This window comes from Lichenostomus cassidix, chromosome Z, assembly GCF_008360975.1.
Source record: "Lichenostomus cassidix isolate B80296 chromosome Z, HeHo_3.0, whole genome shotgun sequence".
Classification (NCBI taxonomy): Eukaryota; Metazoa; Chordata; class Aves; order Passeriformes; family Meliphagidae; genus Lichenostomus; species Lichenostomus cassidix.
In genome coordinates, this window is record NC_139511.1 from 9715147 (window position 1) to 9787235 (window position 72089).

A 72089-nucleotide genomic window follows, 5' to 3' on the forward strand; every position below is an offset into this window, starting at 1 on the left:
CTATACAGCTCTGTAGTTGTAAGACGTTGCTTTGTGTCTCGTTCTGAGCTTCCTGGGCTCTTGGTGGGTCGCCGGGACCCAGCCAAGGTCCTGGCTTTCAGCCTACCCTGCTCTTCTGCTCCGCTCTCGGGCAGCTTCAGTCGGCCCCAGGGCCGCCAAATGGCCTCGTGGCAGAGGAGGATGTCCTCTGAGTGGGAAGGCAGTGGTATCGCTGGCCGCCCCCGAGGTAAAGAGAGTCCAGATAGGTTGAGAGTCCTCAAGGCGCAGTTTATTGAAGGGAAGAAGCAGCGGGGGAGCGCGTTGAGGGGCTCTCGGGCGGGGTGGACCATGGAGATGCCTGGCACTGAGTGCGTAGGGTCTCGTGATGTGGAACCACTCCGGCCACGAGGGAAGGGGAACAAGGGTTTTATAGAGATAAACGGGGTTTCCCGGGGCGGGACGGCAGGGGCGGAGCCAACAGGCTCTGGAACAGCAATGAGGGGCAGGCGGGGGAGCAAATCATACGAACCGGGGAGAGATTACATATCAACCAATGGGGGAGCGGCAATAACAGAAACTTCTAGCAGGGAGTGGCAACAAGGGTGGGAACGAGGCAGGGAAGCAGAACTTTTTACCTATAAACTAAGGAGAAACTTTCCAGGGGAGGGGAGAGGGCGGCTCAAACCTCGGCCTCTGCCGAGCCCCAGGAGATGGCGTCTTCGGCGGTCTTCTCATCGATGGCTTGGACGGCGTTGACCGCCAGGGCTGGGGACTCGGGATCAGCCGGTTCGGGCTGCCGCACCTCCACACAGCTCTACTTCTCAATAGACCATGTTCTACATCTTAGTATATTTCCTGACCAAAAATGTGTGTGCCTCAATGTTGTGTAACAGGATAAACATTTTATGCATCATACTTAGGAGAAAGACTACAATCATGGAATCATGGAAGTTCTTTAGAGTGGGAAAGGCCTCTAAGACCCTGAAGTCCGACTGTTAACCAGCACTGCCAAGTCCACAAATAAACCACGTCCCTGAGTGCCACATCCACACATAATTTAAATACCTCCAGGAATGGTGACTCAACCACTTCCCTGAACAGCCTGTTCCACTGCTTGAAAACCCTTTTGGTAAAGAAAATTTTCCTCGTATCCAATCTAAACTTCCCCTGGTGCAAATTGAAGTAATTTCCTCTTGTCCTATCACTTGTTAATTAGGAAAAGAGAGATGATGTCTTCCCTGAGCCTCCTTTTCTCTAGGGTAAACCCCCCCAGTTCCCTCAGGAACTAACAATGAGTGAAAATGAAGACTTGTAAGTGACTGTGTTAGTCAAGCAGGACCTGCCTTTCACAAATCCATGTTTCTGATCCCCTGCTTATCCTGTACTTGCTGTGTGATGGCATTCACATTGATCTGCTCCATGATCTACCCCTGCACCGAGGTCAGGCTGACTGGCCTGTAGGTCCCAGATCTTCCTTCTGTCCCTTCTTACCATATTTGCTAACTTCCAGTCAAATGGGAGTGCTCTAATCAGCCAAGACTGCTGGTAAATGATGGAGAGTGGCTCAGTGAGCATTTCTGCCAGTTCCCTTAGGACCATTGGATGGATCATATCAGGCATCTAACAAACTAAATATATATAATCCAACAAGAATATTTAAAGACATGCTAAACACTCTAAGATTTCATGCTGGGATATTTACAATAAAGAGTACTTTTTTTTCCTAAATTGAAGTAATTTTTCTGTCCCTGGTTAACAACACAGTTTCTCTCACAAGTCGTTCTCTCTGTATGATGAGAAATTATTGCAAACATACTTCTAAATACAAATTATTATCTTCTTCATTTCTTTATTATCTTTCATGAAATTACTTTTAGATCTGCATAACTATAAATGACACCATATTGATCAAAATATATTTATCATGAATTTGGAAGATGAAGGGCTGGTGAACAAAAAAGCAGTAAGTTGTCCAGAACTGTGTATTAACAGAAACACTTTAAGTCCTACATAAACATCAGTGAAAACATTTTTCTCCAAATTTTTTCTGACCACATGTAATCAGTAACAGATTTTGGCTGCTAAGTACAAGAGAGGTGTGCTTGTATTAATTGAAAGGGTCAAATGTGCGTGAGCAAAAACGGGGCAGACACACCTAAGAATGTCAGAAGTCAGTTACTTGTTTGGATACATGACAGATTGAAAAATATGGTGGTGAGAAGACCATTGGATAGTAAAAAAGCAGGAAGAAAATGAGAGGGAAAACGAAAAATGTATTACCTGGATTTATCTGCTGTCCATCACTGTAAAGGCTAGAGAAAAACAGAATTTAAGATTATTTGCAGTCTTCATATTACCCACAGATGCTTAAAGCCTTCAAGAAAACCAGCACTGATTTCTATGAGCAGAAGCTCATACATACATAATCTTCTTTCTCTCATAACCAGACCCTTACCTTATGCAGATGAATGAATGAACTGGTATTCCACAACTCCCATCAGGTAAGACCCAGGCATTTAATCTGCTGTCTTCATTTCAAATTATAAATGTAAGTCTGAAGGGCTGAAGAGGTGGGTTGTGAAGTTGCTTTGCTTTATGCAAGAAAAGATAGCACAAATTACAAGGAAATAAACATGGGACTTTGACGCATTAACAAAATTACAAAGGTTCAGTGATAATCTATCCCTCTTTTATACTCCAGTAACAGAACAAAGGGACACTCAAAGTAGTAGCAATTAAATTCAGGGTAAATAAAAAAGGCATTGCTTACATGAAACATAATAACTGCATGGAATTAGTGGGCAGAAAAATCAAAAATAAACATTGTGTGTAGGTTTAAACTGGCTCACAATAAAGCAACTGCAGCTAATTTTTTGACCATGAAGTCAACTGAAGCTGCCTAGGAAAGAGCAAATACTTTCCTCACAGCCATGTGAACACTGGTTAGGACACATTTAAGAAACAATTTCCCCATTGTCAGAATCACACAATTTTCTAGTGCACTGTGGCAAATTTTCTTTGGGACTCTTTTCCGTAAAAGAATAAGGTTCAGTTATTTCAAATTTCTTCTGGAAATTCACTGTTAGCCAATATGTTTTTTACACCTCTTCTTTTTCATTAAGACTGATTTTAATTAGTACCAGGTAAGGGTTTTGCCATACGTAGTTTTTATTGAAATTCCTAGTATGAGCTTTATTTTTTCTTCTTCCTTGTAATTTCTTCCATGGAAAAAAAGAGAAAAAAAAAGGAAAAAAAAAAGGGAAACAAGCACACAAAATACACCAAACTAAAGCTAAAAATTCAAACAGTCAACCAAAAAAGCCCCAAGTGCAGAAACATAAATTTGAAAAGTGCCCAGAATTTGATATTTTGACCATTAGACTAGATGATCATTGTAAGTCCCTTCTAGCTGGCACTGCTCTGGTGTAGTCTTACCTAGTCTGGTCTGCTCTAGTCCAGTCCATGCCACAAGACACTGAGCAATCATGGCAGCAATGGCAGCAGTCGTTGTACATCTGTTTCCAAGGATCTTCGTGCAGGAGCTTATCGGGGTTCATTGAAAGACCATTAAACTAGATTTGAAGAGGGAAGGGCTAGATCCTGGCTCACTAGAGTCAAGCCTGGGGGTGGCACAAAAAAACCTTAAGGTCGACTGTCGAGGTCCCTTGGACTATTCCATGATGTGTTGAGTACACAGGAGCACATTTGAAACATCTCTTTGCTGATGTCTTTAGCACCATAGTCCCTTCAGTGGAGCCAGGGAATGTAGATATACACGGCATCAGAGATGTAGAGGTTGTTATGTGTTAGAAGCCACGGAAACGATTGAGAATTTTCAGACAGGATTTAGGGCTTCTCCACCCAAATAGATGGTGGGATCAATAGCTCACTGAGCTGCACATCCAGTAATGCAGAGCAGCACAGACAGCAAATGGGAGAAGTTGGAATCCATTGTGAAGCAGGAAAACTATGATATAATTGCAATCACAGAAACATGGTGGTTGACTTAGGCAAATGGAGTGCTGCAACGCATGGCTACAAATTCTTCAGAAGGGATAGGGGTGTTGCTTTTATACTAGGAAGTGTTTTTACTTGTTTGAGCTTCAAGATGGTGACAACAGAGTTAAATGTTTATAAGTAAGTGCTGGGAACAGTCAGCAAGACAGATATCCTGGTTGGAATCTGTTATCAATCATCCAACCTGCATGAAGAGACAGATGAAATATTCTATCCGTAGCTGGTAGAAATTGAGCTCTTGGCCTTTAGAAGGTCTCCAAGTTACTAGACATTTGTTGGAAATACAATACACTTAAGAAGAAAAAGTCTAGGGGCTTCCGGAGGGAACCTTTCTGTGTAGGAGAGATTTCCTTACGCAGTTGGTGGAAGGAAATCTGTAGATAGAACCCCACTGGACCCATTTGCAAACAGAGAAGGATTTGTAGGTCATGTGATGATGGCAAGTTGTCTAAGGTAAAAAATTTAAATGATAGAACATCCAATTGCTGGTAAAGTAAGGTCCAGGATCAGTAGAACTGCTGCCTTGGACTTTTTGGTGGGTAAACTTTAGCCTATTTAGTGGCCTAGCTGAGTCCTTAGGGAGGCTGTCCTGAATAGAAAAGCAGTCTAAGAAGGCTGGACCTTCTTCAGGAGGAAAATGTTCCAGAATTTTATCCTGCTCAGCCTCCCAAAATTGTCCTCGATATCTGCCTCTGGGAAGGACCAACAACATGATGAGTTGTTTCTATTTTGACTCCAGCTGCTGCTTCCAGTATCCCCACCCACGGGTCACAACAACCAGATCACTCTTTAACCTACACCTTCAGAGTCTTTAAGCCTTAAGGACTGAGGCTAACATCTGAGAAGAATAATTGTGCCATCATGGATGTAGTATGGTGGGTGAAATCTCAATAGCTACTGATTTTTTCTTTAAAAGATTTGTCTTTCTCAGTCTTTTATTTCCCATTAATGGAACACCAAACCACCCTCTTTCAATTAACATTTTGCAGTCAAGATTAAAGTTTTCATGACAAAAAACTAAAGAGCTTTTGACATTTAAAAAGTAATAATGAGAATTATTCTATTATTGAGGGAAAGTTTAGAAAGTTCTATATTTAGCATACTGCTACAAGCAAGTCAAATTTTGATGTTCAGTGAGGTCAGATAGAGGAAATTTTTTTAAACTGTTGTAAAAAACAGAAACTCTTTCAAAATATACTAGAGTGCTAAAATGTGTATTGAAGGACAATGACAGTAAAGTCAATCAGTTTTGGAATTCTGGGACATTAGAAATCTTCAACGTTTGACTGAGTGAGTACTAAGAAAACTAACTTCCTGTCTTAGCTCAGTGGAGACGTTTAACTTTTAGCGTATTTGGCCAATTAAGAAATAAATAACAAAATTTTCAGGAAGCTGTTTATCTCAAATTTTATTTCTTTTTTTTTTTCCCTGTTTGTTTTGTTGGTTTTCTTAGCTTATGACCATAGGAATATTAAAAACATAAAGTATTTTAGTTAATATTAGTGGATATTTTTTCACTGATAAGATAGTTTATGCAAGCTGTAGAATTGAAATCCAAGACTTGGCTATTATCTATCTTATTGTTGACACAAATAGAAGTAGTGCAAAGTAGAATTTAGATATACTGTTTAGCTGTATCTCTGGTTGTTTATTAGAAAAAATAAAATATTTAAATATAAATGCGTGGTTTTCTTTTTACTCCAGACTATAGTAAATTGATGAATACTTGTAAATTATTGTTAGATAAATTCTTTGAACATGGAAATCTACAGTGAAAGACAATTGATGGAAGCACAGAATTTTGTCTTTATATTTCTGTTGACATGATTGATTTAGACCTGTGTCTGCTAGATACAGGAGATACATCTTTTTCTCCACATCTGACTAAACACATGGCAATGTTACTTCATAACTTATCTTGCCATCTTTGAAGATCTATGAAATAGCAGCATCTTGCCACTACATTTAAATCCTTAAGCATATGGGAAAAAAAACTTTTAAAACTTCAGTTGCAAAAAAATACTTAAAAAGGTAGATGATTTTTTTTTTGTATACAAAACACTTGGCTATTTTTCAACTAGCATTTTGAAATTACTTTTCAACAAATTTCTAAGAAAAAATCTTAACCACTATAACAATTCTTTGTTTTAGATAGGGCTATATCAAAGTGATATGTCTGATTAGTTGCATAAACTATTCAATTTTCTGTCACCAAATGCAAAATATTAGTCGTTAATTGATTCAGTTAGTGGCATTAAACATTGCCATTAGGTGTCTGAAATTAAACTTCATAGAAATTACACTGTATTTAGGCAACTCTCAATGCAGCAAATGAGAGGATTTATGCCATGACTCTGCTCAGAGTTTTAAACTGTAAGAATATCTGCAGTAGTTCATAACACGATAATAAACTAGACTTATGATCAGCTTGACATTCTAATAACTTTTTGTGGCCACAAGGGATTTTCTTTGCAGCTTGGTAAGCTAAACATTTGATTTCCTTCTGAAAATTGCGACTTGTGCAAGAAAATATATTGGTTATCAGTTCTAGAAATTCAAAATAAATTGCTTGACTTCTATTTTTCAGGGAGGTAGCACTAGAGAGTGGAGCAGGGTCTGTGCCAACGGCAAGTGTTTTCAGCAGAGAATGAGATTTTTTAGTGTTTGGGAACAAAGGAACGGCAAAACAGAAAAATCACCGAACTCAAACAATAATACACAGCACACACACAAATAAAAAATACAAGAACAGAGATGTAGCAAATGAAATTTGACCACTGAGTAGTCAACAAGAATTTTCAGTCTTCACTAGTTCTGCTTGAAAGTAAGACAGAAGACTTTTCTAAGCTTTTCTTTTCATAAACTGCTCCATTTAGTTTCCTTTTATACTGAACCTCTTATACTGTTTCCTTTTTTTCTGATCCAGAGTCTGAAAGTTGCATGTGATTGCTAGGTTTCTTAATATAAATATGAAGTACTAAAAAAAAAAAAGTTGATACTTCATGAGGAAATTTCAATTAAGTTTCTATAAACTATTTTCCTGGATTTGAATAACAAAAATATTTGGAATATTCTGAAATTTTTATGTTTGGGCTTTTTTTTCAGATTATCTATTGACATTACTCTAGCAGCAGTAATTCTGGTAACTTGAAATTTATATAACTAAAAAATTACTACTGGATAAATATTTTATTTTCAAATTCCATTAATAAGTCCATCTTATATTAGCGTTTCTAGCTATTATTACAAGTCCCATATTATTGATTACAAGGCATTGTCTTGAATTGAACTGTGGAGTGAATCTAAGTAGCATGTTTATTTTATCATTAATCTTGTTGGTCATTATATCACTTACTGTTCATTACAGCAAGAGATAAATTGCAGAAACGCTTAATATTGTTAGTTCAGCTTGGCTGCATCTTTTAGTGACACTAATTCTACCAAGCAGTTGAGAAAAATCAATGTCTGATGCATGATTTGTATTAAATTATGCTTGTTATATGATTGAATCAACACTGCACAGAGTTTTCTCAAGTTAATTGATCAACTCCTACAAAATAGATTAATATTATACATCAAACTTAAGTTGAACTGTAGACCAGAACAGAACAAATGAGCACTGAATAAAAGCTGCACAGGTCCAAGTAATCATTGTCTTTGTCTTAGACGGGATTAGGATGTCACACACTTGTCTTTTGAATAAAATTATCAAAATGTAGATTTAAAATGGAACTCATCAGCCAGACGGATTTGGAATTACCATATGGAAACTGAGAGTTTTTTCTGTTTGGTTTTCAAAATTTTATTTCAATCCCAGTTCAGCAGAGAAATTTAACCTGCATAAAATTCAGCCAGGCATACCATTAATCTTGTGCAAGACAGTAAGCATGCGTTCACTGTTTTTTTATCTGAATATGTTTAAGAGGAATTTAACCATACCTCCCTTCCTACCTACTTGTGACTTGCTACCTGTGAATCCCTGATTGGCCTGTTGGGTCTGCTGGTCATCGAAACCCTTCCTATTTTGCCTGCCAAAATGAGTCAGGTTGGTTTGAGCATCATTTTGTGAGAACTTTAGGCAGGAAGGAATGGCAGTCTTGACTGCATCTTGCTCACTCACAGGAGTGGAGGGGGAATTTGAAAGGTGGTAAAGATGCTGTTCTAGGGGAGGCTAATGGGAGAGGAAAGGTTGAGCAGTTCAGCCAGCTGTTATCCTCCCCTTTGACTGAAAGTGATCATGGCTCATGCTTTGTTGCCCAGGCTGCAGACAGGTAGAGGGCAGGAGGCATTCTTTCAGCTGATAGATAATCTTCCCTAGCAATCATAAATAATCTCTCTCAGGTTTCTTTCTGATTGCTGGTGTCTCTGTCTCAATTTATAGCAGGGCTGTGAAGACTTTTTGTGCCACGAAGAGGAATTCATCTCACCAACCTTTTGACATCTACAATGCAAGCCTTTACATTGAGTCTCTGATTTATTTACCCAGGGCTCACTTTGTAATCCACATAGATAAATCATGAACTTCTGGTGCACAACTCTTTTGACCTATATTAGAAAATTTCATTACAATGAGACAAATTGTATATTGAAAATGCCTGATTCTGTTATTGGACTGCCTAGGGAGAAAGAGCTGGAAAGCTCTGAGGTTATTTTAGAGATGCAGATATGTTCTAACATGTATTTTTTCAGATTTCTTTAACTTTGTGTGACTATCATCTGATCTCAGCCCTTGTGGGTTTAAAATGCTGAACCTCTGTTTTAAGTATGAAGATCCCTCTACTGGGACCCACTGGTAGTAAGCTTTTACGACTCCAGCCTATTTTACACACTTTCTTCATGTGCCAAAACCCAGGATGTGCAGAAGCCACCAAACTGGAAAAAACTGATTGGTTTCTTTGTTTGTTTTCTATCTTAATCTGGAATAAAACATAATGAGGATAAGTCTAAAACAGGATGTACTATCAGCTCCTTGAATCGTTCACGTGATTTTAAAATGTAGATAAATAAGGGACTGAATTCCTTATTTTGGGTTTATAACTAGTTAACAGACCCATTCACTTGCAATTATTAGATGCAGTGTGGAATTGTCTGACATTTACATTTGTAAGTCAACCATTTGACCAAATTTTTAGATTTTATTTTTCATTATCCAATTATTTTGGTAAATAATTTAAAATTTTCAAGTAAATGTGTAATAGGCCTACTGTGGTGAGTGTCATATCCTCTTTATTATTGCCTTTAGAAATGAGATTATAGGTGGATCTCTAAGATATTCCAAATGAAATATTAGACATCACTTTCTAAAATGGGGCCCTCTAGAAGGCATTACATGTAAACTGTGTATCGGGCTTCGTAATACTCTGTGGGACCTATTTTATAAACGTTGTTTGAAACCATTCATGCAACTGTTTTATGCTATCAAATGAAAAAAAAAAAGTTGTCTTTTGTGCTTGTATTCTGTTACTCCTACACTCAGAAGTTTAAAATATCTATTAACACTTTTGATTAAAAAAATCGCAGCAATGTGGAAGGTAGTGGATCCTCCCATCTCCCAGAGGTCATAGACCTCACTAGCTTAATTATGTCAAGGACAGTAACACAAATGACACTATTTATTGATGTGGTGGCCCATATTCCTGATTTCCAAGGATTTTTTAAATTATATACTGGTAAGGTATCAATCAAGCTCAGAAGATAGAGAATCTAAATAAATACTTTTCTTCTTTTTTTGAGCTGGCAGTTGGGAGTATCGTTGCTGGATTTAATCTGTTACATGGAATGTAAGCAAGCAACAGAGATGTAGAGGAACAGCTAGTTAATGTCTAGATAATAGACTCCAAGATTTGACGATCTTGAATTCATGTATTTATTAGCTTTAAATGAAAATAAGTTCAGTGGTATTGGACTAGTCCCCAGTGAGTGTCTGTCTGCATCACAAAGGCACAACCTGTTTGTAGTTTGCAGACTTGCTTTGGAAATGCCTAGCAACAATGCCACAAATTTACAACAAGAGCTCAGTTGTGTTTACCATTTGCTGGTGATCTAATAGGCATCCTGGGTCTTACCAAGTCTCATTTATGACACATAAATAAATAAAATAATTAAGATGAATCCTTGCTTCTGTATCATGAAACATTACATGTATGGTGTAAAAGTTTCAATTTAATTTATTTTTATGTTTCAAAAGAAATATTATTTAACAAATGTGTAAAAGTGAGTAAACTCCTGACATGTTATTTTCCCCTGTGTTTTTGATCTGCTAGAAATTTCAGTAGTTTCCTAAATTCTTGTATATCAGATTGATATACTCAACTGATACACCCCAGTCAAGATTAAAATAGTTATAGAAATCATAGCACTTAATGTTGTCTACAGTATTTTTAGAGTATGGAAATCTAGTTTCTTTTTTAATTTCATGTACAACTTCACCTCTTTTATGCTTCCTGTGATTTCTCTTCTCTTGCAAAATCTGGCAGCCTGACTTTGTTTTGGGGATCAGATGTTTGATGTATATTGAAGCGCTGTTTTGCAATTCATGTTCTGTGATTTGTGATAATCTTTGTCCTGAAACTGATACGATTTCTATAAGGTTAACGTAGCAGTAGATGGATGAATAATGAAGTAGGATTTAATCTGCCTAAAAGCTAATTAGATGAAAGATAAACAGGTTTAGCAGCACTTCTTTAGCTAATTTTTGTGTTAATCTGTGCATTATTCAAAGTATACCAGTGATGTGCAGTAAAAAGCAAAACTATTTCTCATCAATTCAACTTTTAAAGTAAAAAGCAAAACAATTCCTTCTCAGACATTGGGTGAATATTTTTCACATTTATTTTCCTGAATGCATTAGACTTATTTAATATGTTTCAAATATACATTACCTTTAATTATATGAAAAATATTGCATACACTTTTTGTATTTGTGTATTAATAAGAAGAGCATGACATAGAAGAAAAACTATTCTAATTGTCATGTGTTAACTAGGAGAATAATAACTCTATTTTTAAAAAATGTAATTTAATATTTTGGTGAAGATATGACAGTATTTCCAATTACTTACATTAAATCATTTTCAAGTGAAATGATTTAATAATATTTCTTCTAGCTCTGTTGTGAAAATTTTAACTATAATGAATATTTTTGTGTATTGTTGATTGACCTCTGCTACATCAACATATGCTCAGTTTGTTCTTAATTTTCCTCTCTCAGATACTGGACTAGTGATTAATATCTCTTGTGTTACCTCAGTAGTTAATGAAAAACATTATGTGTTTCTTTCACTACACAGAGTGCAAACAGTGCAAACTCATACAAAAAAAATTCACAGGTGAACTCCTTATGAACACTTCTAATTGCTTAGGCACAGTGTTTGAAAAGCTCAAGTAATTTGCCATTAAAATAATGAATAGCATAAACTGTAATTTTTCATAGTAATTAACTTGTGTCAGCACCATTATTTTTCATTAATTATAAATGAAAAAGAATGAAAGATCACCTGCAGGAACAGATGTGTGAAATTGTCTCTGAGGTTCTGTTATAGACTTTTTTTATTGCTTCCCTCCAACAAATTATACTGAGAATGGGATCCAGACATACAAGAATGCAGATGGTAGAGACTGACCAGGAGAAGCTGGCCAAAAGGACTTTTAATAAGGTTGTTTTCTGTGAAGACTGATATTTTAATAAAAATGCAATTATTAATGAAAAAACCCAGCAAAAGATTTGAAAAATTTTGCCTCCTACATCTAAAAGAAATTAGGAAAAAACAATCTGACAGTAAAATTAACTGGGTTCCTTTTTTTGTTTTTTTTTTTAATTGGAAAGTCTATTTGCATAATTTGGAGTTTTATGTCTCAGCTTAACTTAACTGAAGACTATTTTAGGAAATATTTATTACCTTTTCAAATAGGTGATAAATAGGTTGTGGAGGTTTTCTTGTGTCTTTGGTCGGTTGGTTTTTAAGGAGGTCTGTGGGGCTGATGAAGGAAAAATAGTTACACCTACCTTTAGAAGTTTACTCTGCTGTTGATATTTTTTCTACACATCCCTTGAATTCACAGAATACACAACCAAAAAATTCCATTTTTATTACTATGTGGTCCTGCTGAATTGTTAATAATGTTTTTTTTAAAGAACACACAAACGTCAGTCTTGTATACATCTTCACCTAAATTCCCTCATCTATTATATTACTAAACGACGAACATCTAATAAACGATCATATTGATAAAATGTGGCCTTTTCTAATTAGGATGGAATGATGATAGAAAATTTACATTGTAAATGTCTTGTGTATGTCATCTGTGTAGGTTCAGTTCTCTGCACAAGTTGAAGTTACCTTCAAAATTAGAGCATTATGCTCTGGGCCTCCTTCAGCTGAGTTTTGGATACCTCCAAGAATACACAAGTATAAAATAAAATTTAAAAAAATAGATAGCAGATTTTGTATTGTAAAGAACATTTTCAGTATACTATGTATTGTCACTGTATTGTATACTTTTCTTACTTTACAATTTCAAACATTTATTTCATAAATCCTATATATAGGATGAATAACCCTTCCTTTACGTATATTCTCTTTATATTTAGCTTCTGTTCTTTTGTTTTTCCTCTAAAGGTTTGGACTAAAAAAGGGCAATAATGTTATTAACTAGAATGCATTAACAATTCCTGAATATATGTTTGAAAATGGAGTCAAGTCATGTCAGGGGATTTTCAGTAAAATTTTGTGCAATGTTCAACATAAATTAACAAGTCTCGCAATTTGTCCTTATTGAGGTCTCTGTGCTTTTTAGTAGTGTGTGCCTTGTGAAACTTTTCATTATTATTTTCAAGTCATAAGTATTTAAAATATGCTTATAAAGAAATTATAGGTCCTTATTTAAAACATGCATAAGAAGAATTAATAAGAAATAATAAAAAAAAAAAGATTAAAAAGGATATGGGAGTAAAAATTAACATTAATATGTCATTATTTGTCTTTCCCATGTAGTTAAATTAGTACTTTTATTTTCATTTCTTCAGTTTCCCACTGGTTAACATTTCCTTTCCCAGTAACAGCCAACATGAATGCTCACCCTGGCTCTCCCTTGTACAACTCCAACTATCAGATATCTTTTGATAAGAAATACAAATCCTTTCATTCCCAAGTTGCTATCAGCTGGAGAACACATAGGGGTTTGCTGCAGAAATCCAGGACATTGACTGTAATTCTCAGAGAAAGGGCTGGGGTAGAGAGTGCTGATGAGAAACACCTGGCTAGGCAGTCCCCTGGCCACGAGGAGCTCTGCAGCAGCTTCTCCTGCATGTGCTGTTATGATTATTTCCCATCCTGCTGAGAAACTAAGCCGCATCCAGCAATTTCTGAGTGGCCATGAGCTCCTTCCCTCAGTTTGTGAACTGCTGTGTTAAAAATGGTCATATCAGGATGGTTTGATCTTATGCTTCCTATTACCTATGGAAACAAACACCATTTTGTTCTTCCAAATCATTCTGCACAGTAAAAAAGAGGCTGGGTCCTTCTTAACCTTTTGTAACATCCAGCTGAATCCCATTCTGTGACAGGGAACATATATTTCTGTATGACAAAACACAGATTACAGAGGGAAAACAAAATTTTTCCATTGAACAGACATGCACGTAAAGTCCATTTTTAATGATCAAAATAAGGAAAAGAAATTTTTACTTTCTTAAAATGAGCTCTAGATGTTTGAAACAAAATGAGTCAGAAACGCAGAGGAACTGAAAACAAATATAGTTGTAAATACAATTAGCTTAAATATTTGCTTTCTATGACAGATCACTTGAAGAGAGTAACTGGAGCAGAATAGCTTGCTGCTGCTTTTTAATGTAATACATGATTTCTTAACTTTACAGCAGGGGTGAAAATATTAAAAGAAGGAACAGTTCTTTGTTGTCAGTGTTTTGAATCTATATAGATAATTTAATATTTTCCAGGCCAGTATGTAATCACACTGAAAATATTGAATCATAATTCAATATTTGATCTTTTATAAAGCAATAAAAAATTGAGAAATCAGAGATTCATTGGATCTTTTTTATCATGTATGCCACAACATTTCGCTGTATTTTCTCTACCATTCTTAATTTCAGCTAATATTTGGTAAGTAAACGACATATTTTTTGTTTGTATATTTGTTTCCTACTAGTAGTCCAGAGAAAAGAAACATTTTTCAGGGTACAAGAAAAGAGAGTTATATTTAATATTGTTCAATACCAATGATGTGATTCTCACCTAAATTAAGCAGTTCTGCTGCATACATCTTCAGCATTTCAGTAGATAATATATCTTTTTCTTGAAAACAGGCAATATTATTGTAAAATCACGTATGCATTAAGTAAATTTACTACAAGGAAATCAGAATAGCATAGGGCATATATTTCAATAATTGCTCAGGCCTCAAATGCAGATTACAGCAGACAAAATACTTACATTAAAAAGCTATGAGGGAGGTAAATGAAACTACTAAAATCACAAAGGAATACATTGAAATTATGACACTATTATATGTTAAATATGGATAAGTGTCAGAAAATTGTGAAAATTAAAATCTCCATATGGATACTACCATGAAGCTGTATATATATTTTGAACAGTATTATTCAGAGTTTAAACATTTAATTTGATCTAGTTTTCAAGTTTTGGTAATTTGGATCCCGGTAGTCGGTTCTAAGTTGTCTACATCTGTTAAGAATCAGGATTTTCAATGGCTACCTACCCTTATTAAGTCAGAAATGCATTGGAAAGAGAACAAAGAATACTTCTTTATTCACAGTCAAGTTATATCTCTTCCAAATGCTTAGGAAGAGGATGGTTCTAGCAGCTTTAATCAAGACATATGAAGAGGCTTTATAATCCTCCTATCAATTATACTGGAATATTCTAATTCCCTTGTGTGAATTAATTTAATCCAAAGCCTATTTTCAATACATCACAATAAAAGAAACTGAGGAATATGGAAAAGAGACAAATTCACACATGTTTCTTGTGAGGCATCCTCTGGTTTTGTAACATATGTCGAGGGATCCTTTTTCTTCCATTATAACTTGTGCGAAAACCTTTAGAATGCAATTAAAATATAACAATAATATTTTTATTGTCAACAGAGAATTCTTTCACCTGTTATGAGGAATGTAAATTACTGCCACATGTATCAAATTTTGTTGTGAAACACAAAAAGGTTATAAAGTGCACCTCAAGTTTTGATAATTGGTCTTGAAAGAATAAGACCAATCCTATTAAGATGGTGTTAAAGGTTACATTAAAGTCAGTGTTTACTGTGCTGCAGAATGTTCAAAATTAAGTAGAAAAGTCACAATTACTGATTTCTTAAAAATAGTTTTACTTTGTTTGGACAAATGGCACTTGTTAATATTCTTCATTATAAAGCCAAGAAAGAGCCATTTTATGGTACAATCCATTGCACAAATAAGCCTCTCAAACTGAATTTCCCCATCAAGACCACAGTACTACCCAAGATTCAACATTCTAGCTTTGCAGCTTTTTAAAATAAGTATCTAATAAAGGAGGACTCCTTCCTACAAACTGCATATTCTTGCCGTGGAAAGACATGTATGTTTCCATTTGATAGGACTCACCTGCCAGAAGAACGAATGCTAAGAAAACAAGCCCAAACCAAATACTAAATCTAAACACTTTTTCTGATTATCCATATTTTAGGGCTAAGAAATTAGTGTAATGCCCTTGCCTAAGCAAAAAATACTTGACATAGAGGAAAAAAATAGACAATGGTAAAAGAGGATATCTGAAATTTTCAAAAATATGAAAGGTCGAGATTGTAATGTGCACTTCTCAAGTTGATTTCCAGGAATAAACTTTTAGGACAAACTATGATAAAAGAAATGAGAGTAAGTTTACTGTAGTTGCTTGTGTTATCAGAAAAACCCACCATCAAAAGAGTCAGTAAACAAATACCAATATTTAGGAAAATTCCAGAATAATCAGGATCATTCTGAAGGCACATAAGATTAAAAAAGGACTGATATGATGTGCTAAAATAAATAATTATTCAGTCTCAAAAATATCCTGAAATCCCCACAATATCAAAAAAGTTGTTTTCAAAGACCATAAAATATTACACAATGTTTCTCACACTGGGAAATTAAGATTTATTCTGTGAAAAATTTTAGTGAGAATAAAATTATGACTACAGCCCCAAGGGGGAGAATTAAGTGTCCTACTCATATCTGACACTAATGTGAGATTGTGAAAGGGACAAATAGTTTCCACAAATATAAAAAATACAGATATAATCAGATTGTACAGATAAATTATTTATATGTTACTGAAGGCTATTCAGTAGATTGCTGGAAGTTTAACATTCTTAAAAACTCAGTATTAAATTTTCAGTGTCAGTAAGAACATGAAAAGTGAAGCCATATGCAACAAATCCAGTAGCAGTAAATGCAGTGAAATACCAGTGATCTGGGATTATTGTGCTGAAAAAGATCCAGAATTTTGTCTCTTTTAATGCAATTCCTATGTTGTTCGAATTAATCTTCTGTGCAATTCTTGCAATAAAAGATATTGTATAATACTGGTTCAAAAAAATCCTACTCCAAGCTTAGTGATACAAACATTCAAAGAAACAAGAAAAGGAGTGGCAGTGAGGGAAAAATATTATAAAAATAAGGAAGGTGGTCAAACCAGTAATTTCCAGTGCTTCTCTGTATCTTTTAGGACTACTGCTCTCCACTGACTCTCTCATGTCATTACCTGATCTCCTTTCGCCTACCCACTTATGTATAATTATTAAGCAACTAATTGAAATCTAAGCAACTATTTGAAATCTAGGGTTTTCTTCCATACATTCCTCTAGGTATTTGTAGCACTCTGGAATTTTTTTAAAGCTTTTTCTTAATCCTTAATGTGGGGATAAGCAGAATGGAGGCGTTTCTTCTTTCAGAGTCTGTGGTTAAATTATTCAGCCCAAAATCTTATCAAATGATACTGTAAAAATAATAAACTAAAACATGATGCATAAGATCTGTAAAACATGGATGAAGGAAACATCAGGAAAGAAAAGAGCTCTCAGGTCTCTGACTGACAGGTCATTAAAAACCCCACAAACATGATCATAAAGAGGATGTTCCCACAGATCCTTGTATCTGGAAAGGAAGAGGAAAAGAGATTATTGTGAGTACCACAGGGGCTTGTGGACTGTGCAAGGCTTCTTCCAGTGTGTTATAAAGAAACTGTGAAACTGAACAATACCAATTACAGGATGTTTATGGGAAGGGCCAAAACTGAGGGAAAGGAGGAATCAAGGTTGATCAGGGCAGAAAATGGGATGGAGCGGGTTTTAAAAAGATCTGTCTTGTGAGTAAACATGCTGCTGGGAAATCTGCTTGTCTGTCCAAGCCTCTGTCACTGCAGTCCACCCTATCTTCCATTTAACCCCACCACTCACTGGTTTCTATGTGAGTCTGCTCAGGTGTAGGTGTGGTTTGTGAGTGAACTTCATCTGGATCAGCCAGCAAGGAGGAGAGGAGCTACACCTTTCAGCAATTAGGATTTAAGCTGGGGACTGGTTAATAGACAGAATGAGTCATTGAGGGACCTGTGCACATCTGTGTATGTATGAATAAAGACAGCAAAGGTGTGCATGTATTTCAGTAGGAAAAGCCTTGCCAGAGAAAGGAGCAGGAACCTGACCAAATTCTTTTGTTTTGGGTTCCCCAAGTGCTGGTCAAGATGCTGCTCACCATATGTTTGTGTCAGTAATGGTGCACACAGTGGTGCCTTTGGGGCAGCCGCTCAGTGTCACACACCAGAGCAGCAGAAAGCACATTGAGAATAGATTGTGCTACATCCTAGAACGCTTTGGAGCTGGCTACTTAAACCCTGATTTTTCCGCTTCTGTAAGAAGCAAATTTCTTCTTGTTCCCATCTCTGTGCAAGATGTTACACTAAGCACCTAACTAACTTCTTCACTTTACATACAACCATGGGGAAATACTGGGGTTTTTTCCACTTTTATATTTTTTTGTATTTTAGTACAAAATATCTTCCTTGACTCTGTGTAGAAGTTTATCACCTTTTATGCCTGTAATCATAAGAAACAGCAGTAAAAAATTGTAGAGGAGCACTTTGAGATTATTTCAAGATTCCACTACAAAAATTTCATTAGTGGAATTCTCATTAGCAATAATATTTTTTAGATTAATTAAACTCATTTTAATTCCCTCTAGCACTTCTTCACCAAATCCTTAAACACTGTGGAAATCACTGGATTTTTGTTGATTTTAAATTATTCTACTTTAACTGTTCCTGTTTGAGAATTTCTCAAGTTCTGATTTAGTAACAAAACTTTATCATAAAAACATGTGAATACCTACCCCTGTTTATCTTAAAAAAATAATAAAAATAGATTTTTATCAGAATGTTATTTTCTATTGCATCCTGTTTAATGTTTTCTGTTTGTTCTATTGTAATTATATCACATTAGTTTGCTTTCAGTGTGATATACTTCCTTTTGATTCTGGCTTGTCAAATTGTTATCTCCAATACTTCTAAATTTTCATTTTAATTTCCTTAGATTCAAATTAAATATTTGTTTATTGCTATTATTGTACATAACCGTCCATTTTTACTAATTGTATTTTTTCATGTGATTGAGTGTTCCCAAGTACTCCTAAACCAAGAATTTTTGACATTATTGTTTAACTGTATTTTAAATTGTTCAATTGTCTTACTAAATTGTTTAAATGAAAATGTAATTGACAGTCCTCAGATGAGTTCCACCATCTTTTTCCAAAGCCATCCCTTTGGTCTGCATCAGTTTTGTCTGTGTCAATATCGTAATTAATTGTCATTTGTGAAACTGAAGAAACAATCAAAACTAGGAAGCACTTTTTTTTTCAAATTATTCTAAAGACAATTAGTAGAATAAAATTCAGTTAGAAATATGTAATTTAAAAACCTTTAAGAAGCATTCAATACCTACCTGTATGTTCTAAATGCTTTTTTTGATAGTGATTGGTTTTATCATCAAAGTTGCCATTTCACTCTCCAGTGAAATGACCTCTCCATGAGCAGAGATATCAAAATCCCAGCTGAAATGCTGACCACTTTGCTGGATCATTTGCAATTCACTTAGGAACTACTGTGTAATTAGTTTATCTTAATTTGACCTATTGATTTCCAAATGTGAAATTTATAATTGAGAGACCAACTTTCAGCTAGTTGATTTCTCTAGCAGGATTTTTTTCTTGTTGGGTATTAACATGTTATTTTTAAATTACCAGAGTAAATGGACTGTGTTTTAGTCCCCTTTAAATAAAAATAAGTATATTTACATGCATCCTGTAAAAAGTACAGACAAAGAACATAAAACTGCCCGCTTAAAAAGAGGAAAGTTGATTGAGAAGACTAATTTCAGTATTAGTGTGGCATACATGTGTTTGTTCATCTGTGTCTGTATGCTATTTTCGTTAGATGAGCTTATTACTTCCTAGGAAAGTTCTTTTTCCCAAAGAATAGATCTCCATGACAGCCACATATGGAAATCACAACAACAGAATCACTTTTTGCAAATGCTGGAATACCTCAGGAAGCTCAACTTTGTGATGAGAAGTTTTCTACTTTTACACAGATCTATAGGAACATTTAAGAAATTACCTTTTACTGCCTCAGCAGTCCTCACAATTTCTGTATTGTAGAAACAGGACACATTTTAATGAACTGGTCTTCAAAGCAGATAATGGGCTTTGTAGAGAACACTAATCAATATGAGCATTTTGACTGTAACCATTGCCAAAGGAGTCTTTGTGATACCGGCCTTGCCTCTATTAGGAAAGAAGTTTTTTTAAAAAACTGAAATGTCAGATCTGAGTAGGTAGTGTATGTTCATTATCTAGTATTGCAATTTTCCCTTCTGAGGTCGGGAACCAATTTATTTTTACTAAAGTTCAACTCAGAAGTTTTATACCTACATGACTAAGCAACTGATAAAAGCAATTAGAGGAAAAGTTGCACAGGGCACAACAATCTAAAAATCAGAGAACAGAGAAAATAACTGGGCATAAGGAAAGAAGAAGACAGAAGGCAAAAATGAGCAAAATAATGAGGCCATGAAGAATTCAAGGAAGGGGATTCAGTCCTAGAGAGGGAAACATTTTTATGCAGACAAAAGGATAGCCTCTATTATCAGTTGCCTATAGTTAAACTGGCAGAAACATATGGACCACATCTCAGAATGTCCTTCTGGAGCATCTGCTGCAGATGGCCCACTCAGTAGCCTCTCAATAGGTTTTTGTAGATGAGCCAAGACCAGGGCAAAAATTTCCAATATGCAGTTAGTTCCCCACATCCAGCAAAGCCAAGCACATGTATGAATTACGTCATTTATCCAGCCTTACAGGGCATTCAAAACCAGGATTTTATTCTTTAAATATTATTTTGAAATGTTTTCATATTAATTTTTTTTATTCAGTTGCTAATAAAGAGAAACTGCTTTAGTAATAGTATCTCCCACTTGGACATTGAATGAAATCATTAATGTGATTTATGTGCCCACATTGAATTTTTTTCCTAATGAGAGAAAGAAATGAAATTTTATTGGGTGTCTTTTTGAGAAAAATGAATGAACAAACAAACAAACAAATGAAAACAACACAGAGTAAAAAGAGACCAGCAGATAAGTAATTTTTTGTTATTTGGAATAATAATACTACTAGAAGATGGAATAGAAAATTCTGTAAAATCTGTTCAGCACCATCTTTAATTGCTAATTCAGCATCAAACTTTATTGGAGCATAGATATGTAGTGGTTACTAGCTGAATGAGGTCAGACCTTCCTCTAGAGAGGCTTAAAAGTAACCCCTTTGACTTCATCTAGTTGTCAAACTGCACAGGAAAATACTAATTCTATTACTTTTTGAAAAGCAGGGAACATTGCCAAAACCCACAAAGGAAAAGATAGCAAAGAGCTAGGATGTAGCAACATGGGGTTTTAGGATTCCATGTGCTCCTTTGTCCCTCTGCTTTGTATACCATTGGTTCATTTTGAAATATGCTCTGCTGTACCCCGAAATCTATTGGTGGGTTCCCTATGCCTGTCTTCCCTTCAGACTCCCCGGGACTGGCTCTGGGGGAGACAGTCCCTTCCCTTCCCTTCCCTTCCCTTCCCTTCCCTTCCCTTCCCTTCCCTTCCCTTCCCTTCCCTTCCCTTCCCTTCCCTTCCCTTCCCTTCCCTGTTCCCTTCCCTGGAGCTTCCCTTCCCTGAAGCTTCCCTGAAGCTTCCCTGAAACTTCCCTGAAACTTCCCTGAAACTTCCCTTCCTGAAACTTCCCTTCCCTGAAACTTCCCTTCCCTGAAACTTCCCTTCCTGAGCTTCCTTCCCTTCCTTCCCTGAGCTTCCTTCCCTTCCCTTCCTGAAACTTCCTTCCTGAGCTTCCTTCCTGGAGCTTCCCTGGAGCTTCCCTTCTGAACTTCCTGAACTTCCTTCCTTAGACTTCCTTCCCTGAGCTTCCTGTTGAGACTTCCTTTTCCCTGGAACTTCCCTTCCTTTGAAACTTCCCTGAACTTCCCTTCCCTGGAGCTTCCCTTCACTGGAACTTCCTGTTTCCTTTCCTTTCCTTTCCTGTTCCTTTGCTGTTCCTTTCCTTTCCTTTCCTTTTCCTTCCCTTCCTTCCTTTCCTTTTCCTTCCTTTCCTTCTCCTTCCCTTCCCTTCCCTTCCCTTCCCTTCCCTTCCCTGTTCCCTTCCCTTCCCTGAAACTTCCCTGTTCCCTGAAACTTCCTGCTTCCTGAAACTTCCCTGAAACTTCCCTTGAAACTTCCTTGAAACTTCCCTGAAACTTCTCTGAAACTTCCTTCCTTCCCTGAAACTTCCCTGAAACTTCCCTGAAACTTCCCTGAAACTTCCCTGAAACTTCCCTGAAACTTCCCTTCCCTGAAACTTCCCTTCCCTGAAACTTCCCTGAAACTTCCCTTCCCTGAAACTTCCCTTCCCTGAAACTTCCCTGAAACTTCCCTTCCCTGAAACTTCCCTTCCCTTCCCTTCCCTTCCCTGAACCTTCCCTGAAACTTCCCTGAAACTTCCCTTCCCTGAAACTTCCCTGAAACTTCCCTGAAACTTCCCTGAAACTTCCCTTCCCTGAAACTTCCCTTCCCTGAAACTTCCCTGAAACTTCCCTGAAACTTCCCTGAAACTTCCCTTCCCTGAAACTTCCCTGAAACTTCCCTTCCCTGAAACTTCCCTTCCCTGAAACTTCCCTGAAACTTCCCTGAAACTTCCCTTCCCTGAAACTTCCCTGAAAATTCCCTTCCCTGAAACTTCCCTGAAACTTCCCTGAAACTTCCCTGGAACTTCCCTTCCCTGAAACTTTCCTGAAACTTCCCTGAAACTTCCCTGAAACTTCCCTGAAACTTCCCTGAAACTTCCCTGAAACTTCCCTTCCCTGAAATTTCCCTGAAACTTCCCTTCCCTGAAACTTCCCTGAAACTTCCCTGGAACTTCCCTTCCCTGAAACTTTCCTGAAACTTCCCTGAAACTTCCCTGAAACTTCCCTTCCCTGAAACTTCCCTGAAACTTCCCTTCCCTGAAACTTCCCTGAAACTTCCCTTCCCTGAAACTTCCCTGAAACTTCCCTGGAACTTCCCTTCCCTGAAACTTCCCTGAAACTTCCCTGAAACTTCCCTGAAACTTCCCTGAAACTTCCCTTCCCTGAAACTTCCCTGAAACTTCCCTGAAACTTCCCTTCCCTGAAACTTCCCTGAAACTTCCTTGAAACTTCCCTGAAACTTCCCTGAAACTTCCCTTCCCTGAAACTTCCCTGAAACTTCCCTGAAACTTCCCTTCCCTGGAACTTCCCTGGAACTTCCCTTCCCTGGAACTTCCCTTCCCTGGAACTTCCCTTCCCTGAAACTTCCCTGAAACTTCCCTGAAACTTCCCTTCCCTGAAACTTCCCTTCTCTGAAACTTCCCTTCCCTTCCCTTCCCTGAATCTTCCCTCAAACTTCCCTCAAACTTCCCTCAAACTTCCCTCAAACTTCCTTCCCTTTATAAGGCGATGCCCGCATCAGCTCGCGGTCTCTGCATCTCTGGGCTGGCAGCTCCTACCCCATCCCTGCCTGTCCTTCCCCCTTTTCCTCTCTTTTCCCCATTACCCCAAATAAACCTCCCTGCCAGAACAGAGATAGAGTCCAGTTCTTCCTTTGCCTCATTATAGTCCTGCTTGAATTGACGTGGTTTGGAGACTCACGCCATGCCGCAGAACCTCGGGGGCCACCCGCCCCAGATCCGGTGGGATTAAACTCACCAGGGACCCTGGACCAGGGGGGAGCCGGCCTGTGCAGCCCTCCCGGACTGTGATACATCACTAGGAGAAGAAAAACCAAAAAGGTATCATGAAATCATAGGGAAAGAAAACACACTGGCTTTTAGAAGGGTTTTTGGGTGGGGTATTTTTGGATCAAGAATAGGTTAATAACATACACTTGTTGATACTTTAGTACTTTGTGTTTGAACCTGTGTGAATCAACAGCTATTTCCATTGCAGAAATTTCCATTGCACAAAATAGCACTGTGGCAGGTTGACACCAGTGTAATTTCATATTTTCTGGGTACCAACCAATGCTAACATTTTGCCACTAGAAGGAGGGGTTTGTAAATGTCGCAATAAAAAAGCACACCAATTGATAGGTAAATCGTGGTTAATAAATATGTAGATGCTCTGGTACACAAATTAACTGTTTCTTTCCAAACAGCAAGTTGCTAATTTTGCAGTACCAAACTCCACAATTATTTCAGTGCTATCTACTTTCACCAGGAATAAGTCATTCTCAAAAAATCCTTGAAACGTATCCAAGCAAAGTTCTCTTATTTTTGTTCCATATCTGTCTAACCTTCGAATTCCCCACAGAAAACTATTCTGCTACTTTTAGATAATCAATATGTAATTCAACGGAAATATAAAGCTAGGGGCAACACATGAGTTAATTGAATTAAATACCGCAAGGGCACAGCCTCCGTTTTCAAAATCTTTTTTTTTTAATAGATACAAGGAACTCCAGTCTGCAATACTGGAGTGCTACAGACTTCAGGACTCTTAACAAAGAATTCAGGTTAGTGATACTGCTGCAGAAAATATGGGAGCCTTGATTGCAGTGGGCCCTGACTGCAATACAAATACATCTTTTTATGCTTGTGACCATCACTTCTGCAGAATAAAAATATTAAGTGGTGTTTGTATCCTTGACACAATATGAAGTGAGATTAAAATAAGCTTTTCTGTGGGTGAGTATAACAAGAGAATTAAAATTAAACAGCATTTTATACAACTGGAGATGCAGTAAGCTACTTAAACATTAAAACCACTGTCAGTTTGACTTAAGAGGAAAGATAACACATGCGTTCCACAGATTTTATTTGTGTAAGTCTATTTAAAAGCCTTTTTCTTCATTCTCTCTCTGGTGTCTGTAAGGCACCTTGGAATATAATCCCCTAATTTAGGGAGATGTAATTTAGGTAAACATGTCTGTCCTAGCTACCAGATGTACTACAGCCCTCTGCCAATTAGGGACAACAGTGGTGTTTACTTGAATTACACTGAAAAATTGCAACTGCATTCACATCTATAAAATATTCCTCTAAACTGGGAAAGGGCAAAAATTCTAAAGGAAAGGAAATGATGAATGTATAAATGAATGAAGAATTATTTATAGCATAGCAGAGTGTACCAAATATCATGGCTTTTTATCCCTTTTCTGTGTAAAAGAACTTTGTGGTGACACAAAGGAACTCTTGCATGTCTGTGGCTGGGCAAAATTATCCCACAGCATATGTACCCAAGGAAAACCACCATCTCCTACACAATCCAGGCACAGATGCAAGAGATGTAATTGCAGCCACAGGGAGCAGGAGGAAGAGCTGTGACTCATAGCTCTCCACAGCTGCCAGACCCTGGTCCCACAGGCTTCCCGTGCCTGGGGCTTGTTGGCAGGCAGTCGGAAAGGAACAGACTCATCTAGCAAACCACCCGTGCGAGCAGCTGGAGAACCAGGCAACCAGATGCATGGAGTACAGAAGTAACCTAAGCTTACCTAAATCATATCTGGAGCCACTTCCTTCCTGAATCAATAAAGTCTGAAGGGGCAGATAACACACACTGTCTGCAGACATTGCCCTGCATGTTCATGGACACTGTCTGGATGGTGCATGGTGTCACCCTTGGGTCTTGTCTCGTCCCCATCCCCCTGAAGGCACCTGATATCCAGGGATGGGACTGCCCTGGCTGACCCTAGCCTGCTGTGCTCCCCAGTCACTGTGAGCTGAGGAGGACTGCTCTTGAGGACAGTGGTTCACAGTAATCCCACTATTCAGTGATTATGCAGGAAAAAAGAAAAATGTATCATATTATCCTGATTGTGAAAAGGTAACACTTCACTATGCTCTGAAGCAGAAATCATCTTCAAAAAGAAGGATTTAAAAAATATCTTTCATATGGATGGAACACGTGAATTGCACTGCCTTTGTTCCTTCCCTGGTAGTAGCAAGATTTTAAGAGAGGCTATCCCTCTTCCTTTTGTGGCAGGAACAAATTTAAACAGTTATGGAAAGGCGTATTTCTTTTTCAGTCACAGCCCAAAGCAGGTATCAAAATTAATCAACCCAGAAACCTCTCTCCTTCTAAACCTAAAATTCCATAGCTGAGCAAAGCATTCAGATTTCTGTTATTGTTACTTTTGCCACAGCTTCTGATAATTTTGTTTTAAGATGTGAGATATAATTATTCCCTCACAGGTTTCTCAAATCACTTTTCCAAAGTATAATCTGTGGTTTCTAAAAACATTAAATGAGTTTTTGAAAAAGCAGAACAGATTTTTTATCAAATATGCTACTACTCCAGATGTACTACAATGTTTTCTGTGTCCCTGTGTTCAGATATCATTTTTATCAGAGGTCTCATTGTCAAGCAAAATTGAGGGCAAATGTTGAGCCAAACAGAACATTAACTGCATTTGTAGAAAAATTAAAGAGGGAATCATTAGAAGACTCAGCCCATATTATGGAACAAAAAATTATAAGTGTATGGTACTGTATGTGCACAACTGGTGAAGTACTTACTTGCGGTTAATGGATTTTTAAAGCCATGGACATTTCCTTTTTTTTCTGTTTGCTGAACTTAGCAGACCATTTTGATTAATGGAAAATCTATTACTTCTATGACAAGGGAACAACTGACTTTCCAACACAGCTGCTGTGGCCATGCTACGTGTATTTGTATACCATAAGTACACTAGCAATATTGTAAATCTTTGTAATAATCTTCCCCAGACCTTTCCACCCTGCAGTTATCTCAAAGCATTACACTAAACACCACACAATTTGCAGATTAGGCTTGCTAGCCAGTTTCAATAAACTGGTCACGAGGTGCTGTTAACAGCCAGCATCTGAAGAATATGTACTGAAAAAAAGAATCAGTGATTAGAGACAAAGTTGTTAAATGCTCATGTGAGACTACATTAAAAAAAGTGAAAATGAGGAAGCTTGATTCTAATGGCTGTCGTGTTAAAGACCCTAATAAACTTAGCTGAGTTTCACAGGAAAAATTTGGCAGAGTTATTCAAGCAAGATATGGGTAAGGAGTAATCAATACAGTTACTTACACTGCGTGGAAGACTGATAGAATATCAATTCTAATAAGAACAACTCTGCAATAGGATGAAAGCAGTGTCAATATGGCAAGGAATTATAAATTTGTTTGGTTGCAATGGGATCATCCAGTTTACATACACTGTTTGAGAATGGTTATAGAGGCTGTCACTATTGCTGGAGGAGAGTAAGGAAGCAATGCCAGTACATACAGTTATGGCTGTGCTATTTTCCAGTCAGAGGTAATCATATGCACACTCCAAAGATATTTGAGCTACATAGCACATGTGCAGCTCCTGTTGAAGAAAATGGGTAACATTTACAGGTAGCACAGCCTCTTTGTTAGAGTGGAATCATTGCAGGAAATGAATGGAAAATCAACAGGCATATTTGGGAGCAAAATGGTTTTCTACTGACAAATTGACATCATTATTGTTCTTAATGACTGGGTTCACTTCAGTTACAGAGTCATTAAAAACCCTTCACACAAATACATCTAAAACATAGCTGCAATTAAATCAAAACAAACCCTGTGATTTTACAAAATTCTACAAGTAATTATATACACTTAGTAGGATTCAGTTGCTTTAACGTAAACAATGAATGCCATTTCAGATCCCTAACAATATCATAGCTGTATATCAGAACAGACAAAAATTATAATCACATCCACATAGACGTCTGACAATTGAGAATATCTGGTTTCTTATGTTAGGGCAGGTGAAGACCACTCTTAAGTGTTTTCAGGGAACAGTTTAAAGGTAAAGATGTGCATTTTCATAAAAGGTGTGTCATTAGAGATGGACTGGCCTATTTACTGATGCCTTTTTCAACCTAGAAATGAAACTTGAGATAATTTTAGTACAGAAGGTAATATAGAAGTGGATCTTTATTGGAGCTCCAGGGGCACAAAAGCCCACCCCCACAGGGGTGAATACAGGTTTTAGGAAATTAGCAGAGCTGATAAAAAGCACCGGTTAGGAGGACAAGTGGTGATGCAATTCCCCCAGGTCAATCCCCTTCTCTGGAGCCTCCCCCCTTTGATATTAGCTGTACTTGTTTATGAAATTATGTCTTAAATATCTTGTTCTCAACCTTGGTTCCCAGGAAGAACTGAGATAGGACAGAGGCCTTGTATCCCCCCGGGCTGGAAACTCTGGAATTTGTTTTGTCTTCCTGCCTAGGGAAAGGGCATGGAAAACTACTGGGAAAACTAGCTATGAGTGCAATAACAAGCTACAGAGCTCCAAATATGTAAAGAAGCCGTAGAATATATAAAAGAAAAAAGGCAAAAATCATTCCAGCATCAGACACTTGACAATAGTCTGAAAGGAAGAAGGCACTGGTAGTGTAGAATTATCCCCAAAGGCGTCCAACCTAAATGTGATTCAACTACATGTGATTCTTGGCTCCTGAGCAAAGAGATTGCTCACAGTTTTCTTTTTAACTCTTCAAGAAACATTTAATGATGAAATAAAGGAGCAGCATAAACTGGAAAATTATACCTATGATTTTCTACGCAAGCTTCTTGTAAGAGTAAGTTGCAAGGCATCCAAAATCTGTTCATATTTCTTGATATTGTGGCAGCTGCTGCTACTCAAGCACAGATGGGATTTAAAATAAAACTGTGAAGGCAGAATATTCACTCAACATAAACGATGGTGAGGGTTATGGTTATGTTTACCCCAAGCTTTATTTTACCCCAGAAGTGATTCAATTATTTAACCCAAAGATTAGTAATGCTCTTCTTTCCCCAGAAACAGCAAGCTTTTCAAGGCATGCTTTACAAACTGTACAGCTGCAATTACCAGTAATTTTCAGCTGAGGTACTTCCACAGTTTTACTGTCACATAAGTGGATATATATTAGTATAGAAACATCTATTTTTAGAATTTCTTTCTGCCAACCACCTGACTTTGCAACTTTTCTTACCTCCTACACTGAAAATGGTGGGATTGTCAAAATTCTTCGTCAAACAACTACTGATCAAAGCGCAAACAAGCTGTTTGGGATGTGACCAAAATGTAGAGGTCCTAAGTAAAAATCAGTTTATAAAGGACAGCTCAAGATTTCCTATTTGTTTACAAAATAAAAATAGCACTAAAACAGCAGACCTATCTATTGAATCCATACAGGCAGGAAATTTAGATATTTTTAATTGACCTCTATGTACCCTAGGTATTGGAAATACATCAGCAGCATTTGGTGGCAGATAAAATATTGGTGGTTTTTGCTTGCCAAAGAAGATTCTTTTCTTGTGGCTTTTTAATATGGTATTAAAAAGTTATTCTCAAAATAGTATAGATCTCAGGTTCAATATACATTTAGAAAAGTAATTTCCTAAAACTCAGAATTATCTAATTGTTGGCATTTAAAATTCAGTAATGTTTATTTGATAGCATAGGATCATTTAACCATTTATTTAAAAAGGAGGTCTTAGAGAAATCTTACTCTTACTAATTACTTGGAATTTTGTCAAATATATAGATTCCTTAGTGAGATGCCTAGAATGTGAGTCTTTGGAAAAAGGCAAATAATTAATTGTTAGCTGAGATTTTGTAGACCACATACAGAGTAAAGTAGGCAATAATTTGTAATAATCGTAGATAACTTTAAAGTTCCTGGCATTTTAAACATTGTTTAAAGCAGTGAATAATGCCTGACACAACTATTTGTAATGAAAGAGCTGAGGTTACACTCACGTGAATATTTATATCTATCTAAAAATTTTCCATGAGATAAGAATAATACATTTTCTATTACATGTTTCTTAAAGCTGGAAAGGTTTTAAGTTACCTCTCTACACAGTCTTAAACATCATTCATATGCAGCAACTGAGATGTAAACATGTACTTATAGAATCAGCAAATAAAAGATCACCTGAGGAATTGCTTTGCCTGAACAGCCGCAGCAAAGATGATGTTGTTACCCTGATATAATAGTGATTTAATATAGAGTCAGCAAGACAAATACTCATTCTAGTTAGTCATGTAATATTTTTGGGGGAAAAAAGAGATTATGATCTGATAAAGACAATATATACTAATAATTTAATGTTAATGCATTTATTTCTGAAGCCAGGGCACAAGAGATGGCCTCCCCGAAAGGCTCACATGTGTGAGCTCTCACATCAGAAAGGCTACAAATGCTGAAGTGTGACCTCCTTTATCCTGGAAAAGCTTTTCTTCGATTTAGTATTAATATGTTATTACACCTCTTCAGCACAGTAGTTATTTCCGTTCTTTGCAACCACGCTGGTTAAAAAGTACTCCCAGATAAAACAACATTGTTGGATGGTATCAGGTTTAATTCCAACCAGCACTTCCTGCTGTGCTTAGCTATAGATAACACACCACACCATGACACATTCAAACAGCTGCATGCTCTCGAGTTGCTGGAACAAGTGTTGGGAGCAATTCAGAAGGCTGAGGAAGAGCAGCCTTTGAATTCAAGTTCTCACTTTTTAACCACTTTGTTTCACTTAGCTTTTCGTTCAAAACTGCTGGGACATCAAAATTAAAATAACATAATTAAATCAGTCAGTCACTGTGGCAAGCAGCTCCAGGGCAGACCTGGTAGGAAAGCATCAGGGCAGCAGAGAGACCTGCTGGGATGAGGCATCTCTCAGGAGAGACACTGAGAGCTGCATGCTGCGTACGGGACTGCAGCCGACCCCACAGCTCCACAGAGCAGCCTTAGAAGCACAAATGACCAGGAGAACTGTGGACAGATCAAACAGGGTATGGCACTACAGATCACAAGGGAAGGTCATCATCACCATATCAGGCCAAAACACCTCTTTAATTTGTCATCACCCTCCAGAAGGAGCTCAGCTATGATATCCACAGGGCAGAAGACATGTTCTCTGCACTCATCACAGTAGGTGTGGCAACCCAGGCAGATCTCCCACAAAAGCGTGCAGCTGTTCACACCCTCAGGCTATGGGGTGTGCCAAAGCTTATCTCTGGTAACTGATGGCAGCAGTGAAAACATCTGTGTGAGCTGTGACTTGTGGCTGAATATTTCTTTTCTTACTTTATGCTGCTATTTCCAAACATTCATCTCTCTTATTTATGATAGACACTCTCACATTCTTAATCTCCAAACTTCCTTTTGGAATTTTTCTAATTTTTTTATTTGAAAAAATGTAAAAGTCAGTACCCAGAGTTTACTGGGTGGCGTAAAACAAAATGCTATCTCACCTAAATCTGTGAAGCCTCTACATTTTCCTTGTCCTTCACCACATTTCTTTTCAATGGTCTTTAAAGACCGTTAACAATTTTGGTGCCTGCTGATCCTAGATATCTCCCATTACTCTCCCTCTCTTTCTGGCATGTCTTTCTGTGAAATAGCTCTGCTGCAAGTTTACCTCAAAAACAAGATAGGAAAAGTGGAGAACAATAATTGACATGCTAAAAGGGCTGAAAATCTTGAACAAGTTAGAAAACTAGATGGTTATCAGACAGAGAAACTTGCTCAAACAGTTTGTTGCAGAGAATTAGACTGAAATGGTGGTATAGGCACTAAAATTAGGGCTGATTTTGTTCACTTTGTGATCTGAAGTTTGGAAGAGGTTATCTTGTGTGCCTTGGTGGAATTTACCACACATAAAAAATGGAGCTATGCAATATAGAGGTGGAAGCAGAGCTCAAAAAGACTCACAAAAGCAGCAGCTTGGGCTGTTAAAAGACTTTACTGAGACTAATGTAAAGCAATGAAATTGTTGACAGATAAGTCAGAAATAAATGTGCACTGAGAACTGCATTGTAACTTAGTGAAACAGTTGAATAAAATGCAAAAAGTCCTCTACAGTGCTTTCTTTAGTAATAGAAAGTAAAATTTGTAAAGTTTATTAGTACAGTGAACATAATTTTAAGGGAAATGCATTAGATGTGTATCAAGGTTAGCTTTTCAATTTGTTTGGGATGGCATTCTATATGTCTTCCAGCAGGAGGATACTCGTTTCATACTTCTCCGTCTGCTACACAATGTCATAGAGAAAAATTCATCAATCGCATCTCAATCACTGAGGGCAAAAATCTGTTTTCTTTAGAATAGATGTGAAAAAATCACAAGGTGTGTGGGGGGGGAATTTTAAGATACAGAAAACTTGGAAGAAGGCAAAATGAACAAATTTGTCTGTGATAAGTCTATTACAAAGTTTAATTTGGACACTTCTATCTAGCGTATTATTTATCTTAAATGTAGCCTCATTCCTCTCTGCCAAAAAAGCAGGATGTTTGCACAAATTTCTGGCAGCAACGGCAGAGTAAATGATTGTTTGAAAGTTTAATTGTAACATTCATAAGAAAGCTTCACAAAATCAGGGAATGCCATCAATCAATTTTCTTTCATTGAAGAGAAATTATGTTGATTTTCCCTTTTTCTTCATGAAGAACTACCATGAAAAAGGTACCATCAAGAAACAAACTATAGATCTCTAAGACTCTGCTTGGCCATGGGAAAGGAGTGGTCAATAGGTAACTCAAATTAACTATTGAGAGACAGAATATGTGAATTATAAAACCTAGAAAAACAGGATTCCCTTAATCTTATCAAGATAAGAAGGACAAAAATGTGTTTGAAGCCAGCACAGACACTGCTGAATCATCCAATGAAGGACCATGCATGCTCCAGAGAAAGGAGCATTGTGATGAAGACTACTGGGACCTTCATCCTGGAGGGGTTTTTGGGAGTCTCCAAAGACCACCAGGACATACAGAGCATGCGTGGTGCACACGCTAATGATATTAATGACTTCCAAGAAATAATTTGTACAATCACTCCTATCCCAGGGAATGTGATCAATATTCATGAATTTTACCTATAACACTGTGTCTTTGGAGGTAGTGGGGTGTGTTTGGAGGAGGGAATCCCCCACACCCAGTGCACCTAATAAAGCAAATACCCACTTCTCTGACTTTGTCTCAGAAGTGTCACCAGGCTTGATTGAGGCGAATCAGCCATCCACCACAAAACTTCACAGAACCTAATGTAGCCTGAATATAACAGTGATCCTGAGAGGATTCATTGACACTTGAACAAGATACTAGAAGCACAGTGTCACTATGCCTTTTCCCTTCCTTCAGCACAGCAGGTTCCTCTGACTTTGGAAAGCCTTTTCTGCAGGTACACCTGCCCTTTAAAGAAATAAAAAGGCCATCGTTTATTATACAAACAAGAATTTGGCTACTTGACATATACAGCAAATATAACACATGGTGCCAAAACCCCTGTAAACCTTTACTGCACAGCTTTTAGTGGTGGATGGAAAAGGGGCCCCATGCTTCTTTTAGTATCGAAGGACGCTGACATCAGCTTGATTCATCAGCACCAAAGTTAAGCTTTCTGAGGATATGGAGAATAGTGTTTCCTGACAGAAACTGTCACTGGTGACCGCATGGCAGACAAAGCTCCTGATAAAGTAACCAAAAAGTGATAGCACTGATAAGTTACATAAATCTGCTGAGCTGACACTGCCAGCCTGGAGACTCTGACTGTGAATCACTTTATGCCGTAAAAGCCAAACCTCACTGTAAATTTCAAACACATATTTTAGGAATTGGGTATGTGAAGATTCCTCCCTTGAGTAGGATGCCCCTCAATGTTACTCTTTTAGGCTGAGTGAAAGAAATTTGCCCATGGTCACTGGTACCGATAAGTAACACCAATGACCTCACAAAAAACCAATTTTGTAAGTAAAAAATACAAACCAGAGCTCAAAAATATAGTACTGTAAACAGGCAATGAGTCTTGGTGCTGCTAATACACATGCCAATGCCCAGTTTGTGAGGTACAGTTACCTGCTCCTAATTTGAGAATGCTGATAACAATAAAAAAGAACAACAGGAGAAATTCAATTAGTTTTCTTGGATTTTACAATTACAGAGATTCCCTAAGAAGGCAAAAAGCCTATTTATCCTTTTCCCTTTTCTTATTGCTCCTGTTCCTATTATGTTATCTAAGCCTAAACTATAAGTAAATAAAAAAAAATGCTGCTTGTCTATATAAAGCCATGGTAATAGATTATTGACAGGTGACTCAAAACCAGATATTGTTGTTAAAAAATACAGCATTATTTAAAGAAATTAGCATATAACTGAATCATGGGTAGGAAAAGTATTTTGCTGCTCATAATAAATACATTAGTCTGTTCATCATTCTAAAGAAAGTTGGGTGGTTTCATAATTGTAAAATTATAAAGGAAATTGAGACTACTATATGTTATCTGGTGTCTTGACGGTATTTTCACATTTTTCTTTGTATAATTCTGGTTTAAATATTACTTAAATCTATAAAGAGTTTTCCCCTACTCCAGACACAGACAGTAGACAACTGATCAATGCATGTACCTTAACCTCTGATTACTTAAAACAAAATTTATGATAATGAGAAAGAAAACACAAGTAGAAGAAATTCAAAGTATTTTAAAGTATTGCTGCTTCATTAAAATAGAAATTTTTATTTTTTTGTCTCTTGTTTTATCAGGATATTCTGCATGAGCATTTCAGCATAACAATTTTTAAGTTAAAGACCCTTCATAAATACTTTCTGGAGGATCAAAACATGATGAAAAAATTAACTTAACTTAAGAAGAAGAAGAAGAGGAAGAAAAACAGCAACAACAACAACAATAACAATTGATAATAATATTTATATTGATATTAATTCTGATAGCAATATTAATATTAATATTAATATTAATATTAATTAATATAATAATATTTTACTTTTCTCCCAGAAAGTGTGTACACATATGCATATGCAAAGCAATAAAATATTGTGAATTCATATGTGAAGACACACAAAATAAATATAAGATTTGCAGGAATGGATGAAAATCCAGCTCTGAAAAGGATGAGGAATATTTCATCTCATACACTGATGAGGCACAAATCAATTTCCTAAGGCTTAAGTGGGTGAGCACAACCCTAAAAGCCTTTATCAGAAGAGCCTTTTCAGACCTTTTCAGGAAACATTTCAGATTTTCGCATTTTATTTTTCACTTTGCAAATAATGAGAGGGGGGAAAAGGAATGCTCATATAAATAACGGGAAAATGCAGTTGCTTAGAGCTGTTGTTCAGTCTTGTTTCCCACAGCCCTATTAATACTTTACTGTTCTAATCGTATTAATTTCTATCAGTATTGTATTTAAATATGCACAAAAGTATGCAATCTATAGGGCAATTTTCTTAGGTGGATTTTTATCAGGTTTTTAAAGGAAGGCTATTACATAATTTCTCTCTTTTAACCAATGAGATCATATGAATCTAGTTCACTGGAAATAGAAGCTATTAGGAAAAATAAATCACCAGAGATATTAATCCCACTAGTTCCTAGATTTTAAGATGTTTTGCTCCAACAGCAGGTTACCTTTCTCAAAGAAAAGCTGTTTCCTTATAAAATGTGTAGAAATGAATCATTAGAATGTCATCAGTAATGGGTTCACTGGGTAGGAGGGGAAATCCTGCACTCATTTCTTGAGTTGAGCTTTGCCTTTCATCTTTCAGTGTCAGAGATATTTAGTTCAAACATAATGTTTGATGTTTAGCAAACACAAACACTTCAAAAGTTTGGGTTATTTAAGTTTAGAATTCTTACAGAAAATAAATCAGACAAGGAAATGTTATAATGAGAATTTTCCTATCACAGTTAATTCTTTCCTAAAGTCTTTCAAAGAATTTCCATCTATTAAGTCACAGACCACAAATTAGATTTATTTATTCTAACTATTCCCACATGCCCAAACTCTCCTCTGTTAATAGCACCATCAACTCTTGAAATTATCGGACAAAGGTAGAATTTGTTATTTTCGTGTTCTTTCTGCTATTCCTTTGAGCCTGAGAAATCCAAAGATACTGAGAAAGTAAAACTTATCTCTTACCATATTATATATGAACCTTCAGAGATTATTCATACAGAACATATGCTTACCACCAATTTGTGCCTTTGATCTCTATATTTTTCTTAATATATATTTTTTTAATTTTACATTTTTCTTAACAGAAAAAACTATACATTTTATGTAGAAAACATTATTTCAATACTTTTTGATCTAATTGAAGTTCAATTAGATTTTTTTTAACTCTAACTCAATTCAAATTATTTCAATTTTTTCCACCTAAGTATTGATTTCAATAAATAAATAAGTATTTCTTGATGGTCACTTTGTTTTCATGCTTGTTTAACTAATTTTGGGATTCATTGAATTTATTTTAGGAAATCTTTTTGTCTTACAGTCATTTCAAGGGTTTTAGATCCTACCCACCACAAGTTATATGCTTCAGATTTCAATGGGCCTGTATATCATTAGGGCCTGTGCCCTTCAATTTCTTCATAAATGACTTGGATGAAGAACTGGAAGGGATATTGAGTTCAGAGATGATACAAAACTGAGAGGAGCTCTTGACTCCCTGAAGGCAGGGAGGCCCTGCGGAGGGACCTCAACAAATCAGAGAGATGGGCAGTCACCAGTGTATGAAGTTCAACAAGGGAAGGTGCTGGAATCAATCTACAGCTGGGACAGGGCAGCCCTGGATGTACAGTCAGACTGGGGAATGAGATGTTGGAGAGCAGCACTGTGCAAAGGGACCTGAAGTTCCTAGTCGAAAGTCAGTTGAGTGTGAGTCAGCAGTGCCCTGGCAGCCAGGAGAGCCACCCCTGTCCTGTGGGCATCAGGCACAGCATTGCCAGCCGGGTGAGGGAGGGGATTGTCCTGCTCTGCTCTGAAATAGGGCAGCCTCACCTCGAGTGCTGGGAGCAGTTTTAGGCGTCACAATGTAAGAAAGACATTAGGCTATTAAAGAGTGTTCATAAGGATGGTGAAGAGCCTTGATGGGAAGCCATATGGAGAGTGGCTGAAGTCACTTGGTCTTTTCACCCTGGAGAGGAGGAGACTGGGATGATGGGAGACCTCATCCCAGTCTGAAGCTTCCTCATGAGGGAAGAGAAGGGGCAGGCACTGATCTTTTCTTTGTGGTGACCGGTGATAGGGTCTAAGGGAATGACCTGAAGCTGTGCCAGGGTAGGTTTAAGTGGAGTTCAGGAAAAGATTCCCCACCAAAAGGCTGTTTGGTTTCTGGAACTAACCAAAGGGCAGTCCCCAGGCAGTGGTAACAGCACCAACCTGACAGAGTTCAAGAAGCCTTTGAGCAACTCTCTCAAGGGCACAGTGTAATTCTTGAGATATGGTACTCTGCAGGGTCAGGAGTTAGACTCAATATTTGTGGCTCTGTTCCAATTCAGCATATTCTGTGGTTCTGTGATTACATTAAACATCTATGATGAAGGCTAATTAAAGGAAAAAAATCTAGAATTATGTAAGATTTTTCGGGTCATATTATCTGGTGACCGAGGGGATCCTGACATTATTTTGCTGTTTACATTTTGTTTTGCATCTAGACTGAATTTCAGGTCAGAAACAAGACAAAACCTGACATCACTAGATCACTACTTCTGTTAGTATTTGGATATGAAGGCACTTTACAGTAGACAGACATAATTTATTTTTTTTGTCATTCTTATTTAATTGAAATGAAATTAAAATTGCCTGGAGCTTACCAAATGCCTTTTTCTGCATGTATTCCATGAGGCATGCTGACTGCTTTATGCCAAGCTGGAAAAAATCTGTAGTCTGTAGCTTAGAGAAGAAACCAAAGAAAGTCCTTTCTCAGTTCCTGATTTTTTAATCACCTTCTTTTAGAGAAAACTAACAAGGCTGTTCAATGAATAATTAAGCCTTACTCATACCCCGAGGGTGCTAATATTCTTCGTGCATTCTTTTGGTGATTAAAACCACTCTCTCCTTGTTTATACCTTGAAAAGATGACATTCCCTAGGGATTCGTGATAAGCTCAAGCACTGATTCCAACCACAACTTCAACATATGGTTTCTGGTAACTTGTATTCTTGAAAAGATATCCTGTTAAGCCTCTGAAACTTAATTAATATCACCTCTCCATTTCAAGCTCAGTTTGTGACTGGCCAATGATTCTGGGTTGGTGGGTTTTTGAGACCCTACTCAGTTTGTGATTGGTCATTTATGATGGGGGGATCACCATTTATGGTGGTGATCTTGAGGCCTTACTCACCTTTAGAATTTGGGATCCTATAACATTTAGTTTTGTCTCCCATTCAAGAATTGTGTTTTCCTTTCAATATTTCATTCTTGAGACAATAATTTTCTGTGTCTGACATAAGAATGTCAGCATTAAGGAGTATTATTAGAAATGTCTAAATTTTTTTCTAGGACAAAATAATCAACCAAATACTTTTCTACTTCATAAAAAATATGAATCTTTTTGAAAAGTGTATGTGTCTTTGTACATTATTCAAGTTTCGGAGAAAATGCTTACAGCATCTGAAATGGCTTATTGGCATATCTGAAGCAAGATTACAGAATTCTGTACTCAATGCATGCAAACAGGAGTACAATTTGTGTTTGATAGTGTTTCTATACATAAGCTATCAAACCATAAAAGAACATCTCATTAAACAACATTATTTTTGCTCACATGCTTACTAACATTGCTAACATTTCACCTCCATCCTATTGATCTTCATATTTTAATTTTTTCATAGTATTTTAGGATTCTATCACAGTCTATGTTCTCAGAGTCTAGATTAACAAGCTGTGTGCTTAGGGCAGTATTTCCTAAAAGTGAGACATTCCCTTGCATTTGTTTCTATTTGAACTGTTCTATTATTTCTATTCTGACACTTGTGAGGTCAGTTCAATTACTGATCATATTTCCATTACCATCATTATTCAGTCTACAAAATTATAGGAGCAAAGTGTCCCAGTGGCTCAAGACACCACAGTTTCTACCTGGCTAATATACTCATTATCAGTATCTGGTCCAGCTGCAAAGGAACACAATAAAAAATTAGCTTAACATAGTCACTTTGACAGCATGAATAATGATTTTGCAGCATCTTCAAGATTTTCTGTAGCACCAAGCAATGGCACATGGGTAAATGCAGTATCAGCAAGTACAAATGTTTAAATGTGAGCTCTAGATTTCTGCAACCACATCAAATACCTACCTTTTATAAGTTTCTATCCTAGTTGAGCCCCAACAGGTCCAAATCATAATAATTTGAAATTATAAAAATAAATTGAAACAGATATTTGGCTCTAAGCTTGCTGTATGAAATCATCTGTACCATCTACTTTCTCCAATCTAATAGTGACATTTCGGTGAAAGGTTAAAAAGCTACTCACTTTAGGCTGCTCATATTGTAAAAAGAGCATACAGGATTGGTTATTTTAATTATTTATGAGCTTATAGCCCCCTGTAATTTATCATAATTCTTTACTGTAGTAAATGAGGCATACTACCATAGAAACAATAAGAAATCCCATGTACTACACACTCAGATAACAGGTAATATGCAATTCATTTGATGCTAAGCAAAGTCCTGACAATATGAAAACCTTAAGATGTGCTATTCATACAACCCAGAAGTTTAATATTTCTCAGAAGACCATAATATTCATGTAAAAACTCCAGATTTTTAAAGAAGAGCTGTTCTTCCCTAGAATTTCTTGATGAAGAATTTATTTCTTTTTCTTACGTATTGATCTAAAAAATAAACATGTAAAAAGAAAAGAAATATAGCAACATAAAATTCTGAGCAAAGTTTTTCTTGTGTCAGGCAGAAAAAAAGCTGAAATTTTGATCTGTTTAAAAACTTTGAATTTAATATCCCTCAAGTTAATAAAGTGAAAAATTCATGTTCAGGATTAAAAGAGTTAAAAGAACAGACCATTAGCTGGTACCCAAAGGAATCCAGACTATAAAATCATGTTTTTGAACAAGATATATGGCATATCCTTTAAAAGCAAGAGTAGTTCATTCTTCTTAATCTTGTCTTTTGCTACAAACATTTTCATAGCTTCTAGTTTACCATTGTCTAGGTTGAGTTGCTGTCTCCCTACTACAGCAATTCTGTCTCACTTTTTCATTGATATAAGATGAATATTTTTGCACAGGAAAAACATGTTGTCAAAAGTAATTGGGTTGGAGTGAAGAAATAACTTTTGTGGTTTAGACATAATTTTAATTGTATATACTCTTCTGCTATCTTAGTACTTTGTGTGATATTTCAAAGTCATAATTATGAATTCCTATATGTATATTTGTATTTTCATAATGCTATCTCTCTTATCCCATCCTCCAAGAATTCCATGAGCCTACCAAAAATAAAATAAAGTGGCTGAAAACATGGGAAATCACCACCACAGTACATGCATGAACATATAAAGTTCATGAAACAAAGTCTATTATTATGGTGGCAGATGAATAAGATTCTGGAAGCAAAGTAAGAATCACTGAGATTGTAGGTAAATTGCATACCAACTGTAAGCAAAATGTGAAATAACAATGGGTGAATATGCCCTACTTGTGGTTGTATTATTTGTTTGCCAATATATTTTTGCGTTATTTTACCGAGCTGAAAGGTGTGAATGATTATAAACCACACTTTAAAAAAAGGACTTGTGCTTTGAAAAACGAGTCAGTAATTGGCAAATGTTTGGTTGGTTTTGTTGGCATTTTTTGTTTGTTGTAGTTTTGGGCTTTGTTTGTCAGGTTTTTGCAAGGTTTTTTTAAAGGGGGATATCTTAAAGGTTATTATCCTGTTATTGAGTTTTTTACATGGATGTCACTTGGGATTTTATTTAAAAAATATACCATTTTCTTATTTGTGCCAAAATTTCAAGCAGGCTAAATAACCATGTTCCTACTTGTACGAGTGTAACTACTGCCTGTTGCTTCAATTGCATCAGCCAGTTACATAGCCAAGTAACAGTTTGATGATTTTAGACACCTTTATGGGTATTTCATAAATGTCTCTTATGCACAATTTAAGATGGAACATTAATGCACACAATTTAAAATTAATTAGATTGTGGGAAGATGTATGTTTTGTATTGTTTATCTTATTTGTCAGTGGTTTGGATTAACGCATAATTTTCTGAGTACCTCCTCAGCAAATTCACTGATGATACAAAACTAGGAGGAATGGCCACTACCACGAAGTTCTGTCCACCCTTCAGAAGGATCTTGACAGGCTGGAGGGATAGGCAAAGCTGAAGCTTCTGAATTCAACAAAGGCAAACATAGGTTCGTTCACCTTGGGAAAAACAACCTCAGGCTCTAGGACAGGCTGGGGGCTGACCTGCCAGAGACCAGCTCTGCAGAGAGAGACCTGGGGGCCCAGGTGGACAACAAGTTATTAATGAGTCAGGTGGTCTCAGACCTGATCTTCTCTTACAGTGGGAGGGACACTGTTCCCCCTCTTCCTGCTTTATGGCTTGAGAACTTAGGTCTGGGAAGATTGATTGTTAATGAAAGCTGAGGCAAAAGAAAGTGTTCAGTACCATAGCCTTCTCCATATCTATTTTCTTAGATATAGGGGGCACATTTCCTTTAATCTATTGCCCGACCTGTGTACCTGTAGAAATGCTTCATCACATTCCTTGCTAAATTCAGGTACACCACTGCCCTAGCTTTTTTGATTCCATCAGTACACATTCAGGCATCATCCCTCTATCCTTCCCAGAATATGTGTCCCTGGTTCCAGTGCCTGTGCACATCCTTCCTACACTTTAGGAGATGTTCATGCAGCAATGCTGGTCTCCTGCGTTTCTGGTGTGATTTCTTTCAAGAGTGAGCGAGGAGCTCTTGTGCATTTATGCTGTAAAACAAATGCTCTTAAGAGAAGCCAGCTCTGTTTAGTTCACTTATCCCTAAAGGACATTGGCCATGGTGCCTTACCCACTAATTCATTACCTAAAGATTATTCTCCTACAATTCAGGGTCTTGACTTTACTCATTATCTGGCCCTTACCCACTTACACTCTGCAGGTATAAAGGAATCCTTTACACATCACAGAGAATAAGTTAAGTGAAAATTATAATGTTTCAAGTCTACCCTCAACTTCATCTCAAGAAATATATTGCAGACAGGATGATCTATGTTACGACGTATGCTTAAGAGTGCATTTTCACAATGAGAATAGATTGCCTTGAACTAAAACAGATATAAAAAAATGTAAATGAAAAGCATTAATTTATCAAATATGTAGGAACTTTATAAAGTTCATCTGATATGAGATAAACTGAAGATGCACTTTTCCTCCATGTCAAATAAACTGTGACTCATAAGTGTTCCAGGCAGGCAATGAATTATTTTCATTTGCAAAACAATAGCACGAAGATACCATTTACTGAATCACATGATGTCTGAAAGAGGAAACAACAGAAGATGGAAGTATCATCAGAAGATTTGTAGGGAAAAACATTGTGTATGAAAAGCCATCAGGCGATCTACCAACTTTATTCATCTGCTGGGTGCCAACTAGGAGGGAAAAGTGTAGAAGCTTTCAACAGAAAAGAAATTCCAGTCCATTGCTACCAAAATGTGGAATTAGAAAACTTGCAAAATCTACTAAGAAATTCCTATACAAACTTTTGGGAAATGTTAATCTAGGCAAACAAGCTTAGTAGATTCAGAAGTGGCAGGTTCTGATTTAGAAAGCAGACAAATTCAGGCCAGTATGTCCATAAAAGGTCTAAAGGATATGTTTAATCCTTACAAAATCAGAGGATATCCCTCCAATACTCTTAATCTGGTATTTATGAATGGTGATTGAAGATACAGTCAACATCTAAAGTTCTCACTAATTTGTCTGACTGTCACAATTATTTATCTTAATACCACATTCCCTGGTCTGACACACATTTCTAAACAGGAAGAATTTGATTCCTGATTAATATTATCTTTGGATATCAGTGAGTTGTGATGCTTGGGCATCTGAAAATACATGCAAAAAATTTATCCTTTTTTTGGATGGAAAAATAATCCCTCAAAGTCTGTTTCAGCTCACATAACCAAGGAATGCAAGCAAATCTCATGTCACACAATAACACAGTAAACACCCATGCAGACTCATGTGCAATCAGCTTCAACATTTTTACAATGAGATGTAATCCTTTAATATGCATTAATGTATTATTAATTAATTCTGGTTTTTTCACATGGTAATCATGTTAGGTAATTGAGTCCACTTACTTTAGCCCCTGTAGCTAATAAAAAGGCTAAGATAATCACATAATAATTCAGAAACTGGCAATCTGTAATGATATACGCTTGGAAAGCTATCTCAAATTTGGTGAGAAGCAAGAATTACAAATGACTGCAGCTTTACCTGGTGCAATTTAACCCTTGCAAAACAATACTTGTCATCACCCTCAGGCAGAGAGTTTCACCTCAGGAATTTGGAATTTTCCAGATAAGTTCTTTAAAGCCATCACAGTCTGAGATTTTGCAGTGTGATTAGTCACCTCCATCCTAAAGGCATTTTGTTGGTAAAAGTGTCAGGGTGGCTACTGTGGGAAATCTGTTTTGCACCAGAAAAAAAAAAAAAAGAAGATACACAATTTATTCCAGGAAACACCATCCTGATGTGAATACTGCCCTGACATTTATAACTAAATAAAAAATGGGATACAAGAGAAGAATGAATTAATAATATACTTGTGTGTAACTATGAATAGATCCTGAAATGTATTGGAGAAAATTAGAAACAATGCCTACTGTTGTCCATTTTGGGAAAAATGGGAGGACAGTTCACAACAGAGAGAGCACAGATAAGTCTGAATATATAGTCTGCTAAATGTTATACCCAGACATGTTTTAATACTTATACAGCACCCTCCTAAAATGCAAAGTTTCTTTGCAGTTTATTCTTCTAAAAGACGTAGACGTAGCATTGCAAAGACATAATGGAGCAGGTGACACGTTGAGCAAGATTATGCAATTTTCTCTGGGGTTAGTTCAAGTTAAGGTTTCTTGTTACTGTTTTAGTTTCTGATTCCCAGCACAGGATTGGCTGTGTATGTTTATGAAATCCCAGTGTCTCTGGAGAGAAATCGTAAACTGGGCCGACCTGACTCTATAAAATGATTAACAAGGAGTTAATAATTTATTTATTCACTGTTCCTCGTTATCACATTGTATTCCACAACAGATTGTAACATACCGAAGTGATGACACTGCTTTCCTATACCAAGAGTGTGAATTATAAAAACATAGAATATCTGTACCTTGGGAATGGGAATGTGAGGAACAGAATCATGGCAGGGTTCCAGTTTGAGTGTCGAAGTGCTATGACAAATAGGTTAACAAATCTGAACTAATGAGGTAAGCCTGTCTCCTGGCCAGCCTTAATGGAAGAGTTGTTTTACAGTCAAGTTAGTTACTGCAAGGTAACTAGCACAGAGAAGCCATATATATGTTGGCAACAACTGTATTATTTCATGGATACAGTGTTGAGACATTACTTACTTTAGATCTCTAATTTTATTCACTTTTTAGTGTAAGGTATATTCAACAGTCCAGATTGTTTAATGGAATGTAACCAAGAAACAGTTGTGAATTTTAAGACTCTGACCACAAGGTGCATTTCTGTAACTTCTGACAGAGTCATGATCAGCCACGGAGTGCAGTGTGAGTGCTTCGTCATGCTTTCACCCATTTCCTGATACCTCTATTTACAGGAAAATAGTACACTAATTTTTATTTTACATGCCTAAGAAGATCATCCAGCACAACTAAGGCAATATCCATACTAAAAGCACTTTCCTTGTACATTGAAAAATGGCGTCTATTATACAGTGCGGCTGTTGTGGATATGGCTTAAAGCACCAAAATTTTTACCATTATTTTCACAGCATTCTTTTATAACACAAAAGACACAAGAGTGATCAAACTAATTTTAATTGTTTACTAAGCCTTCATGATGGCATCTTCATGTTGGTAATTCAGATGACCATATGGATCAGGACTTGACTCTAATTAAAACAATGTGTCACGACATCTTTGCCTGGTAGTCATTGTGTATTCATCAGGCTGGAGAAATTTAATTCTGCCTCAATATTTTATTGTTGGTGGACTTTATTTTAAAAATGGCTCTATACTAGCAATTTCATTTTTAATACTGATTTTTTAATCATGTTCTGCCCACTGTGATTCAATGAACATCTTAAAGCAACTGCTTACTTTTTTTTAAACTATTTATCTATTTTTGTGATTTGTGTGGTAGATTCCAGCTAGAGCACACTGACCTAAATCTACTTAAAGTGATGGAAAATTAAATTTCATTTAATTAAAAAACCACAAAATTCACCTTAAAAGACCAAGTCCATTGAAATTAACTTATCATTTAACTCCAATTTAATATTCAGATCTTAATCCAAATTCTGCAGTTTTATTAGAATATATTTTCCTCATGTCATTGTTTACTTTCACTGGAAATAGTACCTCTGCACATGCTAGTACTTTTTGCTTTAGCCAAAATTTTGGTTTTATAGCAAATCCTTATTGTCAAAATATATGTTTTAAAAAGATATTTTCCTTTATACTGGGCCAACCATTGTGGTTCATTTCAAATATTCACTGACTTCTACTCCAGTCAGCATTTTGAAAAGAAGGAATTGTGAGCTACTACTGCATCCTTTCAGAAATGTAGAAATAATTTACAAATTTACCTTATTATTGCAACAGTAAGGATTATAAGTTTATACAATTTATTAAATTATGTAAATTGATATATTATACTCATTAGAATCATTAGTATAGACAATACATCATTACTTACCATAACCAAGGGCACTCCAAGGAAGTATTTTACTTCAAATGCAACTTTTCCATTTGCAAGATAAGGTGTACAAGATCACTTCAATAAAATTCAAGGGTTCTTTGGAACCAGAGTTTAAATCTGTTGAAGTAAAAATTAGTACACAGGAATCATAGATTTTTTTCCATAAATAGAATTATAATGTCAGAGAAAGTATGATGCAACATATAGAAATATGTCTTTAGTGTAACAGGCTTGGGGGCTAATAGAAGCATAGTATTAACAACAGCATTTCAACTATTGGATATTTATCTACAGTCACTGCCACTTTCCTGGTGCTGAAACCAAGAATATCTAGAAGGAAAAGGACCAGATCATGCAGCCACTGCCATACTTTATATTTGTTACTCTCTCTTTGACTCAAGCTGAAACAATACATTACTATTTCTAAGGACTGAACACATGCTTTTTTGCAAAGGCTTTTCCCTTTCTTAATGGGCTTACATTCTTCTCCGATTTATATTTCTGATGAGCCTGTAAAACCCTTCATTATATCTCCTCTTGTCTTCTACAATCTTCCTTTCATTTTCAATATACTTATCAATTTTTCAATATTTGAAACTTGAGGTTAATCTACTAGTTTTAGTAGCAGCAATCTTCTTGATTTATATACCTCACGTCTTCTCCTTTTCCTTGATTTCTCTTTCTCTTTTTAAATATGAAGAATCCTAGAATTCAGATTTATTACATACCCAGTAATTTACCTTATTCTACTATTAATTTCTTTTTGCCATTTTTGTGATACCTCTGCTATTCTCAGTCTGGATCTCCTTGACCCAATCTATTCATAGGAGCAGCCACTAAAATCCAGCCCAAGATAATTTTCCATTTCAGAAATATGTCAAAGCTATCTATCTGGGCATCCTCATCAAAATGCAGTTGCCAGTTTACCTTTCTTAGCAGAGGGAGTTAAAATAATAAAATACATAATAAAACAAACTACAGCATGGAACAGAACTTTTTTTTGTCTGTTTTTATGGTTTTCTGGGGTTTTTTTTTAAGACATCACACCTGCAGAAGAATTTGAATTACAAAAATCCCCACTCTTTGCTCTTGAAGAAAATGTTTCCTTCGTTCTGATTTGCTGGACTGTTTCTGAATGCTTTCCATTCTGTGTACATTTGGAATAAATTTTTCTGTTTAAGTTGATAATTCCTTCCCAGGAACGATTTATGTTTATGTTACCTCAGGATCGTAGGATTACACAGTTTCAGATACAAGCTTTAAAACTTTGAGGTGCCTCAGTTTTCAGAAGAGTGTATAACAGCTTTCAGCAATAAAAGAAAAATGTTTTCTGAACTTCTGGAATCATTAAACCACTCAGATATCTTTTGGCATAAGTAATTCAATTCAGTTTAAATAAACTTCAAAGTACTACTTGAAAAAATGTGTATTTTAAGAATCAGAACTTCATTCCCCACTAAACTGTGTAAGCCAACTTCAAATGGAAAGAAAATTTGCTTTAGTTTTCCAGATGAGGGTGCTTAAGCTTGAAAACTCACTCTGGCTATTAGATAGTTACTGAGAGTTTGCTAAGAAAATCTATTAACTGGAGTGCCAGTAAAATAAACTGCCTGCCTTCCTTCCTTCCTTCCTTCCTTCCTCTCCTTATATTAACATATTAACCAAAGCCTAAAAGAATTAATAACTGTTATATCAATTATTTAATCTCTAAGAATATATAAGAAAATAGACTTCACCAGCTGTGAACGAACAACTTTGTTATAAATATGATTCAAAATTAATTTTCCTTAGTCTGTCAGTCATCTTTAAATAAAATTTAACTTATTATGACTTAAATTTATTTTAGAAACGGTAGTTAGGTGAATACCCCAGCATTTCTTTGTGTTTCAAACACATTCTAGTGTCTGAATTTTACTTCAAGCTTGCAGAGCGTACCAGGAGCACATTGCTTTTCCACCTTCATATAATTTGTTTGAAGACCCAAAGATATAACATATCTGTGAGCATCTCTGGTCAAAGATATGTGAGAGACTCTGGCATAAATCATAGAAGCCTGAAAGATATTGTGTGAAGCTTTTAATGCTCTATTCTTTATTCTAAACTTGGACAGAACATCTGATAAGCCTTTTGGAAAAGAGAAACTGGGAAGTCAAGGGGGAAACATAGCTGAATTATTTTTCCCTCAAATTTAGAAAACTCTACCTTCTCTAACAAACTCTGCAGTGAACTACAGGGGGTTCTGAAATAGGTGATAAGGTGCTGGTTTGGAGATTTATCTAAGATGATATTGTTGGTAAGCTCCACAAAAGATGCTAAATTTAAGTGGAAGGAACTTGAAAAATCAAGGATTAATATTTGTTTTGAAAGGAAGAGAATCAAATGCATTTTACTCAAGAGGAAACAAAAGGGTAAGAAGTAAAGGAGAATAGTGAAGGGCAGAATGAGTGCGTGAAGATAATAGGTGAAAGGTGCCACTGCTGTGGAAGATCAGATAGCAAACCTCTGTACCTGCAAGTACAGTTGTACTTACCTTGTTCTCCTCTTATGGTATTGTGAATATAATTCCTCTGTTCTTACCTTGATATCTTTTCTCCACAGACTTCTTATCACCAAGAATCTTTGTCTAGTTTTTTACAATTGCCATACCATCTCTCCCAATGTTTTGAGATGTAACTCCTGAAAAAATGCTGTAAAACCATATGCATTGTGAAGAAGGAGATTTGCAAGCTTCTATCCACCTGGTTTAATTGTACAAGAAAAAGCAGTCAACACAAAAAAAAAAATCTGCAAATATCTTCTCACATATTCATAAATACTTAATGTTTATACAGTTTTTTCAATTAAAAATAGGATAACCTGTCTCAAAACCAACTGAATTGTCTCATGTAACACTTTCTGGATATTGATGATTTTTCTTTGAGAATGAAATTTGATCCAAATTTAAGAAATTTTTACATCTACTTATAATTTGGACATGGTATCCTTAGTGACTTTTCTGTCTCCTTTACCTCATATTGTGAAATACATTTCCAAATATGAGAAAGATGAATTAAAATGTTGCATATTCCATTTAAAAATTGAAGTTGCAGTTGAGAAAAACTGTTTATATAAATGAGGATGGCTCTTCTCTTTGTCTTTATTAATTGATACAACTTTCCACTGAATTTACTGGGCCGTGTTCCTACATGTGAGCTGGAGTTTCTCATATTTTTCAAGCTGAAAATCCAGTCAAGAACTGCAGTTCAAAGAGAAAAGATGTGATTAACTCTGTTTTGGTCTTAAAAAAATAGAAAGTGTTTACTTGAAAAGGAATTAAATTGGTATCCAGGAGTGAAAGGAGATCAAAGGAAAAAAGAACAAACTTTGCTTTAGAAGGACTGGAAAACTCAGAGACAACTTTTTCTCCTCTTCTTATAGTTGTAGCCATAGTTTTGGGGAAATTAATTCATAATGGTTAATAATAATTTGGAAACTACTCAAAAACATTAGGCCATCACTATAAGTCATTTATCAAAATGTATGTACGCAAATAACATTTCAATAACAAAAGAATGTAGGTTCCATCATAAAATTTGGTGTTAGAATATGCTTCAGATGTCTACAATTTACATAAGCATCCTGTTCTAGCTCTTATCCTGCCTGATGATGTATGCACAATCTGCTTGAAAATGCAGTAGTTATGATAATGTTGCCCCTTGCAAGAGAGTGATATATTAAGAGCATCTTCCATTTTATTAATGTCTTATATTGAACAAGAAACATCATACAATTTGATAGAAAAATAGTTCCTTTTCCTGAAACACGTCCAAGAATGCTTTCTGCATATTCAATTCTGGAACGGATGATTCCGTTGTCATGCAGTTAATTCAATGACAAATAAATTTTTTACAGTTAGACACAACAATGTTGTAATTGTCTCAACATATTCTTCACCACTGAAGCGCTTATCATCACTAGAATTGTTTAACATACTCAAAGTCTTTCAAGCATAGAATCTAACAATGCAGGTTAGTGTTTTTATTTCAGAATTTAAAGCACATAGTTTTCATAAACCTGTATCTTCAAAATACAAAGATTAAGCCTGAAACACATTAATTATTTCTTCTTATCAAGGAAGGATGATTCTTGTGTACCAGGAATCCCTTGAAAAATATAGACCTTATGACATACAGCTATTCTTTTCAGCGTTTTAGACATAGTTCCACTATATTTTAATGAATATTTAGCCTTCGTGCATTTAACAGTACATATAAAATTTATACATTTGAATCTGGAAAATCTTAATAATGTGGCCTTTAGCAGAAAATTGTTAAAAACAATAATAATAGACTGTAGAAGTGATAGATTTCAAAATGGACTGGTTGTATTTTCCAGGAAAGTAAGCATACATAGATTTTGAACACACTTTAAGTTGTGAGCACATTGGGAAATTACCTATTGAGTAAATTCCCATTAGAAAAAGATCAACCACTTTGTAAATTTTGATTGTGTTCTTAATTAATTGAGTAATTAGAGGAGATAGTGACTTTCACAATCACACACTTTTAAAATCAAAGTCATCCTTTGGGACTAAACCTATTCTCCATCACTCCTAATATCTTTTCCATTTTTCTGATGCTCAAACCCCATTTCCTCAGGAGGCTTGGTGGTATTCAGAAGTATTCATTTACACTTTATCAAATATTCCCAATGGGCAAACATTAGTTCACTCATCAGCTTGAAGGAGGTGTGTTTGCTAGAGTTTGGTTATCCATCAAATATTTCCCCAAAGCTGTAGGGATAACCTACATTTTACAACTCATTCCTGAGAAAAATTGCAACTCAATGAAATCTGGAAATGAGATGTATAGCTTAGCATTTCTTGAGAGAAATACATTTCTGTCAGGTTTACTGTCTTTGCTTTACTTTCTTGTCATTTTGAGAAAAAAATAGCTTAAGTTTCACAATGAGAATTAAACCCCTTTTTAGGTTTAGAAACTTTTGCATTATGTGCATTTTTTTTGTTTGTCCAGTATGAACGAAGAGTGAAAAATGTGACACAGAAACGGATATGTGGCATCTCTTGAAAGTGGAAAAACCTTATCTCGGACAATATAGTAAAAACTGAGACTGGATTCCAGGTGCAGCTATTTCTAAATTTCAGCAACAAAACCTTCAGCTTTTATAGCAGAAAACACTTCTGGGAGCATTCAAGGAGAGCCTTGAATACAACCGTGGATCCTATACACTTATGTCTTTCTATATTAATGTTTGGAATTTTACTTGCTTTATCTGTTAAGACACAATAGGAGGAGACATGTGAGGAAATCTCTGTCCTACAAAACTGTTTGGTCCAAGAACTGAAGACTACTTACTGCATAAGGCAAGCCTCTTGGGAGTGCCTGGAGTACATAGCACAATGTCTCAGGCCCATCTGAAAGCTGAGACTAAATGAAGATTAACAGCCAACTTGCTAAGTGCAGTTTCCTGCTGTGAGAACTCGATGTTAATACCTTATGATATTCATTGGTCTCTGTCTTCCAGCTAGAACACGACGTGTTTTTCAGAAGAGAGGAAATCTTAATAGCCTGAGAGATGCCTATTTGAATGACCAATATTATTTCCTGCAAAGATAATCAAAGCCACTTCATATTTAAAGGACTGCAGGGAATTTGGTGACTTTCTGTTCCGCCAGAAACAGATCTCAATATCCTTCTCGTAGTACAAAAATAGCATGAATTTGTTCATGTAGAGATGGGTGGGGCGGTGTAGTTGAAATAAGAGGGCAGGGAAATTAATTGTTTGTAACATTTTGTCAAAGGTCTCAGTTTTTTCATGTTTACTTCAAAATTATAATTGTCTTTATTGTAATTTATACCACACTTCAAAAATTGCCAGAGGCAATTTACAGCCTGGGACCTGAGTATTTCCTTCCCTTTCCCTCTTTTATAATATGTGAAATCAAAATAAATAAACAAAATTATCTCTGTGTGACTACATATGGTTCCACTCTTGGCTGTATAGGCTTTTGATATATACCTTCAAGGCACAGAACATATAAGTCTGAGCAGGAGGAGGATAATTTCATTTCAATTTATTTTGTTTCATAGCTTTTATCTTGCTGTGTATACAGGCTAAACTTTCTTTGCCTTGGTCACGCTCTTGTTTTCCTCTGGTGTTTGATTTTGCTGTATCTGCATTTATTTGTTAACCTGTGGCTTAAACATGTTTTCCTATCTGGCAGAGGTTTCACTGATTTCTGCCATATGTTGGCTTATATCAGATTTTTTTGTCAACACATTGCTTTTAGATCCTCAGTTTCTGTAATGGTGTTGTTAGATATTTCCTTTCTTCCTTGCCTTTGCCTTTGCCTTTGCCTTTGCCTTTGCCTTTGCCTTTGCCTTTGCCTTTGCCTTTGCCTTTGCCTTTGCCTTTGCCTTTGCCTTTGCCTTTGCCTTTGCCTTTGCCTTTGCCTTTGCCTTGCCTTTGCCTTGCCTTGCCTTGCCTTCCCTGAAACTTCCCTTCCCTGAAACTTCCCTTCCCTGAAACTTCCCTTTCTCCTTACCTTTCACAAACATTTTTTTCCTCCATTTTTAACCCTCAGTTTCCTGTAAGAGCTAGAGTGAACATAACTAAGCATATGTGAAAATTCATTGTAGGCAATATGCCCAGCTGTAAATATGGTCCAATTAATAATCCACATCCTTTGAAATTACAATGAAAACACAGAATGATCTGGCATGAATTACCTGATGAATCTAAGATTAGTCCTTGCTAATACAGACACTAACATTTCTGTAGTTTGTGCATTACCACTAGTCAACTCATACAATTTTTTTTGCTTACATCTGCTTACATTTCTGTGTAACCAAAATCAATGTGCTATTTAAAAAATCATCGTAAAATAGCAATATATACATTTCATTGGGAACTATATGCATTTCATCAGGAAAGTCTGACATTTTTTGTCTTTGTGTGTAGGTAGAGACAGTACTCTATTTAATTTCTTTGTCATTATCTTTTAAGGAAAAAACATACTGATTGAATTTTTTTTCTACCACGGGTGATTATTGCAATATTATCATTTACTTTGTTGCAATCAGCTATACTACGCAGAACATGGTTTGAAGGAATTACCTGTGTTTCTTTAGTTTAGTGGCTGCAAAGAGTACTAGAGGTGAAGCACCTTGATCTTAAGCAAGGCTCCTTGACCTGTTGGTCAGCTCTAAAATGATTAATTCTAAAACAAAACCTGTTTTACTGGAAGTATGTTGCTCTGTATATCCTATACCTGAGTTGACAGGCTGTTCTTGGATTGTATATTCACTGTTCCACTTTGGTGTTGTGATTGCATATTTAGTTCTTCCTCTTCCTTCTCTTTAAAGGCAGTTGTGGTTTTTTGCTCCATAAATATTTTCTATTGCCCCTACACTCCAAAAACTCAAATACACCATTTGCCTTTTTAAATGTGTACTTACTCTTTATTTGGTGAGTAATCTTTTTACAAATGTGACAATTTGTAGTAATCAGCAATTGTTAGTTTAGAACCCATTTTTTTAATTATAGTCCCTACAAGAAATTTCAACTGTAATGCAGCAAACCCACTTATATATGCCTCCTTCAAAAACGTATTAAAATATAAAGTAATAGAATAAATTATATAGTATGAATAATCTAGGAAACTTTAAATCTCACAATATTAATATCAAATCCTGTCCACAGTAATGCTTACTAGAACCTGTCGTATATTCAGATCTAATGACTGTTTGCTACAACTACAGGATTTCCATAATTAATCAATACCAAAAACCAAATCTTTACAAAAGGAATAACTTCTGACATAGATTGTTTCACCTGCAGGCTTCTTTAGAAAACCTCATATTTTATCGAACTCTTCTCTCAGATGATAACATCAGTGGTGCTTTCCTCAGAAGGGTGCTATCAGAGGAGTACCATAGATACGCATTTCTTAGTCTCAGTCTTTGGGACATGATTTTAGTTGCTGCTGAACAGGGGTATACCAGTGTCTGTCCCTAAATTTAAACAGAACCTAAACTAAAGTTCTCTAACTCTTCTGATTTTCTATATTTTTACTCTTTCTTTGAGACATATATGTAGCAGTGTGTCTGATTGGCACTGCATATCTGCCTTCCCTTATCCCATACTCAGTTAATAGCTAGAAAGTTCTTTACCCGCAGTGTTATTATTGGTTTTCAAAAGTTCTGTATCTTCCCTCCTTGCACCCCCATTCCCTGAAGCCCTTGTCAGTCTGTATCCCCTGTGTCCCGGTTGGCTATCCTCTCAACACCCCTCCCATCTTTCCATCCCTCTTAACCCCATGTTCGCTTCCATTCGAGGCTCTTGGCGCTGCGGAATCCCGCCGTCTCCTGCTCCCCTCGTTCCATCCCGGTCCCATCTGCCTTCTCCTCCCCGTCATCCCTATCAATAAACCCTGGATTCCCAAGGCTGAGACTGCATTTCCTTTATTCGCCGAGGCTCCTATTATCCTGCCTTCAGGGAGCAAGCCTGGGCCCCGCAGGTCCCGGCTCCACCCCTCCCACGGCAGTGTGGTAAGCACACGGGGGGAACCTCTTTTGTGGGATTTTGGGGTTCCCCTGCGTCCCCAGAGTGAGAAAACCTCTGGGGTTTTCCTATATATATATATATATATAATGAACCAGGTATCGGAAGGAAAGATGTACTGCATGTTTTTCAGAATAGTATTTACAATGAAGGGAAGAGAAATCCTGATGCCTAAAAATCTTGGTTCCAGGGATAAGCACACAAGATCATCTGAAGAAAAAGCTCTAATTTTGTGATGCTACTCCATACAAACCTCATTCAACTCTTGCTGTAGCTTTAGGACTTCTTTGCTAAGGTAATAATTTCTGGTGAAGAGAATCATGGCCTACTGTGAGCCAATGTAATTTGCCGGAGTGAAAATCCGAGGATTGTACCATTCTAGTTAGTCCCTCTTTGTAATGGAGAGTATGATGACCTGACAGAGCTTTGTCTCACCTAGAAAAGAATTGTGCAAATTGTTTTGAATCATTTAAGTGAGCAAAATAATAGAGTAGTGTCATGTTGAGCTCCTCTTTGTGGATAATAGCACTTGTGAATGTTAATATGCGTAAATTTAGAAATCAATTTACATCTTTTCTCTCTTGCTTAAGAACATTTCAGGCCCTCAGTAGAAAGTTGTTCGGGTCCGTTGCTCATTCACAATTCAGCACCTCACCTGTGGCAAGAATGTGGAAACTTGTGTGTGTCACCAGACCAAGACACACCCTCTAACAGACACGTTGCACTTCTGCTGTAAAATATTCACAGCACCTCCTGCAGATTTTCTTCTCTATTTTTGGCTGACCTGAAACATCGAAGCCTCAAGACCTCAGTAAGTTCCTTAGGTGATGGGTGCATTTCAATGAGCTGAACTTTTGCCCTAGGCAATTGCAAGATGAGAGACTATTACCTCTGTGACAGTCTCAGATAATGAGTTTGGAGAATGGGAAGATGGACAGTGTTGGTCCTCCCTGCTACAGTGTGATCAGAAGAGCCTGATAAGGACAGAGTTAATAGAATACCTAATTACTGTTGATTTGAATGTGTATCTGTACAAGTAATTTCGTTTCCTCTACTACCAGCAGCATTCCTCAGACTTTCAGGGTAACAGATACATAAAATTACAATTGTCAGATGATTCTGGTTAAGTGTAGTAACATTTCATACCATATAAGGAACACCTGATTAAAATGTGCCCTTTTAAATACTCAATTACTTCAAATACATTTTTATTTTAGGAGTGTTCTCTGATTGGAAGCTATACCTGTGGTAATTTCGACTGTTAGCCCTAAGTGAAGTTCATAAAAGGTATGTATAGATAAAAAAACACTTAAACCGCTTGGAGGTTTGGGGATTTTTTTACTTTTTACTTTTTTTATTATTTTATTTTAAAAATAATTAGGAAATATCTGTGAACTATCAATTTGCTCATAATGTTTCTTAATTCCCTTTTTTTCCATATAAGAGCATATCTAGACCTTCACAAAAAATAAAATTCATTTCAGCCTACGTAATGTAAAACCATGTCTTTTTGGAAAACAGCTTTCACTGTTCAGAAAAAAAGACTTGTATTTATGTCTTATTATCTCCTTTTAGAAAACAGGCTGCCATATTTCTTATTTTCACAACTTTGAGAAAGGGATCAAAACAATGATCCAATGTCTAGTTGTTTTGACATTAAAATAGCTGAGCCATGCATGGAATATAATGAGTTCTGTTTCTTACTTGAATACTTATTGTACTGCTAAGGTAAGGTTTCCAAAATAAACTACCTCTGTTCTGTAAAGTGAGAGATATTATCTATTTTAGCATTTAAATATAGCTGAAAAACAATGATGGATGTTGTTGTTTTCATGCTATTATTTCCCTCATTTTTGTCAAGAAACATGTAAATCACTAACCAGCCTGCAAAATTATATGAACATGGACCCTTTACATGGAGCAAAAACGGAGTTCAAATTGAACTACTTATTATATAACTAATTCTACAAACACAATATTAATTCTACCATTTTCTGTATCCCTCAAGAAATGGAACTGCACATTGCAGGAGCAGACACTCGGTAGTTGAATGCTGATTCTTCTGGCTGTTAAAAGAGAAGGATATGAAAATTAATCCTATAATGTTGAAGTTTTTATACAAACTCATGGTGACTGACACCAGTGTTGCAGATCTATTTTGACCCTCTAATACTCTTCTCAATAGTTCTCAGATAAATAGTCATAGGGCAGAATAAAAAATATGGAGGATCAAGTAAAATGGAAGATTTTATGTTCATTTGAAAGTGATCTGATTTCTCTAGAGCTGCATGTGCTGACAAATCCTTTGAATGTTTTCTTTTATATATATGATATATATAATATATATGAAACTTTTTATTCATCAATTTATCTTTATAAAAGCAAAAATCTGCCGCATGCATACAACATACATGTACAGTCTAATAATTCTTTGTAAGTTAGATATACATTAATTCTAGTTCTATATGTATACTTTCATACAACAATATACTGGTCTTCCATGCTATTTCTTTTATTATCATGTTGGTATAATTGAATGGAATTTTAGACTTAATAAATTTAGTTATTTTGCTTTTGTCATGGATGTGAACATAATCCTGTACCAACTCTTCTAGTACAGGTGTACTGGCATCATATATAACAAATAAGCCATATTTGGGTTGAGTGTCACAATTCTCTTTTTTTATTTAAGATTACCAGTCTATGCCACCCACATCTGTACTATGCAGATTGAATTTGTAACATACATCTCTTTCTTTTGGAAAATTATGACGTTGCTCATTTTTTATGTTTTGTTTTACATGATTTTTAAAAAAGCCAAAGTAATGGGCACACTGTTTGAATATTGAATTCAACCTGGCCTACTAAAAATAATTCTACTGTTGTATAAGCTTATCCAGTAGCTGACTGCCACCAGATGCAACACTACTGTTTCTCTTTCTTCCTTTTTATTTGATGGTCCTGAGATTTGTTTTACTGTATAATAAGCGGGGTGCTATGGGGATTGGTGACAATTTGGAGCTATTTTTTGGCTCAGAACTAAACCAGATCTCTATTAGGCAGTGGCTATGAATGCTTTTAATAGTTTAGGGTTTTCAGGGGTGCAGTCACATATGTAAAATCATATCCCAAGAAGACAGGGAACATCCATTCTTTCTTTGCTGTTCTCCCCTGTTTTCTTTCCTTGAGAGCAGTCCAATCCTTTTGTTGAATAATGAAATTACCATCTGGCTCACCCCTCTCATTGAAATCGCCACCTGACTTTTAGAAGAAAAGTAGACTAATTGACATTTTACAGGAAGTCTTGGTTTCTGAGAACCCAAACTAGCTTAATTTTTTATTCTGGAAAGAATGACTGTTAAGATCCTGCTCTTAAAATTATTGGAGGGCGGCCTCTGGCCAAATTTAGGTGCAAATAAAATAATATAGGCAAAAAAAAAATATCCAATGGTATGGATTATATTTAACAGTCAATATGAAGCATGGAGAGAGATAAAAAGAAATAGAAAAATAGGTGGTGGGGGACAGAGAGGGGGACAGAGAGAGTGACAGAGACAGATTAAGTAGGAAATATGGATCCAGGGATTCTGATGGTGCCCTGTTGATTCTTTTCAACAATCCATGTTGAAACAGCCATGTGGGGCTGCTCAGGTACTTCTCCTGAGGGGGTGAAAGTTTGACGCTGTCTCTTGTAACAGACTTTGAATGTGTTGCATCACTTTGCATCATGTGCAGTTGTCTCGTGCAAGGCCCCAGGAATGAGTCTGGGGGGAATTTCAGGGTTCTTTGATGGTTTGTAGCACATCCTGAGGAGAATGCTTTATGTGTATGTGGCCTTCTGGAAGTGGGGTGGGGTTTACAACTGAGACAGTGTTAACTCTCTCTGACTAGAGGTTATGCCAGACATTCAAAAATTGTCGTCCTCCTCCTCCCCAGTCCCAGACAGAGCTGATTTTCAGGACAGTTGCTGGATTTGGCTTTTTTTGTGGATACAGTCTTCTCCCTCAGTCTTGTGTATTTCTTCCTAGACCTGAGATAATTGGAAAATAGCATTACCTTTATCTTACCTCATGTTCCCTTAGGTGGCTTAACTCACAATCCAAATTTCCAGTCAGGAAACATAATTCAGGGAAGGGCGGGCTTTGAAGGTCATAGCTTCTTCATACAGTTTTGCTACAACAGGCAAAAGTCCTTCTTAAAAATGTTTAAGCCATTTACCACAACATTTCAGTCTCCCACAGACAACCCAGCTGACTTCTTTTCTTTTCTTTCATGGAAGATTCTCAAAGAAAAGCCATTGAAGCACTCAGATGCAGTCTTCCTTTTTCTCCAGGTTATTACTTATATTTTACTTATCAGGATTCTTATTGATTTGTGTTTCCACCCCAGTGGTCAAAACTTCTAAGAACTTCTAATTTATAACCACTTGGCCATAATGGTTTGCAGTTATAATTCATGTGTTGGTGACAGAACAAAACTCGGATTGCAACTTGATCTTCTGTACTGGCCACAACTGTGATGGTGATATGTGCTGTAATGGTGACTGGTAGGTCATATACTAAAATATTTCTTCCAAAATTCATGAATCCCAATCCTTGGATAAAAAAAAAAACCTCATTATGTTCATGATGAGAAAGAGTTACCAGGATATTTTTAAAGTAATTTATTAAGCTGTTCTGAGCTGAGAAGAGTTTAAAGAGCTGAGGAGTTCCATTTCATCTTCAGACACTAAAAGAAATGTTGATGATTGTCCAAAATCAAATAGAATAAGGTTTTTTTCCTGGTCCCTGTCTGATCTTAATTAATCATAATTGTGTACTTTACCAGAGATTTCTTAGATATGTCTAACATTTTAGTATAAGCAGTCATGACAACAAAATGTATAAATTTAGTACACTGTAGTACTTAAACACGCTTGTTACAAAATTGAGATTTTTAAGAATTTTCATGTGTGAGATGAAACAAAATGGAGAAGAAAATTCAGGTTTTTTTAACAACAACTGTGTCCTCAGTGTTTTTCTCTGTGCATTCAGAAGCATATAAAATTCAAATGAGATAATTATATTTAAAGGTAAAATTCAACTGAATAAATTTGAAAAAGGAATTTTTAAATTATCAAACTACTTCCAGATTAAGCTCAGAATTTGTAAAATTAATTCCAGTAACTATAATATTGATTCAAAAATCAGTCCCTCAGTTATAAGCTGATTAAACGTTATTAGGGTATAACTTTTCTTCAAAGAAAGAATTTTAGGAGCATAGTTCCTTGGTTCCTTCATGTCACAAAGAATTTTTTCCAGGTCAGCAACGTCTTAAGGTATTTTGAATTCCCCTTTAATGAACACTATGGTCTTTAGTTCCTTTGAAAATCAGACAGTTTTCCTGATACTTTTTCCTGATACTCCTCCCAATACTAAGGATAAAATTTGGGAGTTGCAGCATACATATATTTTTTCCAAAACATTTTCCAACTGTTTTTAAAATGATAAGGTAAATTTCTAAAAAACAATTTTGTGTCTTAAACTATGCTTCTGAAGAATTTGTGTGCGCATATTCCATTGACACGGTTGTTATCAATATGCATTTGATGTTCTTATGGGCTTAAATTCTTCAATTTCATTACAAATCAGGTGTGTGGATATTGTGGCCTCTAGAAGAGGGTCCCTTTTTGCTGAAGACAAGTGCAAATCACAGTGCAATGCTCAGCAGGATCACTGAAACAGATGACTGGATATTGCAGCATCCAAAGATGGTTTTCTGCTGCATAGGTAAATAAGAGATGAGGGAACTTCATGGTCAAAATTATTTTAAAAAAGGAAAAAAGTAGAGTTGTTTCATTAATTGGAAAATGATTTGACTGAGACTTATACAACATAATGGAAAATAAAATTTTCTCTGCCACCCATGCCTAGCATTGATGGTTACTTTGAGAACATTTAAGAAACATTTCTTATGGAGAGAACTTACAGATGAAAAGAAAAATAACATAAGTTGCAAATATTTGAATTTTGCAAATAATTGAATAATTACTTTCGCTTTCCCTGAGAAAGGAAAAAATTCCCAGGTTACATATATATTCTCCTATGATATAAACCTATGCTTCTTAGAACACAAAATGTACTCCTGAAGGACTTTTGGTTTTCTCTGTGTCTGCCTCTTATTGTCCTACACAAAATTGTAGAGTAATGGTTCTTCTGTATATTCTGTTCTGCATCTTGATTTTGTTGACTTTGAAAAAAAGTACTCCAGATGTAAAAAAACAAATCTACTTGGTTTTATTCCACAGAGCTGTAATATATTTTAAATTATTTGCATACTATGGCACAACCTAAATTAGTCATTCTAGTTGTTAACAGTTTGACTTTTCCATTAAAAAACTTTTATTGTGAAGAAAGAGGTAAGAAAAATATCTGCACTGAATTATGCCATAAACTTTAGCAGAAAGCAGAGCCTTATTAACTACAAGTTTTTGACACAAAATCTTGAGAGTTTAATGTTTGATATATTATTCTCCATGCTGCACTGCTGAACTAAATTAATTCACCTTAGAATGCTGATATGGGATATTCTGTTAGTGAAAATATTTAAAGTAATAATATGCCTCTTTCTTTTAAGTCCGGATAATGTTTATTCAGTTTTAAAAATAGACTTTCCACAGTGTGGCAGTGAAATGTAGTCGGTTGTTGGTGTGAGGTTTATTTATAATGGTAACCCTATAAAGTTTCCACATCTTTCATCATTTTCAACTTTGGCTTTATGACGAATAGCTTGGTTTACAAAAAAATAGCATCTTGGTTTATCCAAGCATTCAGAAGGATAATAAAATAGATGTTTATAATGTCTCAATTTAATAGTGTCACACTTTATACATTCTCTTTGTCTGAGTTTCAGTTTGTGAGCACTTGCTCACATGCTAAACTTCATCCCTTTGAATACACTGAACTCTTAACTCTTGAAGGGCAAATACAGGTCATCTCATATGTAAATAGTGAGAGGTCCTTTGTTGTATTAAAGTCATTCCTGAGGTCCATGAGAAAATCTGAAAACAGGATTCTAAAGAGAGTGTAGCAAATACTGATATGCAACTGCTTCTTGGTAGATATGGCAATATAGAGTTATAACATATGGGGTTATAACATATACTAAGAGGCTTTAAGACAATTAGTTGCATGACAGTTTTGTAGTGTCTACACTCTTTTCTGAATTTACTATCAATTTTGTATGGGCTTGGTTTAGTTTAGTTCTGGTCTATCTAAGCACCTGAGATAATAGTTCAATTGTATGTCAGGGGAAGACCATCATAGTCACTCAACCATGACCTAACTTAGTGTATCTTAGAAGCACAACAATGTTAAAACAAAATCTCTGTGACAGTCAAGCCATCTGTAGAGAGGGCAAAAATACTAATTCTGCAGTTTGGTGATAAAGGTCAAAATAGTCATCTGCTTCTATATATTTTTAATGGGAGAATATGCATCACAACCCTTACCATCCATATGTGTTATCAAACTAGGCATGTTATTCACACAGAGTCATCTGCGCAATCCTTTATGGCTGTGCTACCATCTGCAGTACTTAGTTAAATTGTAACAGTACCGTGCAGTATTCTGTTCCATTGTACTCTTTCTCGATTACTGATTATTAAATTGTGGGGGAAAAAAAAAGTGTGAAAATAATTTCACCATTTATACTTATCTTAATCAACCAAATAAGGACTCTTTAAAAGGAGGAATATGTGGATTTAAGTAAATAAAAAACAAATAGTTCATTAGTATGTGGGAAGAAATTAAGAATGATGATCTGACAAAACAGTAAATAAAAAAAGAGAATGTTGTTAAAACTAACGAGTATAATACAGTGGCATATAATTCAAAGACATAATTAATTTGTTGTTTCTTAATTGAGAACTTAATGGCAACTTTCTATTGATTAGTCTATTTTATCAGCATATTTAAAACATATTTAAGCCCTTCAACTGGAAGTAATGATATTGAAATAGTGCTATTTAACCTCTCTACTTTGATATTAAATTTCAGGTCTCCCACAGAGACATCAGAAAATCGACTTTCCAAAAAAACAGTTTCACTGTTGTTTTGCTGTTTGTGATAGTTTGCAAATGTTGAATCCAAATTGCTTTCCTAATTAAAGCAAATAAAAAAAATTGGCATAGTCTTGTTCTGAGCAGTTGCCAACCTGTTAAGCTCAACATATGTTGAATATTTTATTTAAAAGTGATTTATGGGAAAATTTACCAATGATGGCAGACAATATTTTTCTTAAGTTTATTTTCTTAAATGTCAGCAGTTTTAATGATTCAATATTATTATGCATTCAAATGCCAAGAACATATATGAATTCAAGCTCTACAAACCCCTTAATAATTATATTATATAGGGCTGTCAGTTTACAAAATTTGTTCCAAATGTTTCTGTCCATTTCCTGCAAGTATCTAGTAACTCATGCTGAAAATATTAAGTAGGATAATAACTTAACCTTTGTTTTCCTTTTTTTTTATTTTAATCTAGGAAGGGAAGGTTAACCTTCCTTATTTGTATCTTAAGACAATACATGTTCAAACAGGAAGTGTTAATATTTTTGTTATTTACAGAACATGTCTGGTCAGGAAGAAAAACTTCAAATGATAAAAAAAAAGCACTACTGAAAGCAAAGGCAATAAAAATAGACAAGTGTTTGCCAAGAATTCCTATTATCTCTCTGGTGATAAAGATAACAGAATACAAAAAGATAAAACATTTACCTTACTGGGAATTGCTTTGAGAGGCAAGGCGCAAGTTCTGGGTTGGTGAGTAGTGTCTGTGTCTCCCTAATTAAGTACACACTAAGGACATACCAATTAAAAAAAAAAAAAGAAAAAACCCAGTCAAAACTAAAAAACTTTTATTCTCCTTTACTTATAATCAATTAATAAACCTAACAAAAAACTATTTTTCTTTCCTTATTTCAATATATAACACTGTAGTAGCAGAGTATTTATGAGTGAACAATTTTCTTTCTTCCAAACCAGAACTTTGAGGTTTGCTTTTGCCAGAGTTGCAATATGAGTATACACCAAATATTACACAATATACTTTGTGTCAAGTCTGAGTGATGACTGCCACACAATGTTCAGGACATGGTTTCACAGTATTGGTGTAGACTTGTAACTCACAGTGATGTTTCTCCAGCACTGCAGAGAAACAAGGCCCAAGCATTTCTTTGAGATAACTTTCTTGATCTTAAAGTACTTTTCCCCTGGAAGGATTCAGCTCTTGTGGGTACAGGAGGTAACCTGACGCAAGAGTGAAATTAAAATTTGAGCTATCAAGATCATGAAGGATGACAGGATTCTGTTAATTAAAATTTCTGCTTTCTCAGCTTTTGCACTGTATATCTTCCATGACTTCAACTTATTTCAAGCCCATGTATAGACCTTAAGTATACGCTATTTTCCTAGGTCAGATATTCAGCAAGCTTTAAAAAACTGAGATGATAGTATAATTTTGTTAAACATAGTAGTGACCAAAATAAGTAAAAATTTAAAAGTACCAGTGTTTCACTCCTGCTAAGTAAGAGAAGCATTGACAGATTTTCTGTCTTTGATGTGAAAATACAATGAATATACAGTGAATATATCAAATATAGGGTATCAAATATATCAAATATAGAGTCGGTATCAGTGTGGAAAGAAATAGAAAGAACAGCGATCTTCTATGTCTCAGTATATACAAAACAGAAAAAAAGAATACATATGTGGATTCAACTTAAACTGGATATTTAGCTGCAGGTGTGGGAGTCTTACAGTTCTATCTTTTGTATTATTAACGATGTCAAATTTTCTTTCTTTTTTTTTTAATTTAATCTGAGCTTTTCAATACTCGCCATTGAGCCTCACCAGGAAAAACCCAAGCAAGAGAAAAGCCAGAAAGCATCACTAGGTAGAGAATAACAATATTGCTAAGGAATGTTGCACATGACTAAGTAAGTCATACGTTTCAAAGAACTAACATTTTTGAAACTTTGTCCTGCCTTGAGTTTTTATAAGATCTCTCCAGTTTTCTGAGATTGAAAGATCAATAATTAATCAAAACTGATTGTAAGATGAATAATGAATATAAAATTTTTATCCATTTTTTATAATTTTTAATTCTAATTTAATTTTAAAATTAGATATAAATTCAGGAAGTTGAAAGTCAAACTAATATTCAGACCTCAACATAAATGTATTGTTGTGGTTTGTAATATATGCTAGAGGTATGACAAATTTGGGGAAAAAAAAAACGGAAAAACTTCAGAGTGAAGCTAAAACTCCGTGAATTTAATAAATGCTCAAGCCTGAAACTTTAATGAAGAGTTCTTCCCTTAATGGGATTGGATATTTCAGAATGATAGAAAGGTAAGGTATATACAACTCAGTGAATGTTCCTTGGATCCACTGAATCTAAAGTTGCTCAGATCCACTGAATCTAAAATATAATCTCTCATCAACTTTGACCATATTGGTCAAATCTTTTACAGATTTCATGTCAAAGTGTTATAATATGAAATGGCCCATGTTAAAGGAAACATGGTTAAAGGAAACAAGTTTAAAGCTTGTTAAAGGAAAATACGGAAAGTTTAGGATCTGGAAAAAATTTTCTTTCTCAAATCTTAGTGTTGTAATTCTATGTTATGACTGCTTGATCTCTCCTTAACAGATAAATAAAAGACTATGTCATTGCTTAACAGACTCAGGTACATTTAGTTGAAGGCAAATTCTTAGATAATTGCACAGGATCATCACTACCGTATGAAAATTTTTTGTAATTTACCAAAAATTACTACAAAACTCAAGAACTTAGTTTCCTTTATATTTAATTTTGTATTTCAAATACCTGAGTGACAAAATTTAGAGAGAAATAAACATCTCAGGGACAACTCTGTCATGACTGCGAGCAGTTCAGGTAATCATGTATGAAAATTGTTAGGTAGGTATACACATCTTCTAATACATGTGCAAGAAACTGATTTACATGCACAGCAGGACCCCATCTTTTGAAAATATGTATTTAATTTCAAAATGGTAAAATGCCATTAGCACAGAAGATGGTGGATTTTAGTTCTCTGGTGTTACCCTGTACAATACAGGACATGCAAGCAGTAATGCAGGCAGACAAGTCATCTTTGAGGGTTTTATTCTTTAAATACCACAAGAAAGAACATATTAGAATGTGGAGATCCTTATCAATGAAACCGTAATTTTGATTTTTTTATAGGCTCCGAGACCACAAACTAAGCTCCACAAGAGGTCAGTGACTATTTAAAGGAATTTATCTAAATAGTTATATCTCTCATTTCCTCAATTAAACATTGTGAAGAGAAAAGCTCAAAAAATCTATAAAAACCAGATGTTCTATGTTTAACAAATTGGCCTCCAAACTCTCTATAGGTTATAGTCAAAGACAACACTTGTTGACATTACTGAGGAGAAACACGATGATGTCTCATTTGGCACTGCTGTTTCTCAGAATTGAAAAAAGGTCTGCACTGTAGATGAAACAATGTCTACTAAATGAATTTTTCTTTAAATACAGTCTTATCTTTGGTGATAGAAAAAATAATCCTTTCTCTGGTGAAAAACTGATTATCCTTATTAATACTCTTTAAACTCCACCATCAAAATGACAACACAAGTAAGGGAATGTGTCTGTGAGTTTCTAAGTTGTGGGGTACCCAAATACATTAATTGAACTGGATTGTAAATCATCTTTCTAGACACTGTCAGAATTATACATTTTTCTAAATGTAGTCACTTTTATGAAACAAAAAGGTTAAGAAAGACATGCTACAGACTGCACTATTTTAATGACTGAAAAACTAAAGTAAAATAATACTGAAATGCTGTGCTGCAAATCATGTCTTAAATCTCTCAGAAACAATAGTAATTTACATATTTTAGTCAGTTCATAGAGCCCTGACAGAGAGGCAGGGTACTTTATACTTGTGATTATGTCTGTGCTATACTGTGGATTAATTTAGCAGTTTCATTTTTCATGTATATAATAAAACAAAAAATGACAACAAAAGTCTAGATGGGTATCTCCATATAACCTGAGTGATTTCTCATGAGCAATATAACCACTGGGCACTGAGTCTTAATGACTTCCTCTTTCAGCATTGAATTTGCTAGTTTGGAATTAAGTCCCATCAACATAACATTCATTGACACTCAGTCCTGGACTTTGAAGGTGGATCTGTGATGATTGTTTCCTCAACATGATGTCCTTCCTCAGCCTTTAATGGAGAACCTACTGCATATTTGTTCTGATTTATAAATATACAGCATTATTCCTCACAGTCAAGACTAGGACTGCCTAATTATAGGGTTTATTGCACCGTAGAAAATGCCATGAAGAACAAACAATAATGCATACAGAACAAACACATACAGCCTTTTTGCTGCCATTTGTTTGTAATTGCTGGAAAATGTACTTAAGAACTATACTACTCTAACAGTGACAGCAAAAAGACCTTTGTCAGCAGTACTATGTGAATATGAAATGAATTTGATGAGTTATGTTTATTGTTTAAATCATCTATGCAAAAAACTTTTTGTTTATCTGTTACAGTAGCCAGTCTTGGAAGAGCATTATGTACAGTAATGAGTCTTATCCTGAGGATGAGAGCCGATGTATTGTACTTACCCTTTTTAATTAGCTCTTTCTAGTAGCATTTCAGTAATCTGTTACTTATAATTTCCACTACAAGAACTTGGATACAACATATTTATATCTTACAAAGTATTTTCTGCTCATGCAAAATGAAAAGAACTTGTCATTCATGAATATAGATTTTCAGAGTGCAATTAACAGAGTCCACAGAAAGGTCTTCAGTTCTAAGATATTGAAAAACTCAATTTCTTTGGACTTCTCCTGGAGTTGCTGGTGATAAATACTTTTGAAAATAAGGATGAAAAAGATGAAGTTTAGACATTGCATTAAACATTGCTTCTCCTAACATGTCCTTTTACTGCAAGTTCTATTTAACTTCAGAGGTTTTGTTTCTGTACCATGTTCATCCTAGGTCCTTTTGGAGCAACATGAAAATCAGTTTATACAGACCATAAGTTCATTTACTACATTAGTGGATAATTTTTTCTCTAAGGAAATTTAGGTGACCAATGGTCTGATCCTCTAGTTTAATTTAAGAAGTCAGTTGTATCAGCTGACTCAAGCTGTCATCTTCCACCTTGCAGTTTGACCCAGTATTTGTTTCAAACAAGGAGGTTCTGATCCATCATGATCCCAGCAAGAAAAGGACTGTATTATAAAATTTAAAATGGTGTTTGTAATAGAAGAGATACTGTTTGTTAATCAAATCTTGCTAACGCCGCTTGAACAAAAGGAAATTGCAAATCTTGCTAACACTGCTTTAAAAAAGGGAAAGTTGTTTTGGGTGGGAAAATATTCACTGGCAGGGGGGCATAGAGAGTAATCTGTAACCTTGGCATTCCGCAAGGTGTACTGTCTCAGCAGAAGAACAGAAGCAGCCCTCAGCAACAGAGAGGCGCAAAGGGCAGAGTACGCATAACCCGGCAGATAAGGCCTATGAAAGACTCTGGGGTCGGGGTGTGGCTGTGCGCCGTTGGCAGAGCCCGGCCGCCCAGCGCTCTTTGCTTGCTACCGCTTGCCTAATAAATTACAAATTATTAATTGGCTTGACTCCGTATTGGTTCTGTGAGTACAATCTATAACAGCGTTTAATAGGTTTAAAAAATCAAATACTGTTTACTGAGCTAACATTAGTATAAGAGAATAGCATAGATAAGTTTATGTCCCTTTGGATGCTGGGAGCTCTGGGTGCAGTAACGTTGAACTGGACAATCCAGACAAATTGAAAACTTCTGGCTGTTTCTGATGGGTAAAGAATAATTTTGCCAGGTGTAACATTTCCTGGATTAAGTAAGTTATCACTCAAGCAAGTGTGTGGTTACAAAGTCTAAAGCTGCATAACTGTCCTGTGATGACCATTGTTATTCGGAATTCCAACAGTATGGCTCTGGTCTAGTACTTTAGAAATACTGGCTTTCTTGAAGTTCTTTCTATCACACTTGCTATCTGATTTTTTAATGATTAGGAAAGAATTTTGAGGTATAGTACTTCCTTGAATGACTATGCAGGCCTCAGTTTCCTGAGAAAATTTGTTAATACACAAAGATGTCTGTTTTGAAGCTTTGATGCTCTCTGCTTTTTCTCTCTTACAGTCTGAGCCAAGGTAATGCTAATCAACTGAACTTGTTGCTGAAATTGCCTAAAGGAAGCTGACGTGGGTTTTATGCAATATCTGCACACATACCAAATAGCCATTACCAGTGCTAGCATTTTATACTACTAATTTTTTATTCTAAAATAGATCAGAGGCTTTCTGGACCTGTGCAGATCCCTAGAACTTCAAGAAAAGCCAGAGACAGATTTTTCTAAGACACAGTTTTCTGTTAAATACGGTAATAAATTGGGGTATTTGGTCATGTTCATGTGAGCTAGAGCATTCAGGGGCACAACCATACCTATTACAGCATTTCTGTGCAAATTTTCACTATCAGTTCTCCAGAAGAAGACAGTTTCACTAAAATCAATACAAACACCTCAAGGCAGACAGCATCTTCCTTCTGCTTCTTTGAGAACAGCAACTTTTTATATTGACAGGTATTTTGTGAACCTCTCCTTCTTACAGACTTTCCATTTGAGAGAAAATTTAAACCCAATCCTCACCTTTCTTCTGACCTACGAGAATTTTAAATCTGCCAAATATGAGTCTGACACACAAACACTAGAGCTTGTTTCCACAAGCTCTGAGTGCTAAAAGGCTTGTGGCATGCTGATGAGCCACATCGATCCATTTAGTAGTATGTTGTTTAAATTTCTCCATTTTTTGCCCCCTAAACTTTCTTGAACATATAAACAGCAAAATGTATAATGTTCTGTGAACTCATGTGACTCTCTGCTAGAGTATGTGGTACAGTCAGTATTGTCTGTCTGATTTCTTTTGTTGCCACAAACAAACTTGGTCTCAGTATACAGTGGAGCGCTTTCCAGGAGGCTGTGCTTTCATTTTTTACTACCTTTCCAAGTTTAACCAATTTATCCCATTTTATATTATCATAAAATATATTAGGGATAGGTTTCAGTATTTCAAGGGTGATTTATTTCAGAACATACCTCTCAAAAAAAAATTTAATTTAGTCACCCTAGAGACCAGCTAAGAATGGTTAGGCACTTAATTTTTAGCCAAAAATTGGGATATCTCTGTGTGTTTAATTTTAGGCCAGTTGTGTTAGAAGCATATTTTCTTGTAATGTTTTTGGGCAAAGGTTTTCAGCCTGCTAGTGCCTCAACATGGTGACAGGGGAAAGGTATAGGAAAAAGCAATTTTCATATGCCTTCTAATTTTTTTTGAGTATTTATTAATGCACCCATTTAAACTCCATGTGTATTGAGTAACAGATGAATAATAGTAAAAATACATTTCTTTAACCTCTCAATTTACTTATTACCATAAACAAAGTCAACTATGGAGGAAAAATACTTATTTAGGAAAATTTGTATCCTTTGTGGCAGATTTAGTCAATATTCCTGACCAATTACAAATATAATCAGGATTCTGGAAATGTCACTTTTTTTCTTGAAATGTTTGGACTAAAAATTTTTCATTAGAAATACGAATTTCACTTTTAAATAATAGAAGAATAGCTCCACAGAAGAAGGTGGGTGGAAGAAATAAATTTCTCTTGACCCATATTAGAGCTAGGAGTTGAACTTTTCTGGAATTTTCCTTCTATTTTGCACTGTTTCAGAACATGATTATCATTTTGGTTTGTTTGCTTTCCATCATGAGATTGGAGGAACAATAAATAGCGCAACTTTATAAAACTGACTTGTTCTTGGATTCATGATTCAGATATCAGCTTAGTAGATATCAAAATCACAGTGTAAATTTATTTATTTAAAATTATAGAGGAGATGCATGCACAGAATTTATCTTTCTTCATGAGGTGGGTAGTACAGTTTCACAGGCTTTTAGTGGGAGTCCTGCCATCTGATAGAGACACTTCCCATTCCTGTCTGCACTTGAGGCTGCCTAAGTGCCTAGAAAACTGCCTAGAAAACTGCCTAGAAAACTGTGACACTGTGTAGCTCTGTTATAACCTTTTTAATGTTATTGACAGTTTTTCCTCAGCAAAACAAATGAGGTATTCTCTAAATCTCTATTCTAGCCAGTATTTACTGATGCTTTTTACAGGCAATTGATAACAAAGGAATGAAAGGATCAAAATTCAACTTTTACTACCACACACTGTAGCAAACTTATTCTGCAATAAACCATTTTGCATACCACTGAAATGGATCTAGTAATTTAGGTCTGGGAACAGAAACTACAAAAGTTTTGCAAGTGCAGGATGTGACCTCAAAGTACGTGTAGTGAATGCACACACATGCTCATCCCATATTTATCAACGGATTTTAAGAGTCTGTCAGAATAATCTCTCCTCCCATTCACAACAGTTAAATTACTTTTCATAAGCTTTTAAAAATTAAAAAAAAATTAAGATTAATGCAGGCTGTACTTTGGTATTTGTATGATTATTTGATCAATCTCCCTCTGGGAATGAATATTACAGAATATTTAAAAAATGATTTTACAATAAATGAAATGTCAGAAACTATATATTATATTTCATAAGTTGTACCCTCTAAAATCATAATGCTGATTTAGTGCTGTGATCTACTACTGCAAGCACGAATGAGAATTATTAAACTCTCATTGCAGAAGGGATTTTTTATATTATTAACAGATGCATTCTGACCAAGGAGTCTCACACTATCATGAAACATGAATCTTATTTCATCTTGCCTTTATTAATTATGTATCTATTGGGATTCAATGGTGGGTCTGCTGTAGGTTGAGACCTTAATTTTTGACTCATGCTGTCGTCAGCTCCACACTTGGTTCTGGACAGTTTCTCTTCAGTGATCCTGCTGTTATTATTACCCTTTATACTGTGTCAGTGGAGACCAGTCTGCTTCCCTGAGTATACATAATCTCTTTCTCCTCCTATCTCTTTTGCTTCAATAAAAAATACATTTTTCAAAAATGGGAGGACACTCTTTTTTCCCGCCTCATTTTTCAACAGCAGAATCATGACATTTCAATTTTTTAAGTAAACAAAAAGTCCTATTTTTCATACTGACAGCAAAGAGCAGTGATGTATGAACCTGCAAGTCTTATAATGACTTATCCATGATAATGCTTGAAGGAGCCTCCATATATTTTTAAAGCAAGTCAAAATAATTTGTTTTGGCAATGCATAGAAATCCTCATTTTTCAAGCTGTAATATGCTTGGTTTCAATTTTTGTGATGTGGATCCATCCTTATAGATTAGAATTGTTTTGTAAAATCAGTGAGAATTTTCACAATAAGTGAATAGTTTTAAAATATTAACAACACTATATTCTTCATTATAGTTTGGGTAATGGCCTTCTTCCTAGGTCAGAAGTAGGTCTTTTTACTGCAAGTTGCATATTTTGAGATAACTTTACAGTAATGATTAATTTCTTGATCAAGCCTAAGTTGTGATTCATGTTATTAAGAAAGATTCCCACCTTTGTGGTGCACACTGTTCAAAAACGTCATGGTATTTACCTCAAAATTCAACAGAACATGATGCAATCATTAAAGGAATTTCAGTAACTAGATGATGCTCCTCTTGTTTAATAATTTATTATTTAAATACTTCTCTTCATCTCTTTATTTATTTTTATTTTAAATTTAAATACTCTGTCTCTCTGTATGTGTCTCAAGAGGGTAAGAAGGGGTAAAAATGAAACACTGATTAAATAAACATAAAAATTAAGCCAAAAATGATGGCAGAAAATACCTGTGGTATATTAAGGCTGAGTTTGTCTATCTGTATCAATGCTGCCCTGTCCATGTTTTATGGATTGGAGGCCTCAGTTTCAGTTCTGTCCACTGTGTCATGAGTTGGAGTTCAATGTTTCTGACTGATTTCTCCATGACCTGGATATCAGAATGTTTCAATTCTTATAGGAAAAGCAAAGCCTTCACCTGGACTGTATATTTACTAATGGTTTTAATTAAACATTTTTATGGTCTTATAACCAACTTCAGCCTATTTATCTAATTCCTGGAAATGAGGTAGATATTTCTAAAATAGGTAGATGATGTTTTT